At 51.4% G+C, this 70,897-nt stretch overlaps 1 protein-coding gene and 2 pseudogenes across 1 annotated transcript; 1 reads left to right on the forward strand and 2 right to left on the reverse strand.

Annotated features, from left to right (window-relative positions):
• Nucleotides 1–1,208: 1,208 nt before the first annotated feature.
• Nucleotides 1,209–5,955, reverse strand: LOC101029580 (adenosylhomocysteinase-like; annotated as a pseudogene).
• Nucleotides 5,956–16,771: 10,816 nt separating this feature from the next.
• Nucleotides 16,772–34,025, forward strand: LOC101035584 (annexin A8). The gene is made up of 13 exons (XM_010340576.3): nt 16,772–16,855; nt 16,990–17,035; nt 21,164–21,254; nt 22,405–22,499; nt 23,849–23,962; nt 24,728–24,818; nt 25,503–25,582; nt 26,146–26,205; nt 26,744–26,837; nt 27,069–27,164; nt 29,841–29,899; nt 30,660–30,782; nt 33,130–34,025. Exons 2-13 carry the CDS (start codon nt 17,015–17,017, stop codon nt 33,187–33,189), a joined length of 984 nt encoding a protein of 327 aa, XP_010338878.1. The 5' UTR covers nt 16,772–16,855; nt 16,990–17,014; the 3' UTR covers nt 33,190–34,025.
• Nucleotides 34,026–38,114: 4,089 nt separating this feature from the next.
• LOC120367521 (5S ribosomal RNA) lies at nt 38,115–38,233 on the reverse strand (annotated as a pseudogene).
• Nucleotides 38,234–70,897: the final 32,664 nt, after the last annotated feature.

Genomic DNA, 70,897 nt, shown 5'->3' on the forward strand with positions numbered 1-70,897 from the left:
AGGGAGGATGCAGCTGGGCAGAGCTGGACCCCCTGGCTTTCCCACAAATACTCCCAGTGATAAGCACAGGCGTCAGACCTTATGAGAGTGGCTGGGGGAGCTCCTGATGAAGTACATAGAGGTCTCTGTGGCGGGATGTGGGTGCTGCACTGGCTCCATGTCCTAGACAGGCAGGAATGCAATCAGCTTCCTTATCACACCCCTGTTCCGGGGCTGGTGTCTGTCAGTTCAGTTGCACACCGTGGTCTGGCTCCAGCCACAGTGGCTGAGGCACATGGAAACTGCCTGTCCTGTGTGCCTCTCCGCAGGAGTGGCTTCAGGGTGGGACCTCTGCACTCGGCCCAATGCAGGCAGTTGCATGGCTGGCCTGTTCTCCAATGTGGTAATGCCGCTGCCTCGTGGAGACAGGGGGAGCGGCTCTCCCTCTCAGCCATGGCGGTGGGAGTCATCATGGCGGTGCTGGCTGGTTGGGTGGGCCCAACCTCAGGCCTAGAGAGTGGTCAGGTGCCAGCGCTGTTGAACTGGGCTAAGTAATTCCCCAACTCCCACACCTCTCAGTGACCCACTAGATGGCACGCAGGAGTCCTGATGGGGCTGGACCTGGATCCAGCCAGCCCAGAGTTCAGGTGCTGGCTGTGATAGGGAGTGGCAGGCTGGTCCCCAGGAGCCTAGCAGATCACAGGCCTGTGTGGGCTGGGCTTCCTGAAGGGCTCCAGGCCACAGTGGCAATGTTCTGCGGCAGCAGGGTGGCAATGCTGTGTGCCTTTCACTTAGGAGGGCAGGACCCTTCAGCTGCAGCAATGAGCAATGGTACTTGTTGGGCTCACGGCCCGTGGGCACTTCTCTCCCAAAGCTGGATTTTGCTGTTAGGAACTCAGGAAGGTGCCTGACCTCCCTGCTCCCTCCCTGGCCTGGGGCAGCAGAGGCCAGGCTGTGGTGGGAAGGGTTAATGGGCAGCCTCTGGGGGTTGGGCTCTCAGAGGATCACTGAGCTGTGGCTGTCATGCTGAGGCAGGGGTGGGCAGTGGCACTGGCAGCCTGTCAGCAAAGCAGGCAACTCCCATTTGGCAGAGAGCAGCAGCAGAGGGAAGCCAGGCAGTGCGTAGTCTGCCCGCTCCTCTTTACCACAGCTGCATATCGGTCTTTGGGGCACATAAAAGTGCCCAGTTCCCCTCCATGGTGGGGTAGCAGCAGCTGGCACTGGGCTGCTCAGGGATCAAAGCCTGTGGGATCCATGTAGGCTTGAGCATTGCCTCTGCACAGTCTCCAGCAGGCTCCTGTGTTCATCTGGAGGCCCGGGGGCGATGAGGGGGCTCTCCTGGGAGGAGGATTGCAAAGGTCTATGGTGGAGGTGTGAAATTTCGAGGTTCTCTCACCCACTCACCTCTTCCCTGTGTCAGGGAACCCCTTTTCGTTCCATGGGGCTCCCAGCTCGGCAGGCTTCCCTCTCCTCTGCTCTCTGTGAGTCCTGTCACATCTCTGGTGAATTTCAGCATGCTCTCCTAGAGGATCTGTTTGAAGTGTTAGTATTTACTCACTATTTTGATGCCTGAGGGGCACCCACTAGCTGTTTCTAGTCTCAGGCTGCCATTGTTCCACTGCCCCCTCTCGAGGGGAGCAGCATACTTTTAGAAAACAAGTCTCACCTCAGAGCTGCCCCAAAACAGAAGTGTACAAAAGGGAACACAGTGGGCAATGCTTATTCCTTATTGTAGACCAGAACTATGAGAACACACATTTCTGAGAGTCCACTGGATGTCATGTGAAGCACCCCTGTAGAGCTGGAATAAGCCAGAGCAGATGAGGTCACGAGTAGCCCCACGTGGAACGACCAAGCTCACAAGAAGCCAGGGCACTTGTCACCCCTGGAATGGCACAGAGAGGTCAGGTCCCCAGGGGCACTGCAGGCCTCCATTGGTCATTCAGGGGCCTCAACATGCAGGGGAAAGCTCTGCCAGGCAAGAGCATTCTTTGGAGATCACCTTCTAGTCAGCCAGACAGGAGGAGCAGGGCTAGGCTGGGTGACAGGCATGTGCACCTGCCGCTGCCATGAGCTCAGACACAGCCCCCTGAGCCGCAGGGAGGTTACAGTTTAGTAGCTGCGCTTCCAGGAAGGAGTTGGAGTAGATCTGTGGACAGTGCCCTGTCTCTGCAGGTCACCAATCACTGAGGGCAAGGATCCTGGAGCTTTAGATCTCCTACTGGTTTTCTCAGCCTCCTAAGAAAACTCTCTTGATGGAAGACACTTGTGGGACTTTTGGAGGCAGATGTGCACACCTGGTCTGCACACCTGTATTAGCTGAACCTCTTACAGAGGCTTAGAGGCAGACTGCAGAGGAAAATGTACATGTGGGAGGTTTATTTTGTTGGAGAGTCCTCTGGGGAGCACCATGATGAGGGACAGGATAAAGGCAGGAACAAGACCCACACAGGATGTGCTGCAGTGAACATCTCAAATCAATGGGAAAATAAATGGCTCTCCATTTACAGGAAAATGTTATTAAGGCACTTTTCCTGGGGTCCTGAAACTTCAACTGTCAACCCAAGTGCCCCAGCAGGGAGGCATGGAGGTGACTGGGGCAGGGGCTGCCTAATGACAAGTTGAGCCCTCAGATCCCCCATCCCACACCCTGAACCAGTGGCTCGAGCCTCCGTGAGAGGAGGCGTGAGGTGGGTGGAAGTGTCGGGGGGCTGGGCTGGGCTTTAGCCGCTGAGTCTTCTGACGGCAGCCCCGGGCCCTCTGCGCTTCCCCAGGCTGCCCCTTCCGCGGTCGGGCGCTGAACCAGCAGGCCCTGCCAGATGGCGGATAAACGACTCTGGTCATTTATCATGAAAGTGGCACAGCCGGAACTCCCAGAGCTCAAGTGGGGCCTTGATACACACTAAGCCTCTACTCTGTGCTAGACCCTGGGTCCTCGGAGGTGGGACGGCGCCTCAGAAACACCAGCGAGGCATGTCAGTTGTCTTATCCTCCCTGGGCGTGTGCTGCTGATCACCACGGGCGAATTGCTTTACACTCAGCCACGCTTTGTGAGCCACGCTTGCTTTCTTCACATTTGATAGATTAGGAACCCACAGGTCTGAGAATGTATAGCAGCTTGCTGAAGATCTCACAACTTTAAGTGGAGGAACAGGTAGTCAATGCAGAGCAGCTGTCTGCAGAGGTGTACCGGGCACTGGGCTCCTGTCCTCAACGGCAGAACCTGTGGCCAGAAGTGGGGATATGGGGGAAGTGTCCACCTGCCTCCCACAGAGGCTCACAGCCTGGAACATGTCCCCAGCCTCCTGCCAGGTCATCACCGAAGCCTGAAGGAACCCCTCCACCTGGCTGGCCAGGGGACCCAGCTCTGGGCTGGGGCGAGCCTCCCTCACCCCTGATGGTTGGCTGGACTGTCCTCCTGGCTGGCCTGGGCTGCTACTGAGCTTGCTGCTCAGCCCCTCCCTCCGATCCCTCAGCACAAGTCTCCAAGCCCGGGCTAATGGCTTGGGCTCTTTGAAGCCAGGATCCTCCCCCAGACTCCCACCACGGATGGCTGCAGGACCCCTCTGCATGCACACATGGACAAGCACACAGCCACACGCCTGTGTTGAAGCTCATGTGCTTACACAAAGCTGTGGTCTTCACGCAGTTCCCCTGGCCCCTTCTGTGAACACCAGGATTCCCTGAGCAGGCCCAGCATGTGGAGGAAGACAGAGGGGCAGGAGGGCCCTCCGTTTTTCACGAGGATGTCCTGAGTAGGCCCAGCACGGACAGGAAGACAGAGGGGCAGAGGGAACTCCATGTCTCGCGTGCTGCCTAGCTGTGCTGGGTAATTTACATATATGGTCAGGTAATCTATTGAAATATTTGTTCTGTTTTGTGTTTTCTCTCTCTGTTTCTATTTTTATTATGGCATTGAGACTTTTATTTACCTACCTTCTTGCTTTCTTTTAACATTATCAACATTATAAGCCAAATTCTTGTCTTTTTGACCCAGGGTTGTGATAGAAACCCTCTTGTTACCAAGTGGTGGCCGATCTGTGCCTGTTTGATGATTTTCTGGCCCCTCTCAATCTCTTGCTGTCACTTCTCGGTTCTTTCTCAGTTGTCCCTTAACAGTCTGTTCTAACTCCTGTAAAACAGGGACTGAAAGTACCAGCCTCATTGTTACGAGGTTTAAGAGAAGGCCCGGCACTAAGACAAGCTCTCATGAAAGTTCTAACAACATCTCCTTGCCCTTCAATATAGCTCCTTCTCATGTGTCAGGGGCTGAGGAACTGCTGAGCCTATAAACCAAGCACACGGTGTAAGTCCGCAGGCCAGATGAAGGCCTAGATGGTAAAGTACATGGGCCCTGTGACTCCACTGCCACCTACCAGGCTAAGGAAGGACTGACTTAGCGAGCAGTTCTGAGACCTCTCAGCTCCCGGTTCCCTGTGGCTGTCTCCCATGTACCTGCGCCATAACCAGGGCTTGAGCAGGGGACTCTCAGTCCCCCAGACACACTTGGAATAGCATGAGGGGTGCAGCAAAGCCAAAAGCTGAGTGACCATCCCTGGGGAGTCAATGAGGGGCACTGATAAAACAATTGCAAAGTTGGTGGCATCTACTCTTTGGAAGAAGAGGTAGGGCCTGGACAAGGACAGCAGCTGGAAGGTGAAACACAGGACTGGCTCACAGTAGTGGCAGTGATCAGGCTTCAAGGGGCCATCAGGGGACATGCCCAGGTACTGGGCCTGCTTCTCAGTCAGCTTGCTCAATTTCACATTCACCTTGCCCAGGAGGGCTTCAGCCACTGCCTCATCCAGTTTCTTGGGCAGGACGTGAACCCCAGTGGGGTACTTGTCTAGGTGGGTCCACAGCTCAACCTGCACCATCACCTGGTGGATGAAGGAGTCACTCATCACAAAGCCAGGGTGGCCCATGGCACAACCAAGGCTGACCAGCCAACCCACAGCCAGCAGGATGCTTCAGTGTCCGTTCTTTAGCCAGTACTCGGCCACCTGGGGCTTGATGGTCACCTTGCCCACAGTGTTCTCACTAAGCCTCTTAACATCAATCTCCACATGAAAGTGTCCCATGTCACACACGGTCAAAGTGTCCAGTGTTACACACGATGTCCTCATCCTTCATCTGCTCTAAGTGCCAGCCAAGGACGACGTTGACACGGCCCATGGTGGTGACAAAGGTGGTGCTCTCCTGACAGGCTTCGTTCATGGTGGCTGCCTCTTAGTCTCCTATGGCAGCCTGCAGTGCACTGACGGGGTTGACCTTGGTGATGATGACATGGGCCTCGAAACCGTGCAGGGCCTGGGCACAGCCCTTGCCCACATTGCCATAGCCTGCTACCACCTCTACCTTGCCAGGAATCCTCACCTCTGTGGCCCACTTGATATCATCTATGGGGTCCTCCCAGCAGCCATAGAGCTTGTTGAACTTGCTCTTGGTGACAGTCACTGATGTTGATGGCAGGCACCTTCAGGATCCAACTGACCATCATCCCGTGTGGGTTATGGACCCCAGCCATGGTCTCCTCAGAGGTGCCTCAGATGCCCAGCAAGAGCTGTGGGTACTTGGTGTGGAAGAGGTTGGTGAGATCACCCTCATCCTCCAGAATCACATTCAGGGGCCCGTCCTTGAATTGGCGACTGCTCGATGCACCACGGGTACTCCTTGTTCTTCTGCCCTTCCAGGCCTGTACTGGAATGCCAGCCTTGGCAATAGCAGCCAACGCATGGTCCTGGATGGGGAAGATGTTGCCGCTGGGACCCCCAGGCCAATGAGGGTGGCAGTGTGGATGGCCATCTCCATGGTCTTGTGCAGGCAGCCAGCCATGTGCCTGCCCTTTAGTGACTTGGAGGCCGAGTGCAGCTCCTGCATGGACATCAGGCCCGGCATCTCATTCTCTGCAATGTTCGGGGCCTCCTGTCCCCAGGAGGCCAGGCCAATGTCAGTAACTTTGTAGGGCAGTTTGTCAGACAGGCTGGCAGCGCTTGTGATGGAGACAGGCAAAGGGGACTGGGTGTCAGTCTGGGGACAAGCACTGGGCAGGTGGCTTCGGGCAGGGCCTCTCTCTCTCTCTCTCTCTCTCTCTGTGTGTGTGTGTGTGTGTGTGTGTGTGTGTGTGTGTGTGTGTGTGTGTATGTTTTCTATTTTACATTTCAAGCAGATGGCCAGGCCCTTGGTATTTCACAGGTGCTTGCAGTGTGTATTAGCCAGGGTTACCCAGAGAAATAGAACCAGTAGGATATGCACAGGTATACGTGAGAGGAGTTTGATTATAGCAATGGGCTCATGTGGTTATGGAGACCGAGAAGTATCACAGTTTGCGATCTGCAAGCCACAGAACCAAGAATTAGAGGGGCAGGGGCGGGGGCCATGGCATAAGTCCAAATGCTGTGACCTGAAAGTTAGTGTCCCCTCAAGATTCATATGTTGAAATCCTAACCCCCAAGGGATGGTATGAGGAAGTTGGGGTTTGGGGAGGTGATTAGGTCACCAGGGTGGAGCCTCATGTATGGAATTAGTGCCTTTATAGAAGAGGCCCCAGAGGGCTGCCTCGCTCCCTCCACCCTGGGAGGACAGAGAAGATATTGTTGGCCAAGAGATGCCAACATGAACCAGAGAGCTGACTCACCGGAAACCTAATCCGCCTAGCTATGGGCTTCCCAGCCTCCAGAACCGTTTTAAATAAATTCCTGTTGTTTAAAAATTATACCGTTTGTGGTACTTTCTTTACAGCAGGCAAAATAACCTAAGACACAGTGGGAAACAGTGGCCTGAAGTTAAACGCTCTCCCATCTTGTGTGAAGATGGAATCTCCTGAGAGGCGACGCTCAGGGTCTGTGAATGAGGAAGTGGGGAGGGAGGGAGCAGGCAGAGGTCAGGGGTGAGAGATGGAGCCTGCTCACCACTGGACCCCCAGCCGGTCCCTAGATGGTAACCTGGCTCAGGGACCCAGCCTCACCATGGCCACCGGGACTGAAGGGCCCACTCAGGCTGGACACTGGGTGATCGGGGAAGCTGAGAGGACTGCTGGCCAGGGGGATTCTGGACACAGGACTTTGACACATCCCTGGAGAAGGAGGAGCTCTTCAGGAGTATGTGAAAATTCTCCCTAAATATCAAGAGTTCCATTTCTAAATCATGAATCTTTAGATAAACCACCAACCTTGCAAAAATTTCACAGAACACTCGAGCATGTGGCCCCAGCTTGGGGGTGTTCACTTCTTCTATCAGCTGGAGAGTTTCCATGGAAAGTGTAAGACGGCCTGCCTCAGGGTCCATATGGCAGATCCCAGCCTGAGCTTGCCTGCAGGCCGTGCAGAGGCAGGACCCAAGAGGAAACCTGAAGGACAGGACTGCAGTGACTGCAGGTCGCCGGCTCGTGATCACAGGAGAGCCAGGCCTCAGCAGGAGCAGACATTGGAAAGCCCACAGGAACTCTGCTTAGGGTCTTCTTCAGGCTCCCCCGCTCCTTGGGCCATGCAGCCTCAGCCCAGCCCCTCCCCTCCCTCCGCACCTACCTGCTCCGCTCCACCTCTGCCTCTCTGTGCACTTGGCTGTTAATAGCCCTGCAGTCTGTGGTTGCTCGTCCTCTGTTCAGATGACCCCATGGCTGTGTTGCTGGGGAGATTCTGATCCTCTAGTCTCGTCAAGGTGTCCCTGCCTGATCTGACCACCAAGGTCATACCATTCAAACAGAGCTGCTGCTGGGCCCAGCACAGGGTGTGGGGCAGTTTGAGTGTGTGGCTGTGGGTGGAGCAGGTGCCCCCATCGTCATCTCCCACGTATGGAGGAGCCTGCCCATCTGTCTCCCCGTGAGTGGCCCCTGTCACTCTGCTTCCTTCACTCCTGCTTCTGATGCCTCCACGAAGCTGAGCCCCATGAGCAAGGGAGTGTCCGTCTGCCCACCCTCACTGCCCAGCACCACCCCTCCATCAGGGCCCCACTCCGGCCTGCTGCCTGCAGCCTACCCAGTGAGCTCGTGCTGGCTCAGAGACCAGCGCTGGGCTTGGGCAGAGGGGACGGGGGAGTCCCATACCTTCAGTGCAGGAAATTTAAGTGTGGGCTGCTAACAACAAAGCCATTGTATTTGTCCACTAGGTGGCCAGAACAAAGTTCCACACACTGGGTGACCAAAAAACAGACATTTTTTTCCCCTTAGAATTCTGCAGGCTGCAAGTCCAGGGTCAAGGTGTGGGGAGAGTCGTTTTCCTCTGAGTCTTATGGGATTGGGTTTCGCTGCTGGCCGCCTTCCTCCTGTGTCCTCCCATGCTTTTCCCTCTGTGCGTGTCTGTTGCCTGAGCTGTTCCTATACGGACAACAGTTGTACTGGATTAGGGACCACCCTAACGACCTTGTTTAATTAAACCTTTACAGATTCTCTCCAACCCTCAGTAGAGCTGCATTCTGAGGAAATGGGGGTTATGACATTAATATATAAATTTGGGGCAGACACAATTCAGTGTGTGCCAGGCTTTATCCGTGGCACTCCCCTCTCTAAGTGGTAATTTCTAAAAGAAACTAGGGCTCTGGAGAAAGATTCCAACACATTTGAAGCCAAAAGACCCCAGTTCTGGCTGGACTGCATCGTTATGGTTAGGTTGGGGGCCACAGGCTCGCTGGTCTCTGCAGAGACCACAGGTGTCCAGAGAGAATGAGGTTCTGTACATCCCGCAGCACACCTGGGGCTCCTCAGTGGCCGCTCCTGTAGGATGAGCTCCAGGCATTTGATGCCATGTTGGGTCAGGGCCCCCTGGCTCAGGCCAGCCTGCAATATTGGAGGGACCTTGGAATCTCGTCATTTCCTCTGATGAGTGAGGAGCCGTGGTAGACCATGTGGGTGCCTTCAGTGTTCTGGGGCAGTGTCCCCCTGCTCATGATCCCTGTGGAGGTTCTGAGGCTCAGGGACATCCGGGCCAGAGTGCCCAGCGGTTCAGCTCATGAGTCCAAAGGTCATCTGAAAGTCTCAAACTCACAGATGCAATTATTGCAGCCAGAAATCATGGTCCTTCCTTTACTATATCCCTGCTTCTGTGGATGGATGGGGGTATCCCAGGAGGAAAACTCTCGTTCAGAGAGCAGATGGCCCTGGAGGCGATGGTTTGACAGCTGGGACTCCATGAAGGGGAGGGCGACCCAAGCTCAGCTGTCTCAGAAATGGGAAGGAAGGAAGTCTGCAGAAGATCTGCCCTGGTGTGCAGCAGACAGCAGGCACAGGAGCTCAGAGGCAGCTCCCATTTCCTATCCCTCCAGGGTATTCCTGCCTTGGTGGACTCGGGCATCAGGGACACGGGGGTCTCCCTGACGACTGGGCTGAAGATGAGAAGGAGGTGGTATGCCAATCCATTGTTCCATGAGACACATGTGTTACATTTGTTTACTAAGCCAATGTCACGAACCAATTTTAAAACAATGTTCACAGAGTCATGAAACAAATACCACAGAGCAGCACCCAGCACAGAAGAGGGCCACCTGCCCTGGGAACCTGCGGGAAACCAGGGCCCCAAGTCTGCAGTGAGCTGGTGCAGAAACTCTGAGCTGAGAAGCTAACATGATACTCATATGCAACTGAGAACCTGCCAGGCTCCCACAACACCGAACAGGAAACTCTCCCCAGGAGATACCTTCCTCATCCAGGGGAGCCAGGATTCTTATGCAAAACCATTTCCTATGGAAGAGGAGCGCAGAGAAAAACTCCCAGGTATCTCCCCAAAGAGAGGCAGCAGATACAAGAAATGAGGAGATTCAAGGCCCAGAAAGTAACTAGAGTAGACTGATCTCAAATGAATATTGAAATAAGGGTGTGTAAAAAGTTCAAAAAATAAAGGAATAAAACTATATGACAAGAACAACTCATTGTAACAAACGCAGTGCTTTAAGGACCAAAGTTCTAAAATGTCTTAATGAGAAAAGAAACACAACCAGAGAGTTTAAAGCAAAAAGTGGAATAACTCCAAAGACAGACCTGAGCAGCATCTGCTCTGCAGCACCACTGACCGAGATGGAAACCAGAAACAGAACACTGCGTGCAAGTTACAGATAAGGAGTGTCTAACAGGACAGCTGTCACTCCAGCATTCTCAGCTCATTCCACCATCTTCAACTCACCCCAACATGCTCAGCTCACTCCAGCATTCTCGGCTCACTCCAGCATCCTCAGCTCATTCTACCATCCTCAGCTCACACCAGCATCCTCAGTTCATCCCGCCATCCTCAACTCATCCCAGCATCCTCAGCTCGCTCCACCATCCTCAACTCACTCCAGCATCCTCAGTTCATTCCACCATCCTCAACTCACTCCAGCATCCTGAGCTCACTCCAGCATCCTCAGCTCACTACAGCATCCTCAACTCACTCCTGCATCCTCAACTCACCCCAGCATTCTCAACTCACTCCTGCATACTCAACTCACCCCAGCATCCTCAACTCACTCCTGCATACTCAACTCACCCCAGCATTCTCAGCTCACTCCTGCATCCTCAACTCACCCCAGCATCTTCAACTCACCTCAGCATCCTCAGATCACTCCAGCATCCTCAGCAGCCACAAGTTGAAGGAAAGACAACAGAGCTGACACATGAATGCTCACACACACACTCATATACACACATGCAAACACAAAGGCACGGGTCGGCAAACACACACGTATACGTAATACCCACACACATGCACACTGACACACAGGCAAATACTCACCCAGAAATGCATGCATGTGAACACACACACACAGATAAACATGCACACGCACACATATAAGGTTTAATTTGGCTGACTTGCCCGGCCACAGAGTGAACACCAGTGTAGGAATCTAATAGCCATCTGCTGAAGGGCACTGTCAGGGAGCTGAGGCTCCAGGAAGGCTGGGGGACATTTCTGACGGGCAGGCTGAGCAGGGTGAAGGCCTTCCGCTGTGGACATGGCAGGACACATTCTTGGGCCTATGCAAGGGAGTCAGAACAAGCCCATGTCAGAGAGCAGGGAAGCCTTCACTTTACCTGCTCTGGAGTACTGGGTTGCTCAAAGCAGGTCCGGTAGGTTAATTTCCCTTTTACACCATGATGACTAATTCTAACCTCCCCAGCCCCTGCCCTCACCACCTCCCCAACACCTGATCTAGACTCTCACCTCCAGCTAAACAAACGCCCCACCCAGACAATGGGAAGACACCCGCTCTTCTCCCATGCGCCCTGGCTTCCTGACCTTTCCTCTGAGTACCCTGAGAGAGGGCGTTTGCCTTTGTTTCCCCTCCCAATTGAAGTCCAGTCTCCAGTCGGGCCCTGGCTACCACGCCCCTCCCTCTCCTTTTCCCTGTTTCTCCTGTGTCTTCACACTCTCCTCTCCAGAACTCCCAGAGCGCTCCCTCCTTGTCCCCTGGCCCTTACCTCTTCCCTTACAGCCATCACCCCTGCCCCCGACCCCTGTTGCCTGCAGGAGCTGTTTGCCTCTGTCCAAACCTCCAAGGCAGCCCACTGACCCCCAGAAGCCTCCACACCCTGCAGTGGCCCCCGGTGGACGCTGTCCGTGAATCTCATCAGCCACTGGTCGGACACAGCCTGCACTCTGCTGTCTCCTGCAAACTCCTGGCCCTACCTTTCTCCTGCTCCCCTGGTTCCCTAAGTGTTTGCTCTCTGCCTTGGGCTCTCTCTGGGCAGCTCTCAGGCATATCTGTCGCTTCATTATTACCCCTGAGATGGTGCCCTACGCCATGGCTCCACACCCATCCTCCTCTTGGGTTCCAGGAGTTTCTCCCAATTGCCTACTCAACAGCTCCCTGGGATGTCTGAGGTCCAGTGGTCCAGATGCAGAGACAATGATGCTTGCAGTGACCCCCTTGCAAAGTGCTCCTAGGAAGCTGGGGAGGATTGAGGGAAGGAGGACAGGGGCCAGCGGGGCCCAGGTTGCCACACAGTGAGGCGATGGCATCTGCTCAGCCGAGGCAAGGGCAGTGAGCACCACGTGGGCAGGGGCAGTGAGCTCTCCAGTCATTGAGCTGGACAGGGAGGGATGGAATCTCCGGGCACTGCCTGGGCTCCTGCATCTCCAGGGCATTCCTCAGTGGAAAGTCACAGAGGAAGGTCCCTTTAGGAGCAAAGCTCAGACCCTGGGGAGGAAGGATGTGACCCTGGCAGAGTGCAGCCAGCAGCCAGCACGGAAGGGAGACTCAGCGTTCCAGCACTGGCCCACTGGCCCTTTCTGAGGAGCGTGCTCTTCCATCCATACCACTGCCAATCAGAAGCCGAAAGCCACCGATCCCTCCTGGCCCCTCCTACTCCACCTAGGCATCCCTCTGCCTTTCCCACCTCTCCTGTGCTAGGCTGGCCTCTCTCCATCCCTCCTGCTCCCCGCAGACCACTACAATTCCATCTCCTCATTCTTCCCCTGGTGTCCCACGTCCAGTCCAGCTGTGCACAGCTGCGGACTTCTAGGATGTGCATGGAATCATGCCTTTCTCCTCATGCTTGTCCACATCTCCTCGGTGTCCTCAGGCTGACCTCAGACTCTTTGGACTCACTCACCAGAACGAAGCCTGGCTAGGTACCCAGTACCCCACCCACACGCCTCTTCCGCTATCCTCCTTGTCCCCTGTGGGGATGCTCACCAATGGGCCATGCCTCTCCTGCTATGAGCCTGTGGGTGCATCTCCTCTCCTTCTGGCTGACATTTATTCAATGAGGAATCAGCTGGTGCCTACTACTTAGGAAGAACAGGCTGGACACCATGCTCAGTCCCATGCATGTATGCCCTGGCCCCACATAAACGCGCTTCATCCTCCTGCACACACTCCATCCTCCTGTACACACACCACCACCCCTGCGCTGTGTACTCCACCCTCGTGAACACCTGCTCCCTCCTGTGCATGCAAGCCTTGCCCCTTACATCCACGCTCCATTCCAGTGCACACTCACCCTGTCCCATGCACTTGCCCTGTCAGTGCAGAAGTGCCCTCAGGTTCTCCCTTACTCACTTTCACTTTCCACCGTGCCCACCCCCATGGTCCCCACCTCCACCTGGCTGACTCCTAAGATTCTTGTGATCTCCAGGCCCTGTGGAAGGTCCCTCTTTCAGAGCAGCCTCCTCCAACACCCAGCTCCCAGACTAGACCACTCCATAGCCTTTGTGCTCCAAACGGCATCCTGTGCTCTTCTCTCTGTGTTGACGGGACTGTGTTGATAGTCTGTGCTTCCCGCAAAGCTGGGGTCTCCCTGGCCAGCATCTGACACTCAGCACAGGGTCCAGACAGGACTGCCTGTCACTTTGTGAGGCAGGAGTGCGACATGTGGCTGGCGATCTTGGGAACTCACAGAAATGAACCCTGGCTTGGTGCCAAGCACCCCAGGCACGTGGCTCTTCTGCCATCTTCCATGTGCCTTGTGTTCCCGCAGGGCCCTCGAGAGTGGGAGGAAGGGAGGGTTACAATGATTTCTTCCATGGGGACCCAGCACTCTGTGCTCAATCTCCCAGGCTCTCTCTCACTCCAAAGCTGGTACAGCTCCGTGGGGCTCAGGGACACGTGGCTTCAACGCCCTCTTCTGGCCAGACTCAATGACATCATGGGGTCAAGCTTGACTGGATAATCTGAGGGCAGGATCTCTTTGGATGGGACAGAGGTTCACAGCCAGGCCTGCCAGCTGCCCCAGTACCTACCTGGAGTGAGGAAATACCACTCAGAAAGGTAAACAGGGTCAACGCAGGAATTGGGCACAGGTTGGTGGGTGGAGGGTGCCAGGGTGGGCGTGGGGACAACACATCCCAGAGGCCCTTGGTGACAGGGGACATGATGGATGATGATATGATGATCAGCTGAGCCGAGGGGTCCCACAGGAGCAGGCAGGAGCCTCAGGGCTCGGGGCTCTGGGCTGGAAGGATTTAAAGTACACCCAGGTGATCTCAAAGGCATCTGGGATTCAGAACCACCGATGTGGGGAGACAGGGGAAGGGCTGGCCCAGGAGAGAGTCCTGGGGAACAGTTCTGGAAGGCAGAGGAGAGGTAAGAAGGAATGGTGAGGGGCACTGTGGATCCCAGAAGCCAGGAGAGAAAGGAGATTTGGAAAGAATGTGGATTCTGGGCTGCAAGAGCTGGTGAGACGGGCCTGAGGAGCGGGTGTGAGCACAGGCCGGGAGTGGCCACAGAGGAGCCACCCTCTCCCACGGCCTCACTGTGCCCCAGGGGCCTCAGCAGCTGTGTCTGCCACTCTCGGCAGCACTTCCTGGATTGGGTCTCAGTTTCAGGGCTGGCATTTCTCTCTGGATACTGCCCAAGACTCTCCACACTATGGCTCCTTCAAGGGAGCCCATCTCAGGTCACCTTCACAACTGAACTTTGGCCAAACCCTCCTGGAAGGGACCCACCCCCACCCCCAGACTCACTGTCCCTAGACAGTGGGCACCCCTCTATATGCACATGTGTGGGGAGAGGCTGAGCTCCTGAGAATACCAGCAGCAAGGGCACCTTGGTCCTGGCCCACAGGACAGGGCTCCCAGGACGGTAGTGAGCCCGGGTATCCAAAGGTCTAGAATGGGCCCTTCATCAGTCTCAAGACATGGAGATGGCTGCCATCTTCCTCTCTGGAGGGCATCTCACAGAGCCATGGGCAGGACAGCTCCCAGCTCTGGAGGCAGCTTTGGACAGTGGCTCTGTGCCCTGGGCATGGCTGCCTCCCCTGATGCAGCTGGCCCAGCTCATCCTTACCAACCCCAGCCCACACCTCCAGGAACAGCCTGGGAATGCTGTGTGCTTAGAGCGAAGGGCACTGTAGGCTGCAACCCTACAGGGTTCTGTGAGCCATTCCCGGCTGGTGCAGAGACAGGAAATTGTAGAAATGAAAGACACAAGACACAGAGATCGAGAAAAGAGAGTTTGGGCCCCGGGGTCCACTGCTATGCAAATCTCGGAGACCAGCAGTGGCCCAGAATGCCGGGACACTCTCACTTTTATTGAGTTGCAAATCTGGAGGCAGGGTAGGTAGGGCGTGGCCTTGGTGGTCGGAGCCTCGGGGCACCGTAGGTAAGGTGTGGCGGTGGTAGGGTCAAGTACATCACATGTCATTCAGGTAGGGGCTCAGGAATTTCTGGCACCCAAATTAAGGTAAGGAGCATAATGCATCAGCACTTTTTCCGTACTTATCAAGAAAGAACTAAAACATTAGGGTTTATATTACTATTACTGATTATCTTTTCTTTTTTTTTTTTTTTTTTTTTTTTTTTTTTGAGACGGAGTTTCGCTCTTGTTACCCAGGCTGGAGTGCAATGGCGCGATCTCGGCTCACCGCAACCTCCGCCTCCTGGTCTCAGGCAATTCTCCTGCCTCAGCCTCCTAAGTATCCGGGATTACAGGCACGCGCCACCATGCCCAGCTAGTTTTATTGTATTTTTAGTAGAGACGGGGTTTCACCATGTTGACCAGGATGGTCTCGATCTTTCGACCTCGTGATCCACCCGCCTCGGCCTCCCAAAGTGCTGGGATTACAGACTTGAGCCACCGCGCCCGGCCGATTATCTTTTCTAAGACAAAAGGAACCAGGTGCAGATCAGAACATGAGTCGACATGGAACGCGACCCCTGAAGCACAGCATCACATAGACAGTTAAACCCCCGGATGTCCATGGACCTACCTGACAGCCGTCAGTCCTACCACAAGAGCTTGGAGAGATGGAGTTTTCTCCTAACTCCCCCAGGAAGGAGACGTCTCGGCCATTTTGGACGTCTTCTCGCCTAGCTGGTTAAACAGCGAGCACTTTTCCAGCGCTGGCACTGCCACACAGCCAAAGTGCCCTCCAGCAGCCCTTATGCGGGCATGACAGAGGGCTTAAAGCGTCTTGCCTTAGTGTCATTCATTTCACAGTGTCACCCCAGGTTCACACTTCCGACCTGAGAGGCATTCGTAAAAGAATGAAGATCACCTAGGAATAAGTAAGATCACATATGAATAATACCTAATAACGACTAGGGTTATCTTTCTAGTTACTTTCTTCTTCATGATTTATATGGAAATAGGCTGAGGCCTTTTGCTCCTGCCTCGGCACTTATGGGATCTGCTCCCTAAAGGGCACTGGACCCGGGGTCAGGATGCTGAGCATTTCACTTCACAGGACATTCTTGTCTGTTACCTCCAAGCTTGCACTGCATGGAAAACAAACCACTCCCCACCCAGGGTGTTATTCCCATGGGAGACCTGCCTGGGGTGAAGGGGCTGGTCCTGGAGGTAGGACGTGTTTGCTGAATGGTGGGAAGGAGACAGTTGGTTGTGGGGGGGCGTGGGGAGGGTGGCGCTGGGGAAACATTCCTGGCAGGGACCCCAGGGTGGGCAAATCCTGGAGTGGCAATAATTAACCTCTGCTCAGGAGGCTTCCTCCTTCTCTTGGCAGCCAGCGTCTCCTGGGGGCCCACGGGAGGGCAGGAGACCTGGGGCATGGCAACTGTGCTTCCCACAAGAGGAGTGGTTTGGGCAAACTGTCTCAACCCTGGAGCCTCTGTTTCTTATTCTCATGCACTGAACCCATTCCTACTTCTCAGGAGTGATTAAAAGGTTTCTAGACATGGCCATCCCAGTGAAGGGAGGCGGCTGTCCCTCTGCGTCCTTTGCTGAGCTTCCCATTGTGTCCATTGTGTACAAGCTTGTGAAGGGACACATTCTTTGTGATGTGATCAAGGTCCAGTAAAAACAGTGCAATACTACAGCTGTGTTTACTGAGTGGGGCTTTCGCAGGCTGGAACTAAGAATTTCCCATATGCGTAACAGCCACAGCCCAAGTATCTGGCAGTGAGTTTCGTAATTCCCCAGTGCAGGCCTGGACAGTGTCTGGGTGGGGCCTGGGAGCCACAGGAGACACCCAAAGCCAAGCAGAGCCCCAGGGCAAGGGGGCGGCAGGCAGGTGTGGTGCTGGGTGCGGCCTGGGGCAGGCTTGCAGCCCCACACCCAAGTGAGCAGCCTGCTTGATCCTCAGCCCCAGGAGCCAGACCTGTGGAGTCCCAGCAGAGGCTGACTTGTGTCTCTTCATCTCCCCAGGAAAGTTGCCTCCGAGGAGAACAAGATGGCCTGGTGGAAAGCCTGGGTAAGCAGGAGCTGGCGGGAGAGCTGGGCTCCTGCACAGCATTGGGTGCTGGGCACCAGGGAGGCCTGAGAGATGTGAGGGAGCCTTTGGCTGCCTGCTGAGCCAAGCATGGAGGGCAGGGAGGAGGCGAGAAGAAACAGTCCCAGGCCTAGAGTGCAGGCCTAGAGCACCCACCGCAGGCCGGGACCTGGGCCAGGGGACAGGCCGATGAAGAAATCTGGAAATGCGGGGGGAAGCTGAGGTTTGAGAGGAGTCCAGGGGAGGGACCCCTGCAGGGGTGGGGCCGTTCGAAGGAGGGGTGTCACGGTTGAGTCATGTGTATAAATGTGTGTGGGGTGCACACGCGTGTGCATTTGGGGGGAATCAGGCATACTGCGCCTGCAGAGGGAACTGCGTGCAGAGGCTCAGAGGGCGGGGAGCTTGGCTCAGCACAGCCCGAGGGTCCGGGTTCAGGAGACAGACCTAGGGAAGCAGGCAGGGCCAGGTCCTGAAAGGCCTTGCATGGCAGGCTGAGGAGATCAGGCTTTACCTTAAGGGCAGTGGGAAGGCATGGAAGGGCTTTGAGTGGGAGAGTAATCTAAACCTGCTGTTGGGGACCCATCAATGCCTTCACCTTGGAGATCAAAGACTGGAGAGGGAAAGAGGAAGCAGGAGGCCCTGGCCTGCTGAGTCTTGACGAACCAGGGGCTCAGTGCAGCCCACCCCCAGCAGAACTGATGGGTTCTCAGGAGCTTTCCATCTATGCTTGAGCCTGAGGCCATTGTTGTGCTAAGGAGCTGCATATCCAGAAGGGGACAGAGACGACATCTCCCAGCTGCCAGCTCTGTACACCCTCTTCCTTTCCTCACAGGCAGCCTCAGGACGTCAGGGCTGCACTTCTGTTTTGCAGATGAAGAAATGGAGGCTCAGAGACACTGAGTGACTTGCTAAGGTCTCTCAGCCAGCCTCTGGTGAGAGAGCACTGGGGTCTCTTTGCACAGCCCCAGGCTCTCTGTGAGCTTTCATAGGGGATCCAGGCTTATCCAGCTTCAGGGAATCTCTTGGTCATAGATGTCATAACCCAGGCAGGGGCTCTCAGGGTCAGACATGCTAGACTCTGAACAGGCGGGACACAGAGGAAGCCAGGGTGAGGTGGGCTGCTGGAAACCTGCCTTTGAGGAGGTGGATGTGGCTGGGAGAGCCCAGTGCTGGACGGTTTCCAAAGTCAGGTGCTGGTGAAGGCAGTCTGACACTGGACTTGCGCCCAGTTCAGCTGGACAAAGGGCTCTGTCAAACTGGCAGGATCACTGTGGCACTCACTGAGCCCCTACTGTGTGCCAGACACTCCTCTGAGCACCTCACTTTCAATATCTCCCTTGAGCCTCACAAGAATTCTATGAAGTAGGTACTAGTATCCTCACCCACAGATGAGAAAAAGTAGGCTAGTCAGGTGCCCAAACTCACTAGTTAGTGCTGGAGTCTGGGCGAAAATCTGAACAGCCTGACTCCAGGGCCAAAACTGTACCCTGGACATCCATGCCCCATGCGAGAGCTGGCTTGGGACAGCAGTTCACAGGCAGACCCCACCTGCGACAGCTGAGCTGCCAGCAAGGACCCAGTGACCTCTGAACACAAAGCTGGACCAGGAACAGGATGGGAGGGGATGAGGGAGCCACTGGAGAGAGCTCTGTCTACAGGCAGGGCCCCTCTGCGCCTCTCATTTTGGTGTTGCCTTTTCCTCTGTGTCTCTCTTGTAGAGACAAACCCATTTCCCAGGCCTCTGAGCAGCCGCATACCAGGAGGAAGGCCAAGGTGCGGCAGCTCCCCTGCGCCTGTCACAGAACAAGTTATATTAATAAATGTAGGTACAGGATGGTCTGAGTCACCTTTACAGTGAAAATGTGCCTGTCTGGACTAGCACTGCCCTGGGTAAGACCCTGCAGGGGCCTGAGGCTGGCCCTTTTTCCTCAGCAGGGGGTCTTGAGCTCCAGGACTCCACACTGATAACCAGGGGTCCGATTCCCAGAACATTGCCCCTTATTTTCTAAAACCTTAGAGTGGAAAGTGAGGTGGAGGCTTCTCAATGCAGCAAAATCAGAACCAGCTGGGGAGCTGCTTACAAATGCTGCACTTGAGCCCTACCGCACCCCTGCTGGACGGCATGCTCCTCAGGGATGCAGTCACACAGCCTGGCCACTTGCTCATGCACCACAGCCCCCTGAGTGCCAGGGCAGAGGGAAGCTGGCAGCCACTGAGGGCTGAGACGCCTCCCACATTCACAAACCACCTGCATTCCTGTGGGTGAAGCTTCCTTCAGTGGAACATTCCAGGAACACTCATTGCCTGGGAAAGGTTGAGTCATCAATAGGGCAGGGGAGGCAGACAGAGCTCAGCTTCTGAGTCAGGTTGCAAGTGAAGTCCCAGCAGCACTGCTTACCAGCTGTGTAAGGGAGTCCAGCTTCCTTTCTGTAAAGTGAGGCATCAGTACTTACCTAGCACAACTGTTGAGGAAGCCATGATGTAAGCATTGCATCTAAAGCACCTGGTCCAGGCCCGGCATACACAAGGGGCTCCAAGTGCTAGGAGGAGTAATAGCAGAGTGTTACCACAAGCAAGGGATCGTGTGTGTGCACACAGCTGGGCAATATCTGGGGCCAGACTGGCTCTCTCTGAATGGAATTTCCATGGGAATTATTTCTAGCTATTTCTGCTGTGAAACATAGCGCTAAGAAATGACTCAGAAAGCTGTCACCAAACATTTGAAATTCAAGCAAAGGGTTCCGAAAAAGTCTTACCTCTTATTCAAAGGATCCTTACCTCTTACTCAAAAGATCCTTACAGATATACCATCCGTGGGAATCTCTCTATTTTCAGAACCTAATCCGGGGCTTGGATGGGTGGGTGGGTGTGGGTGGGTGGATGGATGGATGGATGGATGGATGGATGGATAGATGAATGGGTGGAAGGGTTGTTGCATAGCTGGGTGGATGGGTGGGTGGGTGGATGGATGGATGGATGGATGGATGGATGGATGGATGGATAGATGAATGGGTGGAATGGTTGTTGCATAGCTGGATGGGTGGGTGGATGGATGGGTGGGTGGGTGGATGCATGGATGGATGGATGGATGGATGGATGGATGGATGCATGCATGCATGCATGCATGCATGCATGCATGCATAACTGGATGGGTGGGTGGATAGATGGATGGATGGCTGTTGTAGTGAAATGGATAAGCGGGTAGGTGGGAAAGTAGATGGGTGAATGATGGAGGTGATGGAAGGAATAAGTGAACAGGTAAGTGGAAAGCCAGACTGTACGGGACTAAACTTTTCATCCTGGAGGATCTCTGAGTCTCCCTCTAATTCAGTATCTATCTCCAATATTCCTCCACACTCTACCATCCCTCCACCCAAAACATACTTATGAGGGGTCGTCCATCTTAAGCATCTGAGAAATTCTGCAGGGCACAAGTTTAAAGAGCCCCCAGGCAAGCTCTGAACTGGAGGCTTGGAAGTCAAGGGCTCAGGTACTTGGTTATTGGGTTTATTTCACAATCTGCACAGCATCTTGTGGGTTTTTCTAAACCTGACGCTCTGAGCCCCATGGGCCTCTGGACTTGCAAACACCCTGAGCTGTCAGGATGCTGGGCCCCTACCCTCTAAGTTTCTGTAAGTCCCAACTCCCCAGGAAGAGGGCAGACTGAGCTCAAACCATTCCTCAGAAAGGCAGAGCCATGCCTGGCCTCCCAGCCTCATCTGCATGCTCTGAAGGTGGCGCATTCAGCTCCAGGAAGCCTTTGCTTAAGCGTTCTTTTCCTAACTTTGGGTGAGTGTGTCCCTTCCTGCTGCCTGTGGATGATGCTGGAGGGAGCTAGGTGTGGCTGGAGCCGCTGTCTGCCCTCAGATGGCACACGCAGGAACAGGAAAGGTTTCATGGCTTCTCCTCACAAGCTCTGGCTCTGGCTACTCTGCCAGAGGAGCTTGTTGGCCAAAGGGCTGAAGGGCTGAGCACTGGCCTGCAAGGGCTGACATCTCCGTGCCCAGGGAAGGGGCTCACCCTGTCAGGGCAGACTACAAGGTGGGGACCAGGAGCCTGAGCTGCCCTCCCTGTCCCTGCCTGCTTTGAACAAGCCTGGTTCTCTTGCAGGTTGAACAGGAGGGCATCACAGTGAAAAGCAGCTCCCACTTCAACCCAGACCCTGATGCAGAGACCCTCTACAAAGCCATGAAGGGGATCGGTGAGTGGGCTTCGGCAGCCTTGCCACCTCTGCTCAAGACCCCAAGCCCACAGCCCTGGAAAGTGGGTGCCAGGGGACATCTGGGGAGCTGGGGTGTCCCACGATACTCTCAGACTGACTCCACTACCCAGAGAATCACACAGGCCCACATTTCTGCAGTGCAGTCAGCACCCACCCCGCAAAACTGGACAGGGGGATGTTGCTCCGCCCTGGGTAATGGGGGTGGGAGGTCATCTGTGTGTTCCTGTGAGTGATTTCCCGTCAGTCGGAGCTCTGTCACTTGTGAAGTGGCCCCAAGAATTCTGGGTCTTATGTGTCACATGAAGTATGAAGGGGATGGTGCTGTATGATGCCAGGCACAGGGCTGGTGGGGCTGTGGGGTGCGGGGAGTTTGTCGGGCTGACTCAGGGCCCTCCTGCCCCATGTCAATGGCCCTGGAGCCGGCTCCCTTCCCATCTCCAACACTTGCCCAGTGCCACCCTCAGCACTTCCGTGAGTGGGCGAGGGCTGGACTGAGGCCAGATTTTAAAACTCACCCAGAAAGCCCTCCTGACCTGCGAGCAGAGCATACATCCTGCCTGACCCCACCCCAGCTGGGGCCGACCCCTTAGCCGGCTCTGCCCAAGGATGGGGGGTATCAACGAGAACTCCCACTCTGAGGAGCCCAGAAAACGTTCTCACATCCTCTGCTTTCTGTGAAGCCTTTACAGTTATCTCCACTTCCCACACGAGAAACAGAGGCCCAGGGAGATCAGGCCTGCTGCCCGATGCCGTGCCGTTGCTGGGCCAGGCCTCGGATCCAGAGGTTGGACTCAGTCCTCACCTTCCCCTACTGCAACCAACACAAAGGAGGTCTCACTCGGCCAAGCTTCTAAGGCTCAGGCTGATGTCTGGAGCCACCCAGGCTTCAATTCTATCTTGTGAGGCTGAGCCTAGGCATACGCCAACATTAGGGTATGGGTGTGAAAAATGGGGAGCCAGATTTCCTAAGGGCCTTGTTTACACCACAAAAAATGGTCCAGGGGTTTGGAGCTATCCAGGTGTCGTGTCCTCACCGCTCAGCCACCAAGCGGCTGCCTTCGCCTTCCCCTCCCCGGCCCTCACCTGTGCCCCTGGGTGTAGCGGGGTCACTCACTCTGTATCTTTACAGGGACCAACGAGCAGGCCATCATCGATGTGCTCACCAGGAGGAGCAACACGCAGCGGCAGCAGATCGCCAAGTCCTTCAAGGCTCAGTTCGGCAAGGCAAGGGGAAGGCTGGTGGGGGTGGGAAGAGGTGAGCTTTGGGGTTGGGGGTACAGCCTGGGGGCAGCTCCATTTTGGACGACCTTCCCCTAGAGTCAGCCCACTGGCAGCATGGGCACATAGGACCTGCTTGCACTAAAACAATTGTTCTTTATCTGAAATTCAAATGTAACTGGCCATCCAGTGTTTTATCTGGCAGACCTACTTTTAGGTGTCAGAGCCCAGGCCTGGGGTTGGCCTTCCTTGCCTCCTTTCCCACCTCCTTCTTCCTCACTGCGTTCCTTCTCAGGCACCCGACAGGCCCCACTGGAGCTCTGTCTCCCTGCCCCCAGGTTAGCTCACCCTACCCCCAGGACCCAGACCACCCTTCTCTTTCCCACACCCCAGGCATGAAAGCCTGGCTTCGCTCTGTTCTAGGGCGCAGCCACACTCTCCTCAGTGGAGCTGCCTGCACCCACACCTCGTCCCTTCTGCCACCTGGGAGTGCTAAGAGCCGGGAGCAAGAATGCCAGACCCTTGGTTTCTCCTCCCACTTGCCCTCCCTGCCAGGACAAAGCCCGACATGTGGGGGTATACAGTAAACACAAGATTAAATACGTGCCTAGCCATGGTTGCCTGAAGCCTCTAGTGATCAAATCATTTGTTTGGAGAGTTAATGAAGGAAGATCAGCTCAAATATCTCCTTGAGAACCCAGTGTGCATTTTTACGATTTCCTTCTCTTAGTCCTCACAGCTATACCCTATTTATTCTCTGCATTCAAACATTTGGGGAATCGGACGCTCAGAGATAGTTAACCAAGGTCCCAGAGACCCTAATCAACAAAGTGGGGATTAAAATCCAGATTTGACAAAGGCCTTGATCTCTCTGCTACTCTGTAGATCAGCTGATGTGGCCTGGTGGCTCCTTGTAGCAGCATGTACCCTGAGAAGGAGACACATGTGAGACAGATTTTTTAATTCAGGCATGCATTCATTCATTGAGTCCCAAGTGGCAGGTACTTTATGAGGATGCCACACTCAGAGCTTGTGGTCTAGTTCGGAATGGCAATTCCATTTTACTGAGAGCTTATGATGTGCCTAGCACCACAGTGAGTGCTGAGTTGGGTCACACACGTCTCTATCAACCCCTTGAGCAATGGGATGAAGCAGGAGCACGTTCATCTCCATGTAACTGGTCAAGATACTGATGCTCAGAGAAGTTAAGGAGCTGGTCTAAGAAACCGAGCCTGCCTGTGGCAGAGCCCGTGCAGAATCTAACCCAACCCCCTGGGCCCAGCCACTACCCTGATGCCTGCACTCAGGTGGGCCTGGCTTATGATAAATATCACCTTTCCCTGTTCCTGCATTAGGACCTCACTGAGACCTTGAAGTCGGAGCTGAGTGGCAAGTTTGAGAGGCTCATTGTGGCCCTTATGTACCCGCCATACAGATACGAAGCCAAGGAGCTGCACGATGCCATGAAGGTAACCAGTCAGGCAGGGCAGAGGAGGGGCAGGGGTGCTCACATGACTGGATAAGGGCAATGCGGGGACCGGCACCGGCAGCCCAGAGCTCCCCTTGAACCACTGTTTGGAATGGCCATGTGGACCGTAGCCAGGCCCAGTGAGCAGTAGCCTGCTGCTCCAACTGCACCCATCACCTGAAGTCACTGGTTCCTGACTGACACATTGAGTGGCTGTGATGAAGCCAAATCAGTATTTCTCAAAACCTCACCAGCTCAGGTGTAGAGCAGTATTGGAAACCCACCTCTTCAGTCCCAGGCACAGCCCCTGTCCCCCACGTTTCCCTTTACCTCTCACTACTCTTTGTTTTTGCAGATTAATAGGAAATGGGGACTCAGTAATAACAGTCATTCATTTGAAAGGACACTTGCTGCATGGACAGCACCAGGAATTTTACACGCATGCTCCCTAATCCACCTTCTGGACAGTGGAGGCTTCTTATTCCCGTTTATGGATCAGGATGCTTAGGCTCCGCGTCATGGAGCAGCCTGTCTGAGACCACCCAGCTAAGGAGGGAGAGCTGAGACAGGGCTTCCCCATCACAGCACCTGCCTTCAGTGTCCATCACTGAAGACAAGCATGTGATTTTCTCACCACATCCTCCCTCTCCAAGTGGGACAGAGCAGTGAGTTCCAGCCTGAGGCTCAGGCATCTTGAGAATAAAAGTGTGGCCAGCGCAGGAGGTCATGGCAGAGCACTCCAGCAGGCAGAGGTTTCTGTCCACAGGGCTTAGGAACCAAGGAGGGCGTCATCATTGAGATCCTGGCCTCTCGGACCAAGAAGCAGCTGCAGGAGATAATGAAGGCGTACGAGGAAGGTAAGGGGGTGGCACAGAGGGTGGGGCGCAGGGGTCCGAGTTCAAGACTTGCTCGGGAGTGGTCACAAGCTTTGGCAGCCTAGCCGGGAACAAGGTCCAAGAAATAACCTGGGCCTCACTGGAAAGGACCCTTTGGGGACTTTTTCACGAACAGGTGCTGAGCACCTACTGTGTGCCAATACCTGGGCCTGATGGTGACATTGAACATGACTCAAACTCAATCTGTGAGCTCGCCAGCTTCTCTTACGGGGAGAGAGGCATGCGGTCAGCTAAACTCTCTCCCCTTGAGGACCGCAGTAGTGGGGGGGTGTGGACCCCATGCTGTAGCCAGTCCTCCACGTGTGTACGCAGTGGGGAGTTTTCCTGGAGGCTTTGGCTTTGCCAGGACTTGAGATGAAATGGAGATTGATTGGCAGTTCCTGGCCTGGCTTTCTGGCCTGGTCCATCTTTGTGCTTTGAGCTTGGTTGAGAATCCATGTCGCTTGTAGTTGTGAACCACCACCCAGGTGACAGCCGTCTGCCACTTGGACACCTAGGCATTGCATCCATGCCCTGCACCAAGGTCTTTCTTTCCTAGAAGGCTTTAATCAGGAGAAGTGTGGGGAGCGGGGCTGGAAGGAGGAAAGCAGGCTGTAGGTAGGCCCTCGGCCTCGGCTTGCACCTCATGGTCCTGTTTCCTTGCAGATTATGGGTCCAGCCTGGAGGAGGACATCCAAGCAGACACAAGTGGCTACCTAGAGAGGATTCTCGTGTGCCTCCTGCAGGTATCATGGCCCAGACTCTTGGGAGCTCCTTGGTTTGTGGGTCCCAACAGCTCCATCCCAGGGAGTGGCCCTTGAACAGAGCCACCAGAATCAGGGCAGGGGCATGCAACAGTCTTGGTGGCCAGGGCTCATTGGGTGTGTCTCAGCATGGTTAGGCTGTCCCAATTCCAGGGCAGGAGCATAGGACAGTCCTGGTGGCCAGGGCTCATTGTGTGTGTCTCAGCATGGTTAGAGTGTCCCTACTCCAGGGCCCCCGCATCTGACCTGACTCAGCCGTGTAGCCTTCTGGAGGAGGGAGGAGAGCAGGTCCTTCCTGCAGGTATCATGCCAGGTGCTTTGCTTACCTTAGCTCCCTGAATCCCCCAAGCCGTATCAGACAGTCCTTATCACCTCAGTTTTCCAGATAAGGAAACCGAGGGTGGAAGAGAATAACCAGCTTGCTGAAGTTTCCACAGCCAAAAAGCAGCAGCGCCACGCCTACCCTCCAAGGCCAGGATTCCCCCCTCAGCCCTTGCTGCTCTGGTCGCCAGCCTGCCTTACAGAGCCACCTCTTTTGTTCCTAGGGCAGCAGGGATGATGTGAGTGGCTTTGTGGACCCAGGACTGGCCCTCCAAGACGCACAGGTGAGGCTGCACCCAGCTGGCCATGTGGCCCCCATGCCCTGCCATCTGGACTCTGCCTGTGGGGGCCTTTCTCTGACACTAGGCAGGGACCCACCCAGCTCAGCTCCCTATAGGACTTTGCCCTTTAGTGTCTGGGTAGAAAAGCGAGGGTGTTGGAAGACTCAGGAGGAAGGAGCATGACTTGAGGGTGGGGGAGCACTAAAGCTCTGTCCCGGTAGGAACAGCCCATGAACCTGGGGGCACTGGGCCCCAGTGCTGGACACATGTGTCCAGATCTCTGCAAGTCTGTCTGCTGGCAGAAGGAAGCCTGGGGACTGGGAGTTCCTACAGCGCCTTGTAGCCCAAGATGGAGAAAATAGTCTAAGCCTGAGCTGCTAGAGAAAGGGGAGTTCCCTGTTAGAGAAGACCAAGCAGAGGAGCATGCTGGCCTGGCAGAGTGGACCGGGGCTGGCCATGGCCGCAGCTCTGGGACTCTGGGGCTCCATCCCTCACCTCCCTGGTTTCTCTCACTGGCTTGTCATGGTTGTCCCAATGCTAGGATTTGCATGCAGCAGGCGAGAAGATTCGTGGGACTGATGAGATGAAATTCATCACCATCCTGTGCACGCGCAGTGCCACTCACCTGCTGAGAGGTACCAGGGAGGGAAGGGGTAGGGCTGGGGCCTCAGGGGGTACCCTGGCCATGAGCCTTTCCCTCGTGCTTCTGCCTTGTCTAGAGTTAGGGAGAGAGCCAGGGAGCCCAGGACTCTCCTGGCCACCAAGTGGGAGGTCAGGGTGACACATTGATGTGCAGTCTCTGATCCGAGACACTCAGGGCAACATGAGGAGGTCTGACCATCCCCTGAGCAGAGCCCTCTCCACAGTGTTTGAAGAGTATGAGAAAATTGCCAACAAGAGCATTGAGGACAGCATCAAGAGTGAGACTCACGGCTCGCTGGAGGAGGCCATGCTCACTGTGGGTAAGAGCTGGGACATGTACATTTTTCAGGCCACAGGGCTCACCATGGGGCAGTACCAAAAAACAAAGGGCCTAGGGATGTGACCGCAAGAGACAGAATCTCTGTGTCACCTTCAGGAGATGTCCACCCAACTCACACTCTACCTGTTCCCTTCAGTCCAGGACCTAGGGACTACTCCACTCCTAGAGTCCCAGTGTGTGCTGCCGAGGATTACTTTTTGTGCTGCCCACGTGGTATCCATTGCTGTGTGACTGTGTGTGTCTGCGGGTCTGTGTGCATGAGAGTGTCTGCATGAGTGTGTGTGCGAGTGTATGTGTGTGAGAGTGTGTGTGTGTGTGTGCATGAGGGTGTATGTGCATGAATGTGTGCATGAGGGGGTGTGTGCATGAATGTGTGCATGAGGGGTGTGTGCATGAGAATGTGTGTATGAGGATGTGGGCCTGTGTGTGCATAAGAGTGTGTGAGCATGAGGGTGTGTGTGCATAAGAATGTGTCTGCAAGAGTGTGTGTACATGAGACTGTGTGCATTAGGGTGTGTGTGCATGAGGGTGTATGCATGAGAGTGTGTCTGCATGAGTGTGTGTGCATGAGGATGTGTGTGCATGAGACTGTGTGCATGAGTGTATCTGCATGAGAGTGTGTGTGCATGAGACTGTGTGCATGAGGCTGTATGTGCATGACAGTGTGTGCATGAGGCTGTATGTGCATGACAGTGTGTGCATGAGACTGTGTGCATGAGACTGTGTGCATGAGGGTGTGTGCATGAGGGTGTGTGTATGGGGTGTGTGCTTGCGAATGTGTGTGCATGGGGTGTGTGTGTGCATGTGTGTGCATGAGTGTGCATGCATGAGACTGTGCATGAGAGTGTGTGTGTACATAAGGGTGTGTGTGCATGAGACTGTGCATGAGAGTGTGTGTGCATAAGTGTGTGTTCCTAAGACTGTGTGAGTGTCTGTGTGTGTGTGCATGAGGCTGTGTGCATGAAGATGTGTGTGCATGAGTGTGTGTGTGCATGCATGAGTGTGTGCATGAGAATGTGTGAGCATGAAAGTGTGAGTGAGAGTATGAGAGTGTGTGTACCTGAGGGTGTGTGTGCCTGACTGCATGGATGGGATGTGAGTGTGTGGGTAGGGATGTGTGTGTTTGAAAGACAATGTATGTTTGTGAATGTAAGTGTGTGAGTGGATGCATGAGTGTGTGGGTGGGAGTGTGTGTGAGAGAGACAGTGTGTGAGACATTGTGTGTGCCCACACAAATGCGTACACCAGTGATTATGCCAGCCCCAGCCCTGTGCATACCCACGGCAGCCACGCAGGGAGCACTCTGGCTCTGATTGTGAAGCCCTGACCAGCACAGAGTCACCTTTCCGGACGTGAGCCAGGAGTCTGGCCCCTGCCTTCTTTGCCAGTTGAAGAAAAAATGATGTGTGGCTTGAGTCCAAACTGAGTGATGGATGGTCTGATGTTGAGAAACACTGAGGACCTTCCTCACAGCAGGAAGTCAGGGTCACTCAGGAGGACCCATTCCAGAGCTCTCATGTGGTCCAGGGCTGAGATCACAATGGGAAGAGTCACTGCAGAGTAGAAAGCTGAGATCCGGGCAGAGGGGTATCTCTTCTCCCACTTACACACGGGGCCCCGGTCGGGACTCCCGGCCTGCAGCTCTCACCTCCACACCAGGCTGTCTCTGTGCAGAGCCCAGCAGCCAGCAGGCTCCCTGCTGTGTCCTTGCCTCTCTGGGTGGACAGGGCCATCTGAGACACCTCAGCTAGCCTTGGCTGCTGTGATACAATCTGGTCTATGCTGGGGCATCTAATCACACCCCTGCTCCAATCTCAGCTTCCAAAGTCCACCTCTGGATCTGGCCTGAACCTCCCATGAATGAAGGGATTCCTCCGTGAATTCCTCTGCCAGCAGGGTACAGTGAAACCATGCAGTGCCGCATTGTACTGGGCCTTCCTATTCATTTCCCGTTGAAGCCTTACCTCAGTCTCCCTTCCCAGATGAGTCAGGGAGTCGTGTAATGAAGTCATACAGCACCATCAAAGCAAGGGGTGAACACAGGCCTACCTCACTCAAAGCCCACACTCCGTCTGCAGCCCTGGGTGAAAACACCAACCTTCCCCACCCAGATGCCATGAGGGCAATTGTGGGGCCCACTCTCTGACCAGATACCCCCAAATGCCTTAGTCTTCCAAGGCCAAGCTCCACTTACCACATGGGAATCCAGAATGCAGGGTTCCTGCTGATAAGTGACAGAGGGCACTCTAAGGCCAGCAGCCACCAAACCGTGGTGCTTCTGTGGAGCTGAGTGGCTGGATTCTTGGTGGAGGTGTCTCTGGGTTGACAGCCCAGGACCTGCCCTGGGTCTGAGCAGCCCTCAGAGGGTCTTGAGCTGGTGTCTCCAGACAAGACCCACAGTCCAGTGCATTTCACATCTCACCATTCTGCCTGCCTGCTCTGGGCCGTTGGAGCTGTGCCCAGTGCCCCGGGCTTCCCTCCCTGTCCCATGCCACTTGACACAAAGCCTCTCACTTTGGGAAAGAAGGCACAAAGAAATATGCCAAGCCTTGCACAACACTGATTCTTAGGGCCCAAGGCAAGACGTAAATAAATCAAGTTGTAGGCAATGCTACCTCCCAGCTCCAGACATTAACACAGCTTTCCTGTTTGCCAGTGAAATGCACCCGAAACCTCCACAGCTACTTTGCAGAGAGACTCTACTACGCCATGAAGGTAACTGTTCTGTCTTCTGCCTCCTGACATTCACCCTACATAGCACCAAGTGCAAAGCCAAGGAGCTGAAAGCTGCCACTGTCTTCCACACTGGGGAGTTCTCTTACCCTTCAACTTCTTGTGGATCAGAAAGATTTTAGTTCTCAGAGGTGAAACCGAGGCTGGGAAAGGGAAACTCCATCTCCGGAGGTGAATAATTCCCTGAAACTAAAATCATTGCCCATTTTCTCTAATTGATGGTTGCTGATATCTCCTGAAGTTAGTTCCACACCCAAAACCCAAGCCCTCTGGCCACCTCTGCCCAGAAAAGGAGAGAAGGCATGTGATTCCCTTGGCCATGTGGCCCCGGCTGACCTAAGACCAGCTCACCCTGGTCAGGGACGAAGGTGAGCAGGAAGGGCCTGCCTGTGAAATTCCTGGCCGAGCTGACTGGTGCTGCTGCTCTAGGAGGAAGTCTTGTTCCTGGAGCAGTGAGTATTTTGTGTCTAGGATCCGATGTGGCAAACCAAATATATGGCATTTTGGAGCACTTGGCATCACAAAGGAAGAGCTATGGGCAGTGGGTGAGAAGGGGCTGAGGAAGTGGACACCCTAAGCCACCAAAGCATCCCTCCTAATGCTTCCCCAGCTGAAGCACAGGCTCCTTTCAGCATCTTTTTCCCTCTAAAAGCCCCAGAACCCAACCACACAGATTTGTCCATTACTCAGAGATGGACAGTAAAGGTGAGGCAGGATTCTTGATGGCCGCTGTCTTGCCCAGGGAGCAGGGACGCGTGATGGGACCCTGATAAGGAACATCGTTTCAAGGAGCGAGATTGACTTAAATCTTATCAAGTGTCACTTCAAGAAGATGTATGGCAAGACCCTCAGCAGCATGATCATGGTAAGCCAAGCATTCCCAATGATGAGGCCAGCCTGAAACCTAGACATTCCAGGAGACCTGGAGGCTGTGGCCAATGCCACATGGGCCCCACCCTTCCCAGTGGGCACCATTCGCTTGCATTGATTACCATGTGGTGTGCACAGGGGACAGCACAGGTCAGTGTGGCTGGAGCCTGAAGGGAGTGGGGGGTGGAGGGCAGATGGACAGATCAAGGCATGGAGGCTCCCCTGTGTCCCACTCAGAAAGCTGGTTTTGAATTTGAGTTATGATTACTCCTTGGAAAAGACACCAAATCCTTGCAGAACAAGCCACCTCTGAAGAGTCAATGAGAGGAACTAGTCTGGTAAGAATCGGGACCGCCATTCAAATCCAGATTTAAATAGTCCTGACAGCCAACTTCTAAGGAGATAAGTCAGATGAGCACCAATAGACTGCCTAACCAGATTCCAATTAGCAAAAGTTCTGGAGCCTTCAAAACATAGAGTGATTATCACACTGAGATAATTGGGAAAAGCAGCTCACCAGGGGTGTCTACAAATTGAGGTCTTGATGATTTCATCAGCAGAAGTCACATTAGGACAAATATATCCCCAAGCCTTCTTTGGTTACTAAGTCAAGTCTCTGGCTCTTCTGCAAATGTCCTTGTTAAGTGCACTTTTCAAGAAACACATAGCTGACATTATGCTGAAAAGACTTCTGTTTCCAAATGTTTCAATGTGGGGCAGCAGGTGGGCAGGGGAGAGGGAGAGTTGGAATTATTCTTGGTTTCACTGTAAGCTCCCCAGCCAATCTTGTCAGGAGACAGGAGAGCAAGGCACATACCAGCCTGGACTGCTGCTCTCACCTGCAGAAGGTCCGAGCTGGCTGTCATTAGCCCTTCCAGCCACACATGGTAACTACAGCAACAGAGAGATTTCTAGAGATACAGGAAGCCACCCTCTTTAAATTTTATCTAATGTTGTTACTTAAGAAAATTGAGTTCGAATCGTGAATACGTTCACCAAACATTTTCTTTTTAGTGTAGACCACAGATGTCATTAAAGCAAAAATGGTTTTCAACACTAATATAAGTTAGAAACTCCTGCATTGAAATTAAGAGGCAAATGTATAAACCAAGTAGAATTCATGTATTTGAAAAAGGAAACAAAATTAATGCTTTTCTTTCTAAAAACTATTACAAAAATTATCTTCAAAATAGTAAAATCACCAGGCGTGGTGGCCCACACCTGTAATCCCAGTACTTTGGGAGGCCAAGGCAGGAGGATCTCTTGAGCCCAGGAGTCCAAGGCTTCGGTGAGCTAGGACTGCACCGCTGCACTCCAGGCTGGGTGACAGAGTGAGACCATGTCTAGAAAGAAAAAAATTAAAAAAAAATTTAACTGTAGCTTAAAACCTGTAACAAGATTTCAGGCTCAAAACTGGCAAATTTTACTAAACAGTGAAAAAACAGACAATAACCATGAGATCTAAGCTGCTCCAGAATGTGGAAAGTGGGACTAGCCCCAGCCTACCCCTTACTCACCATGCCCCTGCAGATGAATCCACTCCCCTCTCTTGGCTCCGCTATCCTCAACCACATGAAGAAGAATCTGGGTGATCTGACCTGGCCCATTTCCCAGCTCTGTGTACAGACCCTGGACTAGCCAGTCCCATCAGGACCCAACAGTAGCTAAGAAACAGGGCTCCCCAGCCATCGGACCACAAGGTCAGCCTCATCAGGAGACAAACTGTGGACCCGTCGTGAGCCAGCCGCAGGGCAGACCAGTTCACCTTTCTCCTCCTGTGCCCTCACCACGTCTCAGCAAGATGCTCGGCAGTGCAGCATCAATCTCATTTCATAGATGAGGCCCGCAGAGGTGAAGGGACTTGCCTCCGCCACACAGTCAGGGCATGATGGTCCAGGCTCCCTCCACCCCCGGCCCTGCCCCCAGGTGTGTGCTGGCACCCCACTCTCAGCCTTGGTTCCCAAGCTGCCACAACAGGTGCTGAATAATGATGCATCATGTTGTGCAAATGAATGGCTAGATACACCCGGCTCCCAAATAGAGGAACCCTATGACTGCTGACGGGTGAGGGAGCCACCCACCCCTTCCTTGTTTAGGAGTGGAGCGGTCTCTGATTCATTTTCCACATTAATCCTGCTCGTAGTTGGTAAGAGAATCAAAAGGAGATGCAAAGGAATAGCCTGAAATTAAAAACAAGGTTTCTAAATCCTGCGGTTTAGGAACCACAGAGGGCTGGGCCAGGTCTAAGCCGGGACACAGCTCTTAGTCATAATAACACGGCCGCTGTTGCAGAGTGGGCACAAACAAGCCCCTTCTCACGCTCCTGCATCTCCTGCTCACAGGAAGACACCAGCGGCGACTACAAGAATGCCCTGTTGAACCTGGTGGGCAGCGACCCCTGACGCACAGAAGAACAAGAGCAAAGGCCATGAAGCCAGAGTCTCCAGGCCTTCTCACTCAACCTCGGCCATGGACAGGGATTCGGGTGGGGGCAGCCTTTCAGTCTTCTATTTCCCTATTTCCAATGCTTTCCAGCTGGGTTTCTGAGCCAGAAGGTGGAACCAGCCTGGACTCCTCTTCCCAGCTTCTTCCAGGTCATTTCCCAATGTGAGCACAATGCCAGGCTTAGCATTTCTGCAGCCCGACAGGTGCCTTGGCATGAGGGTCCTGAGGGCTCATGGGTCATCCCCTCCTCTCTGGACAGGAGCTTCCCAAGCTGGTCACAGAATCTCCTGGGCACAGGTTATGCAGACCCAGCGCCACTCCCATCTACTGAAGCAAGGTCTCCACACGAGAGGCCAGGGAATATGGGTTTTTAATAAGCATCTTGCCGATATGCTTCTCTATCAGGCAGCTGGAGAGCTGGCTGGGAGCCCTTTTGTTTCAGAACACACATCCCTCAGCAGCTGAGAAACACGTATCCATCCAACCGGGATGCCATAACATTCATCTAAAAAAGTTAGGCTCTAGATAGACAAAAATTCTCTCACCATCTTAATAAGCAATTAATGTTCTGACCCAAGGACACTGTTTCAACCTAAAATGCGTGGGCACCCCTGGTCACTGGCCGGGTCAGCTGCCCTGGCCTTGCACCCCTCCACATGCAGCACAGGAGGGCGTGGCCATGCCCTCAGAACCACTCTTGTCCCCACTGAACGGCTGAGACTGGGTACCTGGAGATTCTGAGGTGCCTTTGCCATGGGCTTTCAGAATAATAAAGATTTGTATTCAAATCAAAGTGTCTTTGGATGTTTAGCAGGGACCAGAGTAGGACCAATTTAATTTGTCAGAGACAGAGCTTTGGGGAGCCACGAAGCCTGAGCACCCATGGGCATCTCCCCGTGGGAACACTGGGTGGCCTGCACCCGTGGCCACCCTGGGGACAACCCTTACAAATGAGGGTAGATTCTGTTCACCTCCTGATGTGTAGGCTACATCCTGGTATCTCAGGGTTAGAGAGGGACTTAAAGTCAGCTGGTGCTGTTCCAACCTGCGGCCTGACTACTACTTTCTTGGCATCCACCCAGGGGTGGTCTTTGGTGTGCTTGGGGGTGCACTTGGGTACTCAGGGTATATTAGGTGTACTCAGGGAGCACCTGGGTCCTCAGGGTGCACTTGGCTGCCTCCAAATATGGGGGCTCACTGTGTCCTTTCATGGCCCAGTCTTCTTCCAATGAATGCGACAAAGCAAAATTCTTGCTTTACCTGAACCAAAATCAGCCGCATTGAGCTCGCATCTCTGCTATCCATGGCCACGACACTTGCTCATTCCCAGTAACAACATTTTGGATATCTGAAGAAGGCCCACAAATTCTACAATGACTTCTGTCAAAGCCCAGTGTCCCTGGTCCCTTCAGTGGTCCCTCCTGGAGCCTGGTTTGGGACCATCGCCCCCGAACATGCTCCAGTTTGCAAACTTCCCCTCAAACCATGGCCCTGAGGGGTAAGCGTGTGCCCAGGAACCAGGCCGATCAGGGAGATGGGAACAGTGGGCTCTGAGTTCACTCGGATGGGAGGCAGATTCTGGCTGTGCCCTGTGCCAGCTCCATGACTTTGCCTGCGTTAGGATATTCTTGTGCTGCCATAAAGCAATACGTGAGTCTGGGTAATTTATTAGAAAGGGGTTTAATTGGCTCACAGTCCTGTAGGCTATATGGGAAGCATGGTGCCGGAATCTGCTCAGCTTCTGGGGAGACCTCTGGAGGGAGCTCACAGTCATGGCGGAAGGTGAAGGGGGAGCCAACACCATGTAGTGAGAGTGAGAGCAAAAGAGGTGGAGGGGAGGTGCCACACACTTTAAACAACCAGAGCCCATCAGAGCTCACTACGGTGAGGACAGCATCAGGCCATGAGGGGTCCGCCCCCTGACCTAAACACCTCCCACCAGGCCCCACCTCCAACACTGGGGATCACATTTCAACATGAGATTTGGAGGGGACATCCAAACTGTATCAGTGACTGAGTTGCTTACTCTCTCTCTGAGCCTCACTCAGTTTCCTCACCTTTCTATACAGGGTGGGCTCCCAGGTACAACTGCCACCTTTCAAACCACCCCAGAGCCAGTGGCGTAAAACCCTCATGTATAATGTGTACGGATTCTGTGGGTCAGTTCTGGCGGGCGCAGCAAGATGCTTATCTCTGCTCCAACAATTGCGGGGACTCAGCTGGGAAGACCTGAAGGCTGGGGTGACTCTAGGGCAGAGGGTTGGAATCACCTGGATGCCTCTTCACTCACACATTGGGCACCTGGTGAGATGGCTGAAAGGCCAGGCTCAACCGGGACTGTCCCCTGAGCTCCTACACGTAGCTTCTCCAGCATGGCAGCCTCAGGGTAGCAAGTGGTGGGGCTCCACCGTCTCCCAGCGGACAAGGACATCACCGCTGCCTACTGTGAGTTAGTGTCAGGGGTCACATAGCATCACTTCCCCAGTGCCCTATCAGCTGAAGACATCACAAGCCACCCCAGCTTCAAGGAAAGAGGACAGAGACCCCATCTGTCAATGAGGAGAGTGGCAAAGAATTCAGGGACTGTTTTTAAATCTACAAGTGGTGCTCAAAATATTTAACAACTGGTGTGGCACAACCCACTCACCTGAATGGCCGCTGTCTGCAGGAAGGGAGCAGAGCTTGAGTGGCCCCTGCAGGGCCAGGCCTCAACCCTCAGTGCTGGATGGCAGGGTGTCTGTGGGGCCCCAGGGGAAGCTCCTGGGAGTTGGGGATGCAGCAGCTATTCACCAACATGTCTTAGTCTTTTTAGACTGACATACAAAATACCATAAATAGGTGGCTTAAATAACAGACATTTACTTTGCACAGATCTGGAGTCTGGGAAGTCTAAGGTCAAGATGCTGCCAATCCAGTTCCTGGGGAGGGCCTCTTCCTTCCTGCCTTTTTGACACATCCTCCCATGACCGTTCCTCTGTGCTTACCCGTGGTCATTGGGGTAAGAGTTCTCTCCCTCACTCCCACTCTTTTCATAAGGTCACTATACCATCATGAGGGCCCCACCCTCATAATCTCATCTAATCCTAATTACCTCCCAAAGGCTCCATCTCCAAACACCATAAACTGGGGGTAAGGGCTTCAACAACACACAATCAGACCATAACACAGCAAGGCGGGGGAGTGGAGTTTAACAACAACCTTTCGCAGCTGTATCCATGTGCTATGTCCTGGATCCCAGCCCCAGGTGACGATTCTTTTCCTCTTTCAGTTCAAGTACTACTCTGTGTGCAGATTTCCTTTCAGTGCTGAGCCACTGCCTGCTTTCTGCTGAAGCCCTTTAGAAAGAACTTAGAGGATCTCTCAGCCCTGCAAGCCCCGATGGGCACAGGATTCCTTTGCAACCCACCCCAGGCCTCAAGTGGCCAAACAGGAGCCTTGGGAGGAGCTGCAGCAAAGGACACTCCCCAGGAAATTCAGTCCTGTCCAAGTATGTGCCCAGCAAGGGAATCTGCTTAAACTGAGTCACGAAGTTGACTCCTCTCCCCCAATGGGGCAGAATGGACGTCACCTCCCCCTCTGCCTCCCTGCCAACAGAGAAATCTGGCACAGGCCTGGAAGCAGGAGGTCTCCTCAGATTAGATGGGATGCTCTCTCTGCCTGGGGTCAGAGCATGGGTGTAGGGGGTCTCAGCCCGTGTGCTGCTTCCACCAGATGACCCCCATGGCACCTGGGGAAGGAAGCAAAGGGGACCTGACCAGGACACCAGCAGCATCCACAGCACCTGCCAATCATGTTTGCTGGAGTAACATTTTGGGCACTTCTGGTAAAGCAGACACATTCCGCAGGTGCTTTTGCAAATGCTCTTTGGGGTTTTTAAAAAACACGCCTATGCTTTTAAAGATGATTTGGAGTCTTCCTAGTATAATTTCAGCTTAAGGGGAAAGTAAGGGAGTAGTGACAAAGATTCTTTGCTTGAGCAAACTTGAGTCAGGCTCCTGAACCTTCCAGGACCATCTGTGCACTTTCTTATAAAATCCAATTTGAGCAAGAACCCCAGTAAGTCAATTCAGCAAGAACCCTCTTGTTCATATCTGACCACTCCCAATATCTGACCAGGGTCCTCATCCTCCACCTTCCAGGTGATGTCTGCTCACCCTGGCCTGTCATCAGCAGGACTCCTGTTAGGTCAGTTTAGCCAGAATCCCCCTCACTCCTGGCATTTCCTCTTGGTAATTTGCCATCTTCCAACTCCCACCTGCTCCATGGCTCCAAGTCTTGACAGCTCGTGCTGTTTCTAGAATGAACTTGACTGTATATTGAGGTCTCTTCGCTTATTGTGATAGTCCTGCGTAAAATCTGGTTTTGCTGCTTTGTCTAGCTATGGTTTTCCTTTGCCATGGGAATTCCCTGCTTGTAGCCTTGCTGTAGCTCTAACGTCATTGCTTTTTAATTCCTTCCAAGAGCTGATATCTACATATACTCCCTCTTTATCCTCGGATCAATGTTTTTCGTTTCCTAGAAGCTGAATTCCTTTTCTTCCATTGCAATGCTGGCGTGGAGAGAAGGCAGAACACGGTCCAGCATACTGAGCCTCAAGTTTGCCCTGCGGCATGATTTGAAACATAGTGTTTGTGCTACACAGGATTCTGTGAGCCGTCCAATAGCCTTTCATACATTTGTTTTCTGCTTGAACTGCAGAGTAACTGCTCTTGGTAGCACCTAAGAACACTCTCTATTATGACATGTTATCTGTCTATGTACCTCCTGCAGAAAAACCATGAGCCCCTTGAAGGCAAGGACTTTCTTTTATTTGTTTTTAAACATTGAGGGCCTAGTAGATAGCAGGCATTCAACAAATAGTTTTTACTTTTTTTAAATTTTAAGCCTACAGCACTCGGGATACCCCGGAGGTCTCCCATCCAAGTACTAACCAGGCCCGACCCTGCTTAACTTCCGAGATCAGACGAGAGCGGGCACATTCGGGGTGGTAGGGCCGTGGATGAATATTTTTGAATAAATAACAACGAGCAGGAGTACAGACTTTGGAGACAAGAGAGCCTCCTAGCCAGAGAGGCTGAGCCCATTCTTGATGGCCTGGGATTCTGAGAAGACTCTCTGGGTCCCCTTAGGCTCCCTGTGGAAGAAGGCCTACGCAACCAACCCTAATAAAAACAGTTCCGAGAAGGATCTAACAGGACAAAGTGGACTCCCTCCTTCACTCCAGGTGCTGTCTGGGGTTCTGATGGCATGGCCAGCAGGATGCCCCTGGGGCCACTCTGTAAGAGCTTCCCAACCCTGACTCACAGTCTGTGAGGGCAAGGCCAGAATCGGGCACATGCTAGCCCACCCGTGTTTGTATGAGGCTCTCGGGGGTAGAGCTAGCGTGTTTGACTTAGTCTGCTTAGGGCCACCTTCCTGAGGGTTGACAACTTGGGCACAATCAGCATTCTCTTGGCAAGGAATAAAGGGGAAATGATTTGTAGTCAGAAATCCACATTGTCTGTTACCACGGCCAAGCATTCTGCCTGCAACAGGGTGGGGCTGGCCAGAGGAGAGTCCTCAGAAAGGGGATAGCTGTGCAGTTTTACAGGATGACTCAGTGCTTATCAGGTAGAAGATAGGGAAGAACATTCCAGGCAGAGGGAGGGATGCTAACAACAGCAGGGGATCTGGTCCCTACCAGACATGCCAAAGGAATGATGTGTCCACACCAACAGGGGAGAGAGGGACAGAAGAGAAAGAGCTTGTCAGGGGCTGAGTCAGAGCAGACTCATGCTGTGGGACTGAGAAGCTCAAAGGATTTCCAGGGATAGTGGGGCGGATTTACAGGGGCAGGCAGGGGAAGATCTCAGCCCAGCTCGTCAGCCTCTGGCTTGAGTTTGGAAGGTGCCTCTGGGGCACGGAGCCCAGTGCCGAAATGTCGCAACACTCTGGTGAGACGCAGACCAATTCCCTCCCATCTCCCAGCCCTGCGCTTTGGGGTCGTGGGTTAATTTCCCCGGAAAAGGTTGGCCTTGGCTACCTGTCTTTGACCAAGGACGTCTTTTTAAGTATTTGTGATGTGCCCTAGGTCACTGCAGCTCTGCCCCTGTAGTAAAGAGCAGATACTGACTACCCAGTATTCCGAGACCACAAATAGCTGAAATATCTGGGTGAGCCCTAGGGCTGAGTGTGAGGTTGCAGCACTTCCGTGGCCCACGCAGGCGTCCAAGTTCCCTCGTGGTGTTTGGCCAAGGTGGGCCCCGTGTGATGCCCTAGAACGGTGGCCGCCTGTGTTCCTGGCCCATGGGCATCTATCTACCCATGAAATTCCGGGCTCAGCCTGGGGATTCATGCGGGCCTCTGTGATCTGCTCTGGAGCAGGATAGACATCAGGTCTCTCAGCCCCGAGTGCCTGGTGCCGGCACTCAGCCTTGACTGCTGGGCCAGTCAGCTCCAGCTCAGGGCCACAGCCCTGTAACCAAGGCTTCCTCCCCAGGACTCAGGAATTCTCCCACTCCGGAATGCCTTGCTGCTGGGGTGACCGAATTACCCCGACCCTCCCATCTACAGGTCCTCACAGACACGTTCCCTGGCCCGTCCCCAAGCCCCTACCCCAGCAAACCATGCCTTGGTCTTCACTGAAACAGGAGTCGGGCACCTCAGCCCTGAGCCTGGCCCGGTGGAACGTGGGCCACTAACCCAAGCTGGGGGCACAGCACAGCCCCATTCCCACGCAGTCGCTGCCGCCCCCCATGCCTCCCTGTGCCCAGCTAACCGGGGGCGTGTCGCCTAGGGACACCTGGGTCCCCAGGCTGCCTCTGGTTTCAGCCCCTCCTCCTCTTCCCGGGCTGCCGTTGCTCCACGGGCTGTGTTCACATCGGCTGGGAAGGGTCCCTTGCAGACAGATCTTGGACGAGGTCGCCTCCCCCTGCCTCTCCTCCTGATCACCCAAACTCCTAAAAGTGGCTCCTGCCCCAGAGCCCCTGTCGCCTCCAACCGGCAGTCAGGGCGCAGCGCCGCCTCGGTGCCGCTTGGTGGCGCCAAGCGGGCCTGGAAACCCGCTCCCGCAGCGCCCTCCCGTGGTCGCCTCCGCCCTCAGAAAGACGCTCTCAGTACAAAGAAGCGGGCGCGCGCGGCGCGGGGGCGCGCGGGCCTGCCAGAGAACCCGGCTCTCCGCAGCTGCAGTGGATCCAGGAGCGAAGCGTTTTGTTGAACACCAGTTTTTGGAGTGCCGTGTGTTCTCACAGCTGAACCGTCTGTTTCTCCAATCAGGTTTCAAAGCCACTTCAGTGCACTGGCCTCTGTGGGTCACACTGCTGCACCGCCCTGGCCCACGTGGGTCCCTGAGAAGCGACCTGCCCAGGCTACCTGGCTGGAGGTAAAAGACACTTGGACTTCATCCGTAAGAAAAAAAAAATTCATCACTAAGAAACAAATCAATAGACAAGTCAAAGACTAGGAGAAAACATGCATGAAAAATAAAGAAGTGACTTAATTACTGATTCTGGAGTATTAAAAAATTCTTTATATACATATATATTATTGCACTTTAGGTTCTGGGGTACATGTGAAGAACATGCAGGATTGTTGCATAGGTACATACACGGCAATGTGGTTTGCTGCCTCCATCCCCCCATCACCTATATCTGCCATTTCTCCCCATGTTATCCCTCCCCAACTCCCTACCCACTACTGTCTCTCTCCTAGTCCCCTCCCTGCCACAGACCTCAGTGTGTGATGCTCCCCTCCCTGTATCCATGTGTTCTCATTGTTTAACACCCACCTATGAGTGAGAACATACGGTGTTTGATTTTCTGTTTAAACCTCTTTTTCTAATTTAAGCTTTTATTTTCTCTACAGGAGCCTAGTAGATATTCACTTCACCCAATAACCACAGAATATACATTCTTTCTATCTGTACACAGAACAGATTCTCAGATCAACCACATGCTCAGTCATAAAGCCAGTCTCAATAAATTCAAAAAAATGAAATTATACCGAAAATACTCTTGGACTACAGTGCAATAAAAATAGAAACTAATATCAACAAGGTCTCTCAAAACTATACAAATACATGGATATTAAACAACTTTTTCCTGAATAACTCCTAGGTGAAAATCAAAATTAAGGCAGAAATAAAAAAATCTATGAAGGTAATGAAAATAGGGATGCAACTTAACAAAATATCTGAGTTGCAGCCAAAGCAGTGTTAAGAGGACAGTTTATAACCCTAAAATACTTTACTAAGCAGCTAGAACAATCTCAAATTAACAATCTAACTTTGCACCTAAAAGAACTAGAAAACAAGAGCAAACCAGCCCCAAAGCTAGCAGAAGAAAATAAATAACTAAAATTAAAGAACTTAATGAAATTGAGATGCAAAAATCTATTCAAAAGATAAATGAAACCAAAAGTTGATTTTCAAAAAAAAAAAAAAAGACTGAGAGACCACTAGCTAAGAAAAAACAATATCCAAATAAGTACAATAAGAAATGACAAAGATATTACAATTAATCCCACAGAAATACAAAAGATCCTAAGAAAATACTCAGAGTAACTCTATCTACACAAATTAGAAAATCTAGAGGAAATGGATAAATTCCTGGGAGCATACAGTCTCGCAAGATTGAATCAGGAAGAGGCTGATACCCTGAATAGACCAATATCAAGCTCTGAAATTAGATCAATAATGAAAAAAACTATCAACAACAACAACAAAAAAAGCCCTGGACTAGATGTATTCACAGCCAAATTCTATCAGACATACAAAGAACTGCTACCAATCCTACTGACTAAACCTATTTAGATTCTGCTTTGTATGTTGTTAAAAATCTTCATTTCTGGTTTTCTAACAGTCTCTGATTCAACACTTGTTGCCAATAAGCAATCCAGGTAGCCTCACCCTGAGTGGCTGCTTAGCTGAGTGAGTTCTAAAAATGTCCAGGACCTCCAAGATCTCACCACCAGGTGAGATCTGAAGTAACTGAAGGCCTGGAATTATCCTGACTGCCCCAGTCCCAGGAACCAAGAAGAGCCTCTCAAGCTGTGATCCCAATACCTGTGGCTGCTGTGAGGATAAGGAAAGCAGCCCAGGCCTTCAGTGGGAGGATCAGATGTTTGCCCTTCAGACCTCAGAGAGCCTCCATCCAAGTAAGATGGGTGGTAAGGAGCTGTGGATGACAGCATGAAGGATGAGGACTGATGCAGCAGCCCTAATTCGATTCTAGGTTTCTGTGGGATGTGCCACGACTGCTTACAAATGGGACCCAGCCATGGAATTGAGTTATCAACTAAGCAGATTCCTGAGGCACAGATCATCCTGTCCTCTGCAACCTGATTAAAGACTGCATGCCCCCTGGAAGGAGACCTCTGCAGCTGTGTGCTTGGAGGAATGGGTTTTTTCCTGCTAAAGCATAAGAAAAAGAGACCAGCAATTATTATCTTAGGCCTTGCAGCATCCTTACTGGTTCCACACATTTGAGAAGGTAGGGGTGTGTGTGTGTGTGTGTGCATGTGTGTGTGTGTGTGTGTGTGTGTGTGTGTGTGTGCACAGGCATGCATGATCATATAATGGAAGTGGGCAGGCAAAAGTTGATTGCCTGTATACCCTCCCCCCGACCAGGTATATAAGAGTGTTCTTTGAGAATGAGAAAGCAGGAAGGAGCACGCCCCACACCTCCGCATTCATGTAGTCAATCGGCAAACTCTGGAGCTCCAGTGACATGCTAGACCCTAGGCTCAGCAGTGGAGCTCAGAAATCATGTTCCCAAACCGGGCGATGGAGGTGGTGGGAAGCTGACCACTCATGGACAGCTTCCCACGTGCCAGGCGTCTGCCAGCATTGACGTTATGCCATCTCTCACTGCCACTTTCTATCACATTCATCACATTAGTGATTCTGCCATGAGTGATTCATTCCTTTGGGTCCCTGTAAGTTCCTGTGGAGGGGTCTAGCCACAGCAGTGGAAAGAGCGCCGGGGGAGCCTTTAGGAAACTCTGCTCCAGGTCAGCTGTGTGACGCTGAGAAAACGGCAAACCCTCTCCGGACCCGTTTCCTCCTTTGCGAACTGAGAAGGTGGTGCTCTCCAAGGTCTCCTTTAAAATCTGACTTATCCTTTGTCATAATTTTGCAGAAAGCAGGTTCTGTGCCCAGGCCCACCAGAGTGGAGCTGGGAAAAGCTCCGGATGGTGGAGAAAAGGCAGGAGACGCAACTGGATTTATTCCTTTGAAGACTGAACCTAGAAGGCTCAGGTCATGGGTTGAATGGAGTGCCTCGGCTTTTCTCTGCTGGGGCCACACAGCCCTGATGCCATAGTTTCCTCCCTGCCCAGACCCTGGCCCCAAAAGGTTGACATAATGAGGAGGGAATGAGCTTGCTGGCTCGGCCGTGACCGGCAGGCAGCCTTAGGCAAGTGCTTTACTTCCCTGAGCCTCATTTCTTCTGCTTCACCCCTCCTCAAAGACCACTCCTCGTTCACCATCCTAAAGTCTGACCCATCCTGACCACCATTATTCTGGTTTTTCTCTTTAGGACAGTTACTGCATTCTGTATCTTTTGTTGTTTCTTATCAGGAGGAGGCACCTTTCTCCTTAACTAGAATGTGAGCCTTGTAAAGGGATGAGCCTCACCTGAGTTTCAGGTCAAAGCCAATCCCTGTTACATAGAAGCTCAACCTCATTTCCAACACCAGAAGTGACAGAACAACAGCAACAATAACAATATTTCTGTACCATCCCCATCATGATGTCACACTGGGATCTCACTTTCAGAAGAGAAGTAATTCCCAGTTTGGACGCTCCCTTGCTGGGAGGGGTGCCCAGGTGTGACCCCTCTGTGACCTTGGACTCTGGCTCCAGCTTTTGCCAGCCTGGCCTTTCTCCAGAGTAGGGAGTTGGCAGCCTGGGCATTGCCTGGCCAGCATCCAGCCTTCTTGGGCAGGGCCCTTCCACACCGTTCCTCCCAAATCCCCACTGGACCAGCCGGGAACAAACGCAGGCAGAAGCTTGCATCCCCACCTCCGCTATTTCTGCTGGGTCCCCAAAGAGCTTTCTGACCGGTATCTGCTCCTTTCAGGCCCCACAGTGGGGCACTGGGGTGGGTCTCAGTTGGCCTTAATTTTCCATTCACCTGAGGAGTGGCTCAACCTCACTCACTCCCACTGCGGGTGGCTGTAAGCCAAACTGGGTGCGCAGGCTTTTGTGATTTAGGAATTGCAGCAGGGGAGATAAAGCCCCTAGGAATGTCTTCAGTTGGAGAAAAGGGGCACCATCCTCACATTCTGTAACCTGAGCACTGTATCTCCTCTCTCCCCTTCCCTTCACTAATTCAAGAAAAGTGATTCCAGCACTAGTTTCCTCAGTCCTTCTGCTGGGCAAGCTTCCTCATGGCCTCAAAGTCGGAGAGAAGAGTGTGCACAGGACTCCTCACTTTAAGCAAAGCCCATAGACCATGTTTGAGAAAAGGAGTTAAATAAGAAGCAGCCACCAACAAACCAGAGCCTTATGGTCACTCTGGTCCCACAGATTCTAGAGGTTAAAGGACTTTGGAGCATTTGAGAATCAGAGAGGGCAAGTAACTTTGCTGATACCACCCAGGACGAAGGTGGCAGAGCTGGGATTCCACCTGCCAGCCTTCCAGATGTCTTTCTTGTTGGATGCTGCTCACTGGCCACTCCTGGTGGGGTCACTCTGCCATTAGTGTGTTCATCCAACTGACAGTTGTGGACCAGATGCCTTGCCACTGGTGTGGCCAGCACCTTAGCTGGCACCTCCCTCAGCAAGCCAGCCCTCACCATCCTCCCAAGCACACCTCCCAGGGCTGTTTTGTCCATTACCGTCGCAGAGTACAGGGTCTTTGGGTTTTTTCAGGGCCTGTAAAAACATTTGAAACATGAAAACAAAAAATGGCGGTTCCAAAATTCTCAAATGAAACTGTAGACATGCCTTAGGAATTAAATGCCTTATAATAGATGAGCACTTCATTACACGCCTGCAATTAGTCACATGTCTAAAATATTGAATAACGTCAGGTCAGCTAGTGAACCGTTATAGAGTAATTGCACATCACTTACACAGATATACACAAAGTACACTTAATGACGTTGGATGTGTGTGTTTCACTGCTTGACGTGGTGTGGGTGGAACCTGCAAAAGATGAGAGTGTAGGGGCAGTGACTCTTCAAATGGCCCTCACCCACCCCTTACCATCAGCTCAGCCACCACAAAGCTGCCCCCTCCAAGGAGGACACAACTTCTTTCCTAGAACATTCTTCAGTGCCACAGGTGGCTCAGTGCCACAGTCGGCCCTGATTCTGAAGTCTGCAGTGAGCGAGACCCAGAGTGGCCCCAGTGGGATGAGCCCCACTCCCCCAGCACTCAGCACATAGCAAGAGGCGGCTATTGGACACTGCTCGCCACATGTTCTATCTTATCCTCCGAGCAACACCGAGTGAGGGAATGAGTGCTAACCCACCATTCACCAGGTCTTTCCAGAGCCCAAGCCCAGGCTCTCCCACTGCACGCTTTTAAAAGGCTCCTTCAGCTTCCTACTCAAGAGGTTTGTTCCTTTGTTCCTACTCTCCTGTTCTTCCTAAGACATCACTGAAATTTAAGCTTATAAATTTAAAATGGAATAAATCTATAAGGGAAAAGCATAAAAAAGAGAGAAAGACAGCTTACTAATGGATGAGAGTCCAACATGTTTCTGGAAGACAAGGTTCATGGGAGGCCTGGCACTGTGGCTGCCGCCTGTAATCCCAGCACTTTGGGAGGCTGAGGCAGGAGGATCGCTTGAGGCTAAGAGTTCAAGCCTGCAGTGAGTTATGATCATACCACTCTACTCTGGCCTAGACAAGAGAGTGAGAGTCCATCTCTTAAAAAAGAAAAAAGAAGATTCAAAAGAGACCATGGCAATATTAGGCTAAGCACCCAGGTGTGCCTGGTGTAACCGTAAGGGCCTTTTGGTGGAAGGGAGAAGTACAAGAGGAGGTCAGAGTGAACTGACACCTGCTGTGATGGCGGAGGAAGAGGGTGGCAGGCTAAGGAACTTGTCAGCCTCTAGAAGCCGGAAGAGGCAAGGAAATGATCTCCACCTGGAGCCTGGTGGGAACACAGCCACCTCATGGGAACACAGCCACCCTGTGACACTGATTTCAGCCCCATGAGACCCATGCTGGACTTCTGGCCTCCAGAACAGTAAGATTTGTGGTGCTATAAGCAAATCATAAATTTGCGGGAACGTGTTACATTAGCAGCAGAAAACTAGCACAGGCAGCCTACATGCTAATTCACATCTTACCTGAGGAGGGGTGTACAATACACCCTGCGTCAGTTGGAAAACTAAAACAATTCTCTGATGCTAATAGTGAAATTGTCAGGTCAGTGTAACTGACAGTCCGGAAGCAACTGAGGCTTCAGTGAGCGGGTCCGGCTGTCTTTCTCACCGCCGCAGCTGGATCTCTCTCACAACTTCCTCTCCACCTCCACTGACCTCTGGGTTGCTTTTCTCCTGCACAATTTTTCCACATGTCAGGAGCCCGGAGGCACCCTAAAGGGCCAATTCTGCATTTCCTTCCTAGAGGTAATCCCAGAGCAGAAGAGAGCAGTTTTACTAATGAAAGTCCTGGAGAATTCTTAGTGGTCAAGATTGGGGAGCATGCCTGTACCCTGCAGTGGCCAGAGCCCAAGATATGTGCTGTGACTGACCAGTCATGGGCACAGGCCCCCAGGAGGGAGGGAAGAGTCCTTCCAGTAGAAGGGGAGGGGTATGGGAACAAACCCAACCTGGCTGTCCCAGACCATTACCCTCCCTGAGGTGGCTGGAATGCAGACTCAAAGTACAACTATTTGGTTTAAAGTTTTAAAAGTAAATAACAGAAAACTAAAAATAATTATGCCAAAATGATAGAACTTCCGGAGGATGAAGGGAGGAAGGAGACATGCATAATGAGGCCATTTCTTATGTTCCATCGTAGGAGGTAGATACATTTTCTACAGATGAATCAAGAAATAAGGGTGCCTATACCTGCTATTTAGTATTGTGGAGACACCCACCAGAAGTACTAAAAATGGAAATGTTTACAAGAAGTTGCCTCTGGAGAATGAGGCCAGGACTGGGGAGGGGAGAGTTTAGAAACTGTTTTCTTTCACCATAAACCCGTCTCTCATGTTTGATTTGTTTCTATGTGTTTGTTTTACAGGGATCACAAGACCTGTGGGAGTGAAAGATTTTTAAATATTTGGATGGATGTCCTGAGTCTTGATATGAAGTGCTGATCTGATCAATATCTAAGAGCGTTAACTCCATTTGTGATCAAATTTTAGGGTCATGGGAAAAAACATAATTTGGAATCATCTTTATTCATATGCAAGTTATGCTTTTTAAGAAGGAAACTTCCTTGATTCTCATCCTCTGTGCTGAACCTCTAGGAGTTTAACCTACTAGGTCACACGTTTCAATAAAAGAGAGATGTTCCCAGCCTGTTAAACACCAAACTCATCTGCTAAAAAAAAAAAAAAAAAAAAAGCAATTATGAATGAATGAATGAATGAATGAAACTCTTGTCATCACCCTCTCTCCAGGAGAGAGTAAGGCACATTGGTTCTCACAACAAGACCTGGTCCTGCCCCATTTCTGTGTTTCCCAGGCACATGGCTTATCTGCGTCCAGTGTGTGTTTGCCCAGGACACTGGACATGTCACAGTCAACTCCTGCCCTTTACCCCTGCCAGTCTGGCCTGCAGCTCTGGGTCTGGGCAGAGGACTGGGAGCCACCAGAGAGAGCAGCTGGCCAGGATCTGATTTGCTTTTGCATTTCTGGGGTCTGGGTTGGAGCCCAGACTCTTGGCCTAGATCCCAACCTCTGCTTGCCCAGAAGTCCTTGCCTGGTTTCCTGGTACCCAAGTTTCCTACTGACTCACAGCTCCCAGCCACCCAAAGCCCCAAGGCCAGGAAGCTCTCTAAGGCCACCCTCTCCCATCCACATCCATCTCTGACGTTCACATCCTTTCTTCATCAGTCCCAGTCTTTCAGATGGCCCAGAGCACCTACAGTGAGAGGAACCCCATCCTTCCTGATAGCTACTCATCTCCAGATGTCTCCAGGTAAATCAGGTGAAGAGGATGAACAAGGGATGTTGAGAAGCACGAAGACAAACAACTCTAGGATGCTGTTACCCATGGGGCTAAAGGGACAGAGATGAATAGTGTTGTCAGGGCCGGTAAGAGCTCAAAATGTCGAGAAGGGGCTTTCAGCAGGAGCTAATGTCTTAGAGAGACACAGCCTTGGGCAGGGGCAGTGGGGATGGGGTGGGGAGATATCCTGACCACTCTCTCTCTCCCTATACTTTTGCCTTCCAGCTAGAGTCTCCCACTGGCTAATTCCAACCTCTGCCCAGTCAGTAAGAAAGCCCAAGAGGCAGCTTAAAGAAGTCAGGTTCCCAGGGCCAAACAGGACACATGGCTGTGGGACAGTTGTGGAGGGGATGTGGAGGAGAGTGGGCAGATACCCTGGAACTGAAAGGAGAGTAGCAGTGCAGAATCCAGGGCCACTGAAAACAGTTCCCAGAGTCCAGCTCTTTCATTTTGCAAATGGAGAAGCCAAGGCTGGAAAAGGTTAGTGATTTTCCCGAGTCATGCAAAGTGTGTGGCCAGGTTAAGCCCAGACCCCAGATCCCCGTCCCCCAGCTGCCTGTCACACAACAAAGGCCTTGATTCCAACACTCCCTTCTATGAGGTCTCCTGAAGTGTTTATGCAATAAAAATAATTTTTAAAACATTTTAATGGAGCATATTGCTTTGAATCCCTTCCCCAACAGGAAATATGCTGGCTGGCTGGCAGAAGGCTCAGCAGCTGACCCTGAACTCCCTTGATCTCCCCACGTCCAGGCTGAGATTTTCCATCCAACAGCTGTTGCCAGAGCCCAAGCTGAATGAAAGAGGCTGGAATTAAACAATAATGGCCCCCTCCCGTTATCACTCTATAGCCAGCAGCTAGATTAATATTCGGAAAAGCTTGGAGGAGAAATCTAATTGAATTCAAACATAATAAATTGAAGCCAACTCATTGGATTTATGGCCATGTCTTCTGGCATCTTTTAATTTTGCGTCACATTCATTTGGAGCCAATCAAATTAGGGCTCTCATTAGCGGCCAAGGGAGGGGAGGCTGGAGCCGCACTCCCCGCGGTAATGAGATCTCTGCAGTGGGATGATTCAGGCTTCGGTTGCCGGGGAGGCCGTGAGGACACAGTGGTCACTCGCTCCTTTCAGGAAAAGTTGGTGGGAGGAGCAGGAGGTCGATTGTTGGAGGGAGCAAGGGTGGAGTCCAGCCCGGCTACTTACAGGGTAACTGCGACCTTCAACACCTGCAGTGTTAGCTCCTCGGTGGGATAGCAGCAGTGCCTGCCTCCGAAGGCTAAGGGAGTAAGAAATGAGACAAGAGGTAGAAACCATGTCTTCCTCCAGTCCTCAGAGTCTGGCGACCTCTGCCCTGTCCTCCCATTACATCCCCATGGACAGAGCTTCTCCGCCCCCGACTCGCACCCACGGACCTCTCTCTGGCTTAGATATGTGAGAAACAAACTTACCCATCCAAACCCAAAGAATGGACTCAGAGGCCCTGAGAACAGGGAAACTTTTAATGATGGTCTTGCAAGATGGAGTGTCTGATGGACAGGCACACCCAGCACAGTTTCAACAAGCAATTTATCCCTCCCTCAGTTTCTCACAGGCTGAGTACCGTGGGGTCACAATCTTCCTGGATGCTGCTATTGATTGCTAGGCAGGGGCTTTAGGTATTTTTTTTTTTAGGGTTGTCCTGCTGCATCTTGTTACAGCCCATAATACATTGCAATTCCAGGCAGCTCGGGGGTTCTTCAAGTATTTGACTTATGACCTAAGTAGCTGGGCAGGCTGATAAGAACAGGCAAAGCAAGCTATTTTGCAGACTAATAAACTTTTATCTTAAACTGAACTTCTTTGGTTTGGTGAGGGCAATTAAGGGAGTGGGGGAAAAGGAGGGAAGCGGGAAGCGGGAGGCGGACGAGCAGGCATCGCCGTCCAAGCAGGGGCTTAGAAAGTCCTGTTTCTTCCGTAGTTTGCTGACCTAGCCGACTCAAGGCACTTTGTCTTGCAAAGGGACCACTGTCTACATTATTTCCTCCAGATACCTACCATGGACACAATGCTCAGTTCACCCTGGCAGCCTGGCCAGATATGGCCTTGCCTCTAGAGCCATTCTATGCGTCCGTACCCCAGACCAGGGGGCTGGTCCAAGAGACCTGAGCTGGAACCTGAGAAGGACATCCAGGCAGCAGCCAAAGAGGTGCCTGGTGCAAACAAGTGTTCAGGAAATCGACTTTCTCGTCCACTCCAGCCCCTGCACAGGGCCGAGGAGGAGAAAAGGGAGCTTTCTTGTCTGACACAATCAAAACCTTTCACTTACCGAACACCTCATATGCCTATGGTGCCAGGTCGGATACACAATGTTATCCCATTCCATCCTCCCTGACCATAAGGGAAGTACGAACGCATTCCACTTTACAGATGCGGAAACTTGAGACCCAGAGAGAACAGGCATTTGCCCGAGGCCACACAGCAGGTAAGAGATGGAGTCAGCAGTCAAACCCAGGTCTGACTGACCCCAGAGCCTGTGCACTGTCTGAAAGCAGCCCCACAGAACCATGGCGGCCCAAGCAGGTGACTCCACTAAGAGCCTGGAGCCTCTGGGACCTGAACAGGGAAGCAGATTGCAGCCATGTGAGAGTTACATCATGTGTTGAGAGCTTTCCGATCCCACAGTCTACAGAGGGAATCACAGCTGGAGCTGAGTAGCCCAGCCCCTCATCCAAACAGGGGTTCCAGTGAGTGGCCCTGCTGCTTGCCAGGTGGTCAGCCTTCCAGCTTCCCCAGAGAGTATCCACATGTCCCCCCAGTGCTCACTGCCTGCTCCCACGAGGGGCTGCATGTCAGAGCAGGACAGAGCGCCAGATGCCCTGCAAGGGTTGTCTCTGCATGTTTGTGTATGTGAGCGTGCACACTCACATGCGAGTGGAAAATATGTGGGTATGTATACACTCGTGTGCATGCACAGGACCGTGTGTGCTTACAAGTGTGTGTCTCTGTGAGTGTGCATGTGTGTGTGTGTGTGAGTGCAATTCCAATCACTTATTTTCTGAAATGTCCTCAAATCCACCCAGGTGAAAGGAACTAATAAATATGTCATTATAATCACATTTTCTACTATTAAAATACAGTCCTGATTATACTTGCAATGGCAATAGTTTACCCAACACAGTAGGTGATTTAATTAAACATCCCCCCATCCATCCTTGAGCAGCCAGACAGGTCAGCCTTTTCAGGCACAGAGGGAAGAGGAGGCAAGAGTGACACTCCCATGGCTGTGTACTATCTCATCACTTTCTTGATGCTTCCCCTGTCTTGGCTTTTTGAGGCCCCCAGGACTTGGCCAGGTGTCTTCTCATTAACATATTAGGCCTGAGTTCGAAGCAAGAGCCCCATGAGCTGAAATGCACTCCAGATCCCTCCGCACTCCACAGAGCAGTGCACCTGAAGCACAGACCTGACTGAATGCAGAAAGTCTTGACAGTCACCACCCAATGTTAGCACAGATACCACAGGCTCAAGGCCCCAAAGGATACCAGCTGTGTTCCCAGTGCACCCACACTTTGATCACTGGCTACCAAGTTAGAGACTCCTACTGAGGGTTTCAAGTTGAAAAAATAATTCACTAGAATGACTCATCAATCTCTATACTTAAAATTCCACTTTTATTATTAGGTACAAATCAGGATGAGTTAAATGAAGAGATGCACAGGGAGAGATCTGGGGAGATTCCCAAATGCAAAGCCTCCCAGAATATGGTTATACAATTATCAACCAGGGAGGCCACTGAGCTACAGTGTCCAGAGTTTTTATTGGGCTTTTGTTACATAGGCACGATTGAGGGATTCATTGCTCACACCTTTGTACTCAATTCCAATAACCACTCTCCCCAGAGCTCGGGCTGATACCATGTGGCTCAAAGTCATGACACATGGCTGGTCTTTTCATGGTTGGCCAGCCTGCATCCTGAAACTAAGGAGTCCCACCGTGAATCACCTGTTCAGCATAAACTCAGGTGTGGCCCCAGGGACCCATGATGAAGAGCAAAGACACTCCTGTCACTCTGAAAATGCCAAGGGCGTAGAAACTCCCTTCCGGGAACCTGAGACAAAGCCCAGACAAATTCTTCATTTTACAGCACCATGGGTCCCCTAAAGTGTCCAGCGTCTCTTCATTGCCTTCTGGGCAAATCCAGACTTCAGCCTTGCCTAGAAAGCCCCTTCCTCCTTGTCTGCCCTCACCTCCCAGCTCTCTGGCCAGGTGCCTTTTGTTCCAACCACAACCTTCTTCACTTTGCACACATACCAGGCACTCTCCCATCCTTTTGGGAGGAGATCCTCCCCATCCTTTCTCCTTTCTTGATGCTTCCACTGTCTTGGCATATGTGACATGTGCTCATTTCTCCATCTCCCTAACGAGCCTGTGAGCACCCAAAGACACCCTCAGAGCCCACACATTTTAGCTGTTCTGGATGACCTGAAGCCACACAGTGCAAGGTCTGCAGAGACTGTGCCATTGAGAATTTCTGAGGCCCTTGGCTGGGAGCCATATTAATGGTCCTCCTCTGGCCTACAGAGAGGCTGTACCATTCTCAAGTCTTAAGCATGGCATGGCCACAGTATTTGCATTCACCTTTATCTCTGGTCATGACGTTGAGTAAGCAGCTGACTCCAGGGCCAGTGATCCTGCCAAGATCTTCCTACAGGTGTTCCCAGTAGGCCTGCTGGCCAGGGGTGTGGTGCCACAGGTGCTTAGCATGGGCCCACTGTAGGATGCCTGGTCCCCAAGCGGCCCCACCCAGAGGAGCTTCCACCACCATCCTGAGGTGGCGCCCAAAGCCTCTGGGGAATGAGGTGACTAACACAGGGTGCAAGTGGGCATGACCAACACAGGGTGCAAGTGGGTTTCTCAGGTGCTTACAATGTGCAATTCTTTAATCTGAGTGCTGGTGACATGGTTCACTTGGCAAAGATTAATCGAACATATAATTATAATTTGTATATTTTTGTATATGTCTGTTCACTTCAGTAAAAATTTACATAAAATGTCCTATTTAAAAAAAAAAACTACTCTGGCCCCAGCTTCTTAGCATATGCATAAAGCAATGTTCAGGAGGCATCTTACTGATCATGAGAGTTCCCTGAACCACAGAGCTCATACTGTACCCCAAATCTGCAATGTGACCTACACTTCATGCAACCAGCGTCAAGTAACCAAGAGAAAGGTGCATCTGTAACTCCCTAGGTCTCCTTTTCCAGTCCCTGCCTCAGGATGCCCAGTTGTCACTCCCCCCTCAGGTTCTCCCCAAAACCCTCTGGTCCTCCCAGGTTACCTGCCTCCCTGGCCTTTCCTGCCTCCTTCTCTCAAAGGCCAACTGCTTCCACTGGCCCCTCCAGATGAGTTCATCCCCCAGCCCTCTCCCAGCCCTTCCCCAACCCTAACCTGTCTCCTGAGTTCTGAGAGGATAACTGCGAGGATATAATTTGGCTGTGTCCCCACCCAAAGTCTCATCTTGAATGACGATCCCCATAATCCCTACGTGTCAAGTTCAGGATCAGATAGGTGGAGGTCATTGAATCATAGCGGTAGTTTCCCCCATGCTGTTCTCATGATAGTGAGTGGGTCTCACGAGATCTGATGGCTTTACACACGCCCAGCATTTCTCCTGCTGGAGCTCATTCTCTCTCCTGCTGCCCTGTGAAGAGGTGTCTTCCACCGTGATTGAAGGCTTCCTAAGGCCTCCCCAGCCATGCAGAGCTGTGAGTCAATTAAACCTCTTTTCTTCAGAAATTACCTAGTTTGGGGTGTTTCTTCACAGCAGCATGAGAAAGGACAAATATAACCAGCTTCTAGGGAAAGCTGGGGAGCATCTCCAGCATGGACCAGGGGCCACATAGATTCAACATCAGACCACAGGTCTGTTAGACGAGGAGGAGAAGCCATTGGTGGAAGGCACACAAGGGATCTGAGTCCTTTTCCTCCCTGCCTGTCTGTGGCACAGGGAGCCAGTGATGGAAATGGCACTTCTTTTTTATTTATTTATTTATTTATTTATTTTTTTGAGACAGAGCCTCACTCTATTGCCCAGAATGGAGTGCAATGGCTCGATCTCAGCTCACTGCAACCTCCGCCTCCCTCCCACACAGCTGGGATCACAGGCATGCACCACTTCATCTGGCTAATTTTTGTGTTTTTAGTAGAGACGGGGTTTCGCCATGTTGCCCAGCCTGGTCTCAAACTCCTGATCTCAAGTGATCCGCCTGCCTCAGCTTCCAAAATTGTTGGGATTACAGGCATGAGCCACCACGCCAAGCCAGAGATGCCACTTCTAAGGTCTACAGGGCTCTGCTGGGCTTCAGCTCCTCAGGAGACACCAATGGTGCTCAGCAGCTCCAAGCTTAGGTTTGGGAGGCCACACAGGCCAGTAGAGGGATAGTCGTGGTGTTCTGCCATTTGTTCTGGTATAATTATTATGAAAATCCTGGAGTGGGTTGAATTGTGGCCCCCCACAAAATGTTGGTCCTCGTCCAAACTCCTGGATCCTGTGACCATAACCTTATTTGGATAAAAGGTCTTCGTACATGTAATTAAATTAAGGCTCTTCGCATAAGTTCATCCTGACTTTGCCATTTTTAATTAAGTTGTTTGTCTTCTTCTTATTGAATTGCAGGCATAATTTCTGTATTTTTGATATCAGTACTTTGTTAGATATAAGTTGGAGAACTCAGTCCTTGTAAGAGGCAGAGAAGGAGAGACACACCCAGAGGAGAATGCCGTGGGATGCTGGAGCTACTGGAAGCAGGAAAGCAAAGGAGGAAAGCAAACCTCAGCGGGAGCCTAAGTAGGGAGCATGGATAGCCCAGCGACAGCGTGATTTTGGACTTCTGACTTCCAAAACCGTGAGGATACATTTCTGTTCTTTTAAACCATGAAGTTTGTGGCAATTTACTATTACAGCCCTAAGAAAATAATACAAATCGATGTTTACTTCAAAAGTGGCCAGGATTGGAATCTGCTGTAAGGACCACATTGGAATCTATTGTAAGGACGAGAGCGCTGGGGAAAGGAAACAAAAAGTCAGCCTCCTAGGCCTGGGCCTGACGGAGCCCGGGGACCAGAGGCTCAGGTGGGGCCCTGGAGGACAGCAGCGGGGTCCAATCACCAGCACAGGAGATTGACAGGAGATTGACAGAAAGTAAATATATCGAGGGGAGTGCCTTCAGTCACATGTCCCCAGCAGCCAGCAGCATCCAGAGGCTAGCTGAGGCCCTGGGTCCTGGCCATCTCTAGTCCTCAGAGACACAACTGACATGCGTGTCAGTCCCTCCTCAGGCTTACAGCCCTGAAATCTCTCTCCTCTGGGAAAGAAAAGGAAGTTTATGTCAGAATCAGAGCACAGAGAGATCATGAATATTCATAAGCTGATGTCAATGGCCCACTCACTGCCAACATTGCTCCTCAGAGCACCATCACACCCAATCAAAGCATGGAAAATCAATGAATCTGCAGCCCAGGATGCTGGGTACTCCATCCACAGCCCGAAGAGCCTCTCCGGGGACAGCTGCTGAGATACCAAGGGAGGGATACTTTGGAAAGACGGAAAAGTAAAAATATTTTCCACATCCTTTCTTTTGGAGAGACTACACCTGTATCTGGGATGCACAGGTGAGTTCAAACACCAGGGCATTTGTGGATGGTACCCAGGCTATACTCAAAGCAGAGCAAACACCTGTCTTGTCCCCTGAATGCCCTTGCAGATGTGGGTACTGACTGCGGGAGGCAGCGTCAGGCCCTGGGCTGTGCAAGGAAGGGAAGGCAGGATGCAGAGAGCCAGGGAGGGACACAAGACGGGGCTCAGTGAAGCCCTGCCCTACAGTGACACAAAACTGCTGTACAAGTTGGTCCCCAGAGAGCAACAGAGGAAGACTTAGGAGGCAGAGAGACTGGGAACACCAGTACAGACGGGAGGGAAGTGTGAAGCTGAAAAAGAAATGGCTAATAGAAGAAACCAGGAAATCAATCCTGGTCGAGAGTAGGGCATTTCCTACTTCTTCATATGAGTCCGGGTTCTAGGAGGTGAATACGCATACAGTCCTGTGCCGTGTGACGCTTCAGTACACTGCAAACCGCGTATTTGACAGTAGTCCTATTAGATTATGACGGAGCTGAAAGAATCCTATGGCCTGGTGACAACCTAGGGCAATGCATTATTTATGTGTTTATGATGATGCTGGCGTCAACAAACCTATCGCACTGCCAGCTGTATAAAATCTAGCACATACAATTATGTACAGTGCATAGTACCTGACAATGATAACAAATGACTGTTAGCAGTTTATGTATTGACTATACTATACTTTTATGATTATTTTACAATCCACTCCTTCTACTTATTTTTAAAAAAAAGAAAAAAGTTAATGTAAGACATCCTCAGGCAGGTCCTTTAGGAGGGATTCCAGAACAAGGCTCTGTCATCACGGGAGATGACAGCCCCATATGTGTGATTGCCCTGGAAGACCATCTGCAGGACAAGATGCAGAGGTGGAAGACAGTGATATTGATCATCCTGACCCAGGGTAGGCGTGGGCTAATGTGTGTGTTTGTGTCTTCATTTTTGTTTTTTTCTAATTTAAAATTAAAAAATAGAAAAAAGTTTATACGATAAGGATACAAAGAAAGAAAATATTTTTGTACGGCTGTACAATGTGTTTGTGTCTTAAGCTAAGTGTTATAAAAAAGTCAAAAAGTTAAAAAAAATAAAGTTGATAATATAAAAGAGCTAAGTTTCGCTTCTTATTGAAGGAAGAAAAAAATTTACATACATTTAGTGTAGCCTAAGTGTGTAGTTATTATAAAGTATGTGATAATATTCGGTAATGTCCTGGCATTTCACATTCACTCCCCACTCACTCGCTGGCTCATCCAGAGCAACTTCCAGACCTGCAGGCTTCATTCATGGTAGGTGCCCTACAAAGGTGCACTACTTTCTATCTTTTATGCTGTATTTTCACTCTATCCTTCCTAGGTTTAGCTATGTTTGAATATACAAATATTACCATGTTACAGTTGCCTGCAATATTCAGGACAGTCACATGCTGCACAGATTGGTAGCCTAGGAGCAACAGGCTATGCCATAGAGCTCAGGTATGTGGTAGGCTGTACCATTTGGGTTTGTGTACATACACTCTATGTTGTTCATACAATGACAAAATTCCCTAATGTTGTGTTTCTGAGAATGCATCAATGTCATCAAGCGTTCCTTGTGTATTAGTCCATTTTCACACTGCTGATAAAGACATACCTAAGACTGGGCAATTTACTAAACGAAGAGGTTTAATGGACTTACAGTTCCAAGCAGGTCTCACAATCATGGTGGAAGGCAAGGAGGAGCAAGTCACATCTTACATGGATGGCAGCAGGCAAAGAGAGAGCTTGTGCAGGGGAACTCCCCCTTATAATACCATCACATCTCCTGAGGTTTATTCACTATCATGAGAACAGCACAGGAAAGACCTGCCGCCATGATTTCATTACCTCCCATTGAGCCCCTCTCACAACACATGGGAATTCAAGATGATATTTGGGTGGGGACACAGCCAAACCATATCACCATGACTATAGTCTCTTGTGTGTGTTCCTTTCACTCATCATAATGCTTCTGATCTCCATCCTCCTTGTCATGTGTATCCATAATCTCTCCTGCTTTAGTGTGGAGTAGTGTTCCATCATGGGGCTATATAACAAATTGCTTATCCATTCTACCATTTGTGGTTTTTTCCTCAGTTTGAGGCTACTAAAATTGTTGTATATATTTGTTTATCAGTCCTTGTGAACACAGGTGTTTTCATTTCTCTTGAATAAATAAACACCCAGGAGAGGAATTTCTGAGGATTTTTAATTTTTTTTTTATGGGCACATCATAGGTGTATATATTTATGGAGTACATGAGGTGTTTTGATACAGGCATGCAATGTGTAATAATCATATCAGGGCAAATAAAGTATCCATCACCTCAAGCATTTATCATTTCTTTGTGATATGAACATTCCAATTATACACGTTTACTTTTTTTTTTTTTTTTTTTTTTTTGAGAAAGAGTCTCACTCTGTTACCCAGGCTGGAGTGTAGTGGCATGATCTCAGCTCAGTGCAACCTCCACCTCTCCAGTTCAAGCAATCTCCTGCCTCAGCCTCCTGGGTAGCTGGGATTACAGGCATCTGCCACTATGCCCGGCTTATTTACTCCCTGCCCCATGAGTATCCCTGGCCTTCTGCCAAGAGTCTGGCAGGCCGGGAAGGAAGGGTGCCCTTCTCTCTGTTCTGATAAAGTCCTGGGGTTTCTCCCCCGTGGCTTTTGTCTGCCCAACCTCCATGTGAGCACTTGAAGGCAGAGGCCACTTTGCCCCACTTCGCTTGCCCCAGCCTCCTACAGACGGCCTCCTGGTCATCACGTGTGAGGGAAATCATGCTCAGAACCCAACTGGGAGCCCCGAACTTGGCCCCAGCTTGCTCTTCACATGGGGCAGAGAAAAGCAAGGTGGAATGAGGTGTGCATGCAAGGAGAGGGGCGGCCGCAGGTCCTCCCCTCAGCTGGCCTCCAAGAACCGTCAGACTTTCGAGTCTGGTTTCTCATCTCTAACTTGAGATGCCTGAACTGGACAGATCCTTATCCTAACACTGATTGAAACAACATGTGACCCCAAGTCCAAAACCCTCAAGGTTGGAATCCTCAAATGACGCTGAGGAAACCCACTGAGAAGTATTTCCCAGTGCTGGGATTACCCCAAGGGTTTGCCTGGCATGTCCCTCTATCGGGACGTACAGAATGACTGCACGTTCGAGCAGGAAGGGCTGCCTGGTTCCCCGCTCAAGGCTACCTCTGCTGTAGCAGTTGGCTTCCTGCCGCCTGTAGGCTTAGTGCCATCTCAGTGACAGCGATAACACCTGAACAGACCTCCAGCAAACTTTATGTCGCCCTGGAGATAATAGACCATTCAGACAGACTCAAACACTTCCGGCCAAGTCAGAGGAGGGTCCCCGGCAACAGCAGGGCTCATTTGCTCTTGCAGATAATGCAGCCGAGGCTGACTGAACTGTGCTCCAGTCTCTTGTCCAAACAAGTGTATTTCTCATCTCTTAACCATGCCTGCATGTTTGGAGATAAGGCCTGGGCAGGCACCTTGGCAACTAGATCAGCCAGCGTCCTGTGGGAGAGGAGTGGTGTGTCACTAAGTGTCACCAGACAGAACACCATCCCTTTAGGACCCAGCAATCTGCTCCAAACCCTGTACCTGTCACACCAGCTGGTGGGGGACCTGGTGGAACAGCACAGCCTTGCAGGAAAGCAATTTCACAGAAGGTGTCAGAAGCTTAGAAACTTGCATCTCCTGCTTCCCGTTCATTTTGCTTTAGGGCAGCTCTCCTACAGGAGTGACTCAAACCAGCCTCCACTGACAGAACACCAAGAACACAGGGGACCCTGCAAAGCTTCCTGGACAGGCTTTGGAATTTTTAATTTGAGAAATATAAAAGTTACAAACAAAGATGTTGCCACAATCCCACAATCACTGGGGTGTTTCCTCCAGGGTTGTTGTTTCTGCGAATGTATAAATGCACTTCCAAATAATGAGGCACGCTTGTCATGTCAAGACTTCTCTGATTACTGGACATTCGTTTGTTTCTTATCTCTCACCATATGATACAGCACACAGAAAGGTATTTTGTACAGAAATCTTACAGTCAAATATAGACTCCCCTGTAAGCTCTGAGCTTCTCCACATGCCTTTCCTTCTCTGTGGCAAGGCTTCCAGTCACCCAGGTCCTGGCACTTGGTAGGCGGTGTTTGATGATCCTCCTTCACTGATGACACACATAGTCACTTCCCTCTCATTGTGAGGTAAGCAAATGCATGTATCTGGCACAGCATAAACAGTGACAAAAATACCAGCTTTTTTTTTCCTTTTTTTTAAGACAGAGTCTCCCTCTGTTGCCCCGGCTGGAGTGCAGTCACATGATCTCAGCTCACTGCAACCTCTACCTTCCGGGTTCAAGCGATCCTAGTGCCTCGGCCTCCTAAGTAGCTGGATCTACAGGTACACACTACCATATCCAGCTAATTTTTGTATTTTTAGCAAAAACGGGGTTTCCCTATGTTGGCCAAGCTAGTCTTGAACTCCTGACCTCAAGTGATCTGTCTGCCTTGGCCTCCCAAAGTGCTGGGAATACAGAGAGGAGCCATCAAGCCTGGCCAAAAATGCCAGCTTTAATAAAGATGAAGCTAAGGACAAGGACCATCCCATGCTCAGAGCACAGCAGGGGAGATGGAGAAAAACAGACGGTTCCAGGTACTGGCTGTCCCAGAGGAGGGCAGAGCAGCCTGCATCTCACCTGGACTGTGTTTCTTAAACATTTCTAGAAACATCGCCAAGTGTCTACTTACCCCTTTCTGCAGAAGGAAGTTTGCATATTTGCACAGGAACATAAGCATTTGTTAATTGGTTTCTGTGTTGATATATACAAATGTTGTAGATCCCTGTGTCAACAGTTCTGCCTGGGGAAAGGTGGAGGAAGTGCGATCAGGTGATAAAGTACTGAGCCCAAGGTGCCGAACCTGCTTCCACTGGTGCCCAAAGGATTGGCAGGGGACAGTGGCCTGCCTGCCCACCTCCTTCCCACTCTCCCTCCCTCCCTTCTTTCTTCTCTCTCCTTCTCTGTCTCTCTCCTTTTATTGAGTTTAATTTACATTATACTGTCCTGCTTTTTTAAAAAGAGGCAGACAAACCCCATTCTCCTAGAAACTGAAGCCCAGTTTCCATGCTTCGTATAGATATTTTTTCCATGCTGTTACTGGAGTCCTCTGGAGCCTTGACTGGCTGCGCCATGGGGAAGATGATTCACTGGCCTTGCACCTTTCTGGTCCCCTCTTGGAGACCAGCTCATCTTCAAGCTCCAACATCTGTTCTTCACCATGGGAACCAACTTACTGTCCTCTCAGGAGGCATTATTCGGGGCCAGGCCCTGTGCCAGCTGTCCAGGATGTAACATCCTAAACCCTTTGCTTGCAGGGTCTACAGCCAGGTGGAAAGACGGAGAGTGTCTCCCATCCTTCCAGCTCTAAGATTCCCTGAGTGCTCAACAGGGACATGGCAGAGTGCAAAATCTGGGGATGTAGACAAGAAGCAAGGGAGCCAGGGAAAGTTTTCAGAGAAGGGAAACTTGGAGTGGAAAGCATGAGATTCGGTAGGCACTGAGCTGGGCACAGTGTGGCATATGTGAGGGCCCAAAAATAAGGAGTCTGTGGATTCAAGTATGGGGTGGAAGTGAGGGGGCATCCCGGAGCATACAGGAGAGGAAGGCCAGCCAGCAGGAAGCCGTGAATGGCCAGGGGGACCCCATCCCGCAGAAAGCAGGACCTGCTGAGTGGGATAGTCAAGGTCAGATGTGTGACCTTGTCCAGAGAAAGGATCACTAGACAAAAGGCCTGAAGGTAGAGATGCCATTGAAGGAGATTCCTGAGATAGTCCAAGTTAAAGGAACAGGACTGAATCAGATGCCCCTAACTAGGCAGTTCAGTGGTTCACAATAGGAATAACTGTGATGGAAAATCTAGCTGGAATCCGAGCAGGACCCACATTTTGCTTTGGACTTGCACTTGAGGTATGTGTGGAACACTCTGTGGAAGCATCCAGCCTGCAGGCAGATGGAGACTGGAGAAGGTGTAAGTCTGGGAATGGGGCACAGTTGCAATTGCTCATGGGGTGTTTCAGGGGCAGGACACAAAAGCTATGGCAGATCCAGGAAAGCCTGACATGTGAGGGACAGAGGACCTAGCTGGAGTCATGCCATCGGAGCTAAGGGAAGAGGAGATTTCAGGGATGTGATACCAAGAATAAAGCTGCAAATATCGGCCAGGCGCGGTGGCTCGCATCTGTAATCCCAGCACTTTGGGAGGCCGAGGCAGGTGGATCATGAGGTCAGGAGATCAAGACCATTCTGGTCAACATGGTGAAACCCCATCTCTACTAAAATACAAAAAAATTAGCCAGGCATGGTGGTACACACCTGTAATACCAACTACTCGGGAGGCTGAGGCAGGTAATTACTTGAACCCAGGAGACAGAGGTTGCAATGAGCCTAGATCATGCCATTGCACTCCAGCCTAGCAACAGAGCAGGACTCTGTCTCAAAAAAAAAAAAAAGAAAGAAAAAGAAAAAAAGAACAAAGCTGCAAAGATCAAGTAGTGCAAGGATCTGAATCACATGGCAAGACCATGCCATTTGTGCTTTTTTTTTTTTTTTCTTTTAAGATGGAGTTTCATTCTTAGTGGCCAGGCTGGAGTGCAATGGCACGATCTTGGCTCACTGCAACCTCCACTTCCCAGGTTCAAGCAATTCTCCTGCCTCAGCCTCCCAACTAGCTGGGATTACAGACACCAGCCACCATATCCAGCTAATTTTTTTTTATTTTTCATAGAGACAGGCTTTTCCGCAGAGCAGTTTCAGCAGTCGGGAACGTGAAAATACCTATCAGCTGACAAGCAAAGAGAAAGTGAGAGTGTGTTGGCCAGGAGGGTAGAACACTCTCGCAGGGCTCAGCTCTGAGGGGAAGAAGGGCCAGAACAGGGACTGGCAAAGTCGTCGGGAGTATTCTCCTAATGGGGCCTTCTCCAGGTTTGTAGCTGCAGATGCAGAGCCCATAGAGGAAGAGAAGATGAAGATGACCATGAGGACGCCACGCTGGGAGGCTGGAGGATCGTGATGTCATTACTTACGGGATAAACTCTCCCCAGAGGAGGAATCCTCACGTGCTTTGCATTTGTTCCTTTCCCTAGGCTCAGATACTTTGACACTCCCCAGTCCCGAATGTGGGGCCAATTCAAGCAAAGCAGGAGGGAGGAGGCGGCCCAGAGCCCCATGGAAAAGTTGCCTGGGAAGTCTCAAGCCTGACACCGGGAGACAGGGCAGTATCATGGAACGCAGGGCTGCACCCAGGCCAGCACGGGGCCTGGACTGGCAGGCTGGCAACATGTGTCTACCCCAACTCGTCTCACATTTTTCTCAACAGTTTGGATATTTATGACTTGTTATCTAGCACCACATGCCCATCGATGGGAGCGATGAGGCTGTCGTTCTGGCTTTTAATAGCACAGCTCGACATGGAGATGGCTAATGCTAACTTAGATGAGGAAATTAACTGGAAGAGCCATGGAATCAAGCTTGGCCTATGAGTGCAGGGCCAGAAGAATCAGGACAGTCCTCATTCAAATGAGACTATGATTTTAACAAAAAAAATCACACAGCACCCGCTATGTGCTGTATACTCCGCTCCATCCTGATGCTGGCTTTGTCGGCAGTTCTCTAACTCATTCCACGGAGAGGCTGGAGGGCCACAAAATTACTGTTTCCCACAAAGATAAATCATAGACTCAAAAAGTAACAGACGCTGGGAAGGTTGTAGAGAAAATGGAACGCTTATACACTGTTGGTGGGAGTGTAAATTAGTTCAATCATTGTGGAAAACCATGAGGTAATTCCCCAAAGACCTAAAAACAGAACTACCATTCAACCTAGAAATCCCATTACTGGGTATGTACTCAAAGGAATATAAATCATTCTACCATAAAGACACATGCATATACGTTCATTGCAGCACTATTCACAATGGCAAAGACACGGAATCAACCTAAATGCCCATCAATGGTAGATTGGATAAAAAAAAAAGTGATACATACACACTATGGAGTACCATGCAGCCGTAAGAAAAAACAAGTTCATGTCATTTGCAGGCACATGGACGGAGCTGGAGGCCATTATCCTTAGCAAATTAGCGCAGGAACAGAAAACCAAATACCACATGGTCTCACTTACAAGTGGAAGCTAAATGATGAGAACCCATGGGCACAAAGAGGGGCCTACTTGAGGGAGGAGGGACAGGATCAGGAGAATGACTATTGGGTACTAGGTTCAGAGCCTGAGTGATGAAATAATCTGTGCAACAAATCCCCACAATACGAGTGTACCTACCTAACAAACCTGCAGGTGTACCCCAAAACCTAAAGTAAAAGATTTTTTAAAATAAATAAAAATTTTTTAATGAAAAATAAACTTTAAAAATTAAATTAGCTTTTAAAAAATCATAGACCGTTAGAAGAACACAAATTCCTGAAAATATTTAAGTTCAAACCCTTCATTTGACTCCTATGGAATCTGAGACTCACAGAGAGTTCGCGACTTCTAGACCACTCTGAGTAGGTGGCAGATCCATTGAATGATCAGAAGACCACTGCCATCATCTCACAAGGCTTCTGTGGGGCCCGGGCACCTCTTCCAGACAAGTGTGGGGCTTGGACCAGAGCCCCCATAGCTTCTGGGTTGTGGGAGGCAGGCCTGGATAATGCAGTGCAGGGAGAGATCTGAGCAGCGAGGGGGCGTCTACAAGGAGGCGGTAGGCACAGCAGACAGAGGCAGCCTTCATCATCCCCCAAGTGCTGCCTTCCTCAGAACTCTGCCTCCCTTTAGCAAGCTGAAGAGAGTGAGAGCAGCCTCCCTTTTGCAAGCCGAAGCAAAAGGCTGTGGAAATGGTCTTGGGGCCCCAAACTCCTTGAGCAAACAAGGGAAAAGTACTTAGCAGCCCACACACTGCCTGCTAGATCAGGGTTCATCGGGGAAAATCCACAGAGATAAGATCGGGAACAAGCATATTACCCGTTCCAGGGCAGCACACTGGGACCTAGCCAGGCTGATGTCAGACTCCAGGAGAGCGACCCCAGACCTTGGGCTTATATGATCAGGGAAGCAGAGTCCCTGCCTGGTGGAATCAGAGCTTGGGATCCGATCTTAGTGTGGTATGGCAGAACTCTGGCCATTGGCCCTGCTCTTCCAGCTCACAGGGAAGGGGAGGGGTTGCAGGGAGCAGCCCCACTCCAGCATGGTCAGGAGCTGGGGTTCCAGCCTATGACACAGCAGTGTCCTATCAGCATTAATCATCTTCAGATTCAGCCAGAACCAGCTTCCTTGGAGCTCTGCAGAGACCAACTTTGTGAAGCCAGCCTGCAGGAAATAGGGAAACCAGAAATGGGCTGAAGTTGGGCACTGGCTTACGAAACTAAACACACCATTGCCATACAGTCCAGCTAAAGCACTCCTTGATATTTACCCAAAGGAGTTAAAGCTTACGTTCACATAAAAACCTGCACATGGATGTCTATAGTAGCTTTATTCATAATTGCCAGAACTTGGAAGTGACCAAGATGTCCTTGAGTAGGTGAACTTCGGCACACCCAGACAATGGAATATCACTCAGCTATAAAAAGAAATGAGCTGTCAAGCCATGAAAAGAAATGCAGGAACTTGAAATCCTTATTATTAAGTAAAAACAGCCAATCTGAAAGGACAACAAACTGTATTATTCCAACTACATGGCCTTCCGGAAAAGGCCAAACTATGCAGACAGTAAAAAAAAAAATCAGTGGTTGCCAGGGTTTAACAGGAAAGGAGGTGATAAATAGGTAAAGCACAGAGGATTTTTAGGGCCATGAAACTATTCTGTGTGACACTATGATGATGGATATGTGTCATGATGCGTTTGTCCAAACCCATAGAACATACAACACCGAGAGCAAACCCTGTTATAAACCATGGAGTCTGGCATCACCTGTAACAAACGGACCCCTCTGTGGACGGTGTAGGCTGTGCGTGTTTGGGGCCTGGGAAGGATATGGGAAATCACTGTGTTTTCTGCTCCATTTCGCTGTGACTATAAAGCTGCTCTAAAAAATAGTGAAAGGAAAAGGAAAAGGTTGATGTTGATTTTCACACTTTAAGCCAATATATCTAAAATATTGCTATTTCAACATGTAATCAATATAAAAATGATGAACAAGACGCTTCACATTCTTTGGAGGGGCTGTCTTTGAAATTCAGTGTGTAGTTTATACTTGGCACATCTCAATTTGTCCCAGTCCCATTTCATGTGACCAGGAGTCACATGTGGCCTGTGGCTCCCGCACTGGACAGCTCTGGTTTCATTGCCCAACCCCCCTTGGAACCCAAACCACAACTCGTTCTGTCCTAAGCCAGTCTGGGGGCTTTCTGTCCAGCCCTAACACTGCATCCTGATCCTTACTGTACAAATATGGAAACTGAGACCCAACTGAGACAGTCCTCATAAGAATTCAGACCTGTTAACTGAAAAGCCCCAGCCCTTCCACAAGTTCACACTGAACCTTTACACCTAGAGCTGGAAAGACCCGGGGAGAGTTTAATGGAGTTCAGACTCATACTTGACCGGAAGCCCGGGAGATGAAACTGAGCAGAGATTCATCACCCTTGAGTTCAGCGAGAGGCTCCTGGGCTGTCTGAAACGTCAGCTCAACAAATGAAATAAATTTTAATTTTAATTTCACTATTTTTAAAACAGCTTTATATCATGGCGAATTTGAATTATGCCAAGAATATTGTTTTTTGTTTGTTTCTCCAGAGAGGTGAAAAGACGGGCCAGGAAGCCAGTTTCGAAAGCCAAGAATCAAGGTAGCAGGATGCAGCCATTTTCCAGACAAGCAGGATGCAGGGTGCCGAAGAATTCAAGACTGGAGAGGCTCACTCCGTACGCAGGGCTGGCGCTCCTCCCACCTCCCTCTATAAACCTCTCTCTTTTCATGTCGTCCTGTCCCATGTTGTGTGTAACTGTTTTAAAGCTACATACTAGACAAAAAGTGGGATAGACCCTGTCTCTGAATCATTAAATACGCTGATGAGAAAACCTCTGCATTTTCTCCATCAGGATGTGACTAAGACCCCATCACCAAACAGCAGCGTGCTCAGACAGCGCCCAGGAATTTGGGCAAAAAACTGGTGCTCACAGCTGCCCAGTGAAGGTACAAGTCTCCCACCTACTGCAGGTATGGGACAGGTGGGTCAGTCCACAGAACAAAAGGTATGTACAGGAGGCCCTCTCTTTGGGAAATCCTTTGTCGATCCACCACCCACTCCTTAGTCATAAATCCAGAAGAGGCTGCAAATGACATTTCCAAGGGGCACAAAGCACACTATCTGGTGGGGGAGATATGGCTATCGCAGAGGTTTCGCCCGTGAGCGGGAGTTCTTTGTTCTGAATCATGCCCTACTTTCAGTACGGTTTCCTTGGCAGTCGAAAAGATGCCTAATCGAATGTCCCATTAACAGCTTTCTGAATGAAAGGATATGTGTTTTAAGAGAGCTTTGTGCCAGCACCCAATTACACTGATAAACTTTTCACAGTCTGACAGGAATTAGTTTCAAACAAGTGGTGACATTTAAACAACAGGAAACCTCAAGGCCACGATAATGCAGCCGCGCTCCCAAACACCCTCCTGCTCCAGGTTCATTGTCAAGTCCCCCTGCAAACGCCTGCTCAGCTGCCCAGGCCGGGAGTGCTGGCGGCTGCCGGCCAAGCACACACCTTGCTGTGCTCCGCCGACCTTCTCCCAGTATCTCCTCTGGACCCGGGAGCCCCAGTCCAGTCCGTCTATATTTGCTGGGGTTGTGAGGTATATCAGAATCGAAGAGATACTCTAGAAGGAAGGGCCTTCCAGACTGCCTCTCCAAAGGGCTATAACTTTCTTCTTTGGGAGACTTCCAGGTCTCTCCAGCATTTCCTCAGTCATCTCGGTATCCTGTAACTCAGTGAACCACAGCAACCACTCCCAGCTTCCAGCCACGAAGCTTGATCTTGAAGCTGGCCTCAATTCTCTGCAGAAGTGAGGCCACAGAACACAGGTGAAGGGCCCCTTACCTCGTGTCATCTCTGGTCTCAGCTCTGGAGAACTAGCTCCTCTGCCCGCTACCCCATCCTGTCCACCAAGACCTCCTTGCTGAACCCCACCCCCACCCCTGCCTCAGGACCCCAACTTGTTTGCTGACCTCCATGTCCTCTCACCAGATCCAGCCCTGGAGAGCTGGCTTCCTCTGGCCCACCACCAGCTCCGAATGCGTCCACACCCCAGCCAGCCACGGCACAGCCCTGCCTCTCTCTCTCTCATGGCTGATCTCTCTCCAGAGATCAAGACTCAGGCATCTCTCTCAGTCTGTTCTGGCTGCTGTCGCAAAATGCCTTAATCTCCATAGCTTATAAACAATAGAAATTTATTTCTCACAGTTCTGGAGGCTGGGAAGTCCCACACACTGGGGTACTGGCCTGCTTGTTTCCTAGTGAGGGCTATCTTCCTGGGTTGCAGATGGATGCTTCCCAGATGTATCTTCACTTGGCAGAGAGAGAAACAGAAAGAGAGAGAGAGAGTGAGAGAGAGAGAGAGAGAGAGTGAGAGAGAGAGAGAGAGAGAGAGAGAGAGAGAGAGAGAGAGACAGAGACAGAGAGAAAGAGAGAGAAAATGCTCTTTGGTCTCTTGTAAGGGCCTAATCTCATCATGAATAACCCCCATAACCTCATCTAAATCTAATCACTTCTCAAAGTCTCCACCTCCAGATTCCATTGCAGGTTAGGGTTTCAACATAGGAATTCTGGGGGCACACAAACATGCAGTTCAAAACACATGGAGACAAGGGGACAAGGTCTGGAGAGCCCTACCATCCTCGTTCAGACCCCTGAACCAAGGCTGAAGTCAAAGAACTTCCTTTGGAGAGCCTCATTCCATGAGCCGGTAAGTTCCCCATTTTGCCATCACCCACTTGAGTTTGGGTTTTTCCCCAGCTACTGAGTGCCTAACAGACATGATGCCCCCAATCTCACCTCCTGCGTTAAGTTTCCTGGGATTGCCACAACAAAACGTCACAGACAGAGAGGCTAACACAACAGAAACTTACGGTCTCACAGTTCCGGAGGCTGCGAGTCCAAGGTCAAGGTGTCCACAGGGCTGGTTCCTTTGGAGGGCTGTGTGGGAGCCTGTTGGGTGCCCCTCCCCCAGCTTCTGGTGGCTCACTTCCATCTTCATCATGCCTTGGCTTGTGGAAGGACTACCCTGAACTCTGCCTTCACTGTCACAACACATCCTCCCTGTGTGTGTTTCTGGGTCAAATTTCCTCTTTTTATAAGGACACGAGTCATAATAGATTAGGGACCCACTATACTCCAGTACAACCTCATCTTCACTAATCCTATCTGTGATGACTCTACCTCCAAATGTAGGTGCTGGGGGTTTGGAATTCAATATGTGAGTTTGAGGGGGACACAATTCAGCCCACACCACCTCCCCTGACCCTGAAGCAGATGCTGTTTATGCGCTGCTTCTGATCCTCCTGTCCTCACTGACCTCTTGGTCCAGCACCCACTGAGGCACCAGTTCTGAGAGAGCTCCCCGGCTTCACACAGGTGCGACTGATGGCACCTCACCTCACACTCCGAACACCCTTCTCACCTCCGCGGAAGCTGCTCTGTTCACATCCAGGTATGTTCAGCGTTCCTGTGTACCCCCAGAGTGTGGGGAGGTAATGCTCCATGGACGAACCTTTGCCAAGGGAACACGGGAACTGATGGATGAGTTCTTCCGTCTTTTTCCATTCAAACTGTGCTGAGATGGTTGTAAGAGATATTAAGGAATCAGCTACCAGCTCAGTAGCACAGCTTCAGCTCGGCTCTCCCTCCTTCCCTGTCTTCCTGATTCTGTTCCCTGGGATCTTTCTCCATAATAAAGGAAAAGTCCATAGACCTCTGCCTCAGCTTCTGCTTTTTGGGGAATGCAGGCCAATCCAGCCAGACGGCTCTTCCTCCATTGTAACCTGACCATGCCATTCCCCTGCTTAAAACCCTTCAGTGCCCCTCCATTGCCATAAAACTCAAACTCTCTAGCTAGGAGCTTCAAGGCCATTTGGAGGTCATCGGGCCAACCGTCTTTCCTGCTACAACAGTCTAAGTCATAGACGTTGGAAGACAACTGATTGGGTTTCAAGTCTGGCTCTTATTGAAAATGTGGAAAAAACAGTTTCACCTCTGTAAGCCTCAGTTTCTTCATCTACCCGATCTCAGGATTGAGGGGAGGCAATGTACATAAACCATCTGGCACAGTGTTTGGGGCACTAAATACATGGTAGCCAGTGTTTATTATTACAAGTAGGAGCCAGAAACCAGGATGCAAAGGTCACACAGTTAGCAGACAGTGGCTGTCAAACTTGGGACCAAACAGCTACAAAGCCAGATGCTCGCTCTCCACAAAAAAAAAAAGAGGTTGGAGTGCAGCTCTCCAGAGATGAACTACAACTGTTGGAAATTCACTTATACTATGGATGTTTCTTCTGAACCTCTTGTGAATGGCTGTTCTTGCCGAGTCTGGACAGTGAATGAAACATCTGCAGTGCCTGCTTCCATGGGGCTCATGTTCTAATGAGGGAGGGGGACCCTCAGCAAGGAACCAGCCATTGGGCTAAGTCCTGTGGCAGAAAGTGGACAGAAGAGGGGAGAGAGAGGGAAGAGGGTTATATTTTTACAGGATGCTTAAAAAATTACTCTTCTTTCTTTTGAGACAGGGTTTCACTCTGTTGCCCAGGCTGGTGTGCAGTGGTGCGGTCACAGCTCACTGCAGCCTCAAACTTGTGCACAGTCAGTCCCCCCACCTCAGCCTCCCACGTGGCTC

This window comes from Saimiri boliviensis, chromosome 12 (assembly GCF_048565385.1).
Source record: "Saimiri boliviensis isolate mSaiBol1 chromosome 12, mSaiBol1.pri, whole genome shotgun sequence".
Lineage (NCBI taxonomy): Eukaryota > Metazoa > Chordata > Mammalia > Primates > Cebidae > Saimiri > Saimiri boliviensis.

Coding starts and splice junctions, on each gene's coding strand:
- LOC101035584 (XM_010340576.3), top strand. CDS start 17,015: ATGGCCTGGTGGAAAGCCTGG. Junction 27,165..29,840: donor GGAGGCCATGCTCACTGTGG/GTAAGAGCTGGG, acceptor CCTGTTTGCCAG/TGAAATGCACCCGAAACCTC. Junction 30,783..33,129: donor CCCTCAGCAGCATGATCATG/GTAAGCCAAGCA, acceptor TCCTGCTCACAG/GAAGACACCAGCGGCGACTA.